The sequence below is a fragment of the Balaenoptera ricei genome, chromosome 3, assembly GCF_028023285.1.
Source record: "Balaenoptera ricei isolate mBalRic1 chromosome 3, mBalRic1.hap2, whole genome shotgun sequence".
Taxonomy (NCBI): Eukaryota; Metazoa; Chordata; class Mammalia; order Artiodactyla; family Balaenopteridae; genus Balaenoptera; species Balaenoptera ricei.
Window position 1 is genome coordinate 174,713,575 of NC_082641.1, and position 70,511 is coordinate 174,784,085.

The 70,511-nt window shown below is 50.0% G+C and overlaps 2 protein-coding genes and 1 long non-coding RNA gene across 9 annotated transcripts in view; 1 reads left to right on the forward strand and 2 right to left on the reverse strand.

The window, feature by feature from the left end:
• Positions 1–3,337: 3,337 nt before the first annotated feature.
• LDLR (low density lipoprotein receptor) lies at positions 3,338–40,482 on the reverse strand. Its single transcript, XM_059918388.1, has 18 exons — positions 40,258–40,482; positions 29,374–29,496; positions 27,912–28,034; positions 24,567–24,953; positions 22,275–22,397; positions 20,195–20,317; positions 18,826–18,945; positions 18,243–18,368; positions 16,412–16,583; positions 16,098–16,325; positions 12,984–13,102; positions 12,543–12,682; positions 10,996–11,137; positions 10,733–10,885; positions 9,771–9,890; positions 6,945–7,022; positions 5,732–5,889; positions 3,338–5,078 (listed from the first exon to the last, which is right to left on the reverse strand). The coding sequence occupies exons 1-18, from the start codon at positions 40,322–40,324 to the stop codon at positions 5,043–5,045; spliced, it is 2,538 nt and encodes an 845-aa protein (XP_059774371.1). The 5' UTR covers positions 40,325–40,482; the 3' UTR covers positions 3,338–5,042.
• Positions 40,483–52,168: 11,686 nt separating this feature from the next.
• The window catches only part of SMARCA4 (SWI/SNF related, matrix associated, actin dependent regulator of chromatin, subfamily a, member 4), an 86,957-nt gene continuing 68,614 nt past the window's right edge, over positions 52,169–70,511 (reverse strand). For 3 of the 7 annotated variants that reach the window (XM_059918394.1, XM_059918391.1, XM_059918395.1), the window contains 7 exons: positions 69,801–69,857; positions 69,041–69,294; positions 56,375–56,483; positions 55,982–56,083; positions 55,173–55,305; positions 54,839–54,981; positions 52,169–52,685 (listed from right to left, as the gene is read on the reverse strand). In XM_059918394.1, the coding sequence (XP_059774377.1) occupies positions 52,653–52,685; positions 54,839–54,981; positions 55,173–55,305; positions 55,982–56,083; positions 56,375–56,483; positions 69,041–69,294; positions 69,801–69,857 (831 nt within the window). In that variant the 3' untranslated portion in view covers positions 52,169–52,652. The remainder of the gene's footprint in view (positions 52,686–54,838; positions 54,982–55,172; positions 55,306–55,981; positions 56,084–56,374; positions 56,484–69,040; positions 69,295–69,800; positions 69,858–70,511) is intronic. The other 4 variants (XM_059918396.1, XM_059918390.1, XM_059918389.1 and 1 more) reach the window with 3 other exon arrangements.
• Positions 64,568–69,901, forward strand: LOC132363056 (uncharacterized). The gene is made up of 3 exons (XR_009502539.1): positions 64,568–64,666; positions 66,107–66,267; positions 68,904–69,901. It is a non-coding gene; the product is annotated as an uncharacterized LOC132363056 (long non-coding RNA).

The following is a 70,511-nucleotide window of genomic DNA, read 5'->3' on the forward strand; positions in this document are numbered from 1 at the left end:
TCATTTGTCCCATTTGCCACACGGCTGAGCATGGAGTCGGTCAATCAACCAATTATCGACCGCCTGCCTGCAGGCCCCGGACGCTTCCTGTGCGGTCCGCTCAGCTTTCGCCCCCAGAGGCATTTTGGAACCTTCCCAAGACAAAAGGTGGAAGGAAGGAAGGAAGTGCCACCCTGTGGACACAGAAAAGATAACAGTCCCTGCGGCTCCTGGCGCTTCTCTCCACCACCACGCCCGCCACCCGTGGAGCCCCGGGATCAGCATCGCCCCGTTTTCAGTTGAGGAAACTGAGACTCTGACGGGTCCAAGGTCACCCAGCTCAACCCAGGCCGCCTGGCCCAGTCTGCGCTCTTTCCCACCTGCTGCCCCGACACTCCGGGTCCCCTGCCCCTGGGCCCATTCCTGCAGGGAACCCTGTTTCCCAGGTCCTGCTGGGTTCAGCCCATGGGGGCGCTGGCGGGAGGGGGGCCCGGAGGAGGGGAGAGGATGGAGTCTCTCTCCTCTCTCTCTGCCGTGGAGGGGTCTCCTCCCAGGCTCCCACAGCTCCTGGGCTCCAGTAATGCCACCCCTTCTTCTGCTGTTATTTCTAGATGCCTCATTGTCCCCATTTGTGGTTTTTTGGCTGCGCCTTGCGGCATTTGGGATCTTAGTTGCCCGGCCAGGAGTCAAACCTGTGCCCCGTGCAGTGGAAGCGTGGAGTCCTAACCACTGGACCACGAGGGAATTCCCTGGGCTTTTGGTTTTGCTTTAATACATTTATTTATTTTTGGCTGCGTTGGGTCTTGGTTGCTGCCCCTGGGCTTTCTCTAGTTGCGGAGAGCGGGGGCTACTCTTTGTTGCGTTGCGTGGTCTCCTCATTGCGGTGGCTTCTGTCGTTGCGGAGCATGGGCTCTAGGCGTGTGGGCTTCAGTAGTTGTGGCACGTGGGCTCAGTAGTTGTGGCTCGCGGGCTCTAGGTGCACAGGTTCAGTAGTTGTGGCGCACGGGCTTAGTTGCTCCGCGGCACGTGGGATCTTCCCAAACCAGGGCTCAAACCCGTGTCCCCTGCATTGGCAGGCGGATTCTTAGCCACTGCGCCACCAGGGAAGCCCCCTGGTCTTTTAAAAAAAGTATTATTTAGCATTATTTTCAGTTGTGGTCCAATACACATAACATAAACTTTACCGTCTTATCCAAGTTTAAGTGTGTAGTTCATCGGCCTTAAGCACATTCACATTGCTGTGCAACCATCACCACCATCCATCCAGCTCTTTGGTCTTGCAAAACTGAAAGCCTATAGCGATTAAACACCAACTCCCCAGCCTCCTCGTCCAGCCCCAGGCACCATCGTCCTGCTTTCTGTCTCTAGGAATTGGACCACACTAGGCACTTCATATAAGTGGAGCCATACCGTAGTTACCTTTCTATAACTGGCTGATTTCCCTTTAGCACAATGTCCTCGAGAGTCATCCATGTTGGAGCATGTGTCAGAATTTTCTTCCTTTCTCAGGCTGAATAATATTCCATTGTATATAGACACATTTTATTTATCTGTTCACCTGCAGATGGACACTTGGGTTGTTTCCACCTTTTGGCTTTTGTGAATAATGCTAAGAACATGGGTGTGCAAATATCTGTTTAAGTCCCTGATTTCAGTTCTTCTGTGTGTATATACCCAGAAGTAGACTTGCTGGATCACATCATAGTTCTATTTTTATTTTTATTTTTATTGTTAATTTTTTTCGCCATGCCTCGCGGCTTGCGGGATCTTAGTTCCCCGACCAGAGATCGAACCCATGCCCCCTGTGCAGTGGAAGCGTGGAGTCTTAACCACTGGACCGCCAGTGAAGTCCCAATAGTTCTGTTTTTTGTTTTTTTTTTTTTAATTTTATTTATTTATTTATTTATGGCTGTGTTGGGTCTTCGTTTCTGTGCGAGGGCTTTCTCTAGTTGCGGCGAGTGGGGGCCCCTCTTCATCGCGGTGCGCGGGCCTCTCACTATCGCGGCCTCTCTTGTTGCGGAGCACAGGCTCCAGATGCGCAGGCTCAGCAATTGTGGCTCACGGGCCCAGGTGCTCCGCGGCATGTGGGATCTTCCCAGACCAGGGCTCGAACCCGTGTCCCCTGCATTGGCAGGCAGATTCTCAACCACTGTGCCACCAGGGAAGCCCCAATAGTTCTGTTTTTAATTTAAAAAATTTGAGGTCCTACTTTTAATTTTTTGAGGAGCCGCCATACTGTTTTTCCACTGTGCCTTTACCATTTTACATTCCCACCAACAATGTACGAAGGTTCCAGTTTCTCTACAGCCTCGCCAACACTTGTTGTCTTCTGTTTTTTGTTTTTTATTACAGCCATCCTAATGGGTGTGAGGTGGCATCTCATTATGATTTGCCCATTTGGTGTGTTATGCTTAGATCCCTGTATTGTTTTTTTCTATCCAGTGACCTGCTGTGTTCCTGACTGTTCCCCAGTTGATGTGCCAGGACTATTTGTGGCTTGACTGCCATGCCCTAAGACAGGGGTCTGAAATGCCCTCAAGGCCCAGACTCAGGTAAAGCTGGGGTGCACAAGAGAATGAGGGTGTAGGGGACTGAGGTGGACTGCAGCCCACGTACCCTGACACCCATGGCTCTGGCCAAATGTTTCCACGATGTAGCCAGATTCACCTGAATTTATGATTATTTGGATTTGTGTTGTGAAATCTCTCAATTTTTTTCTATCTTAGCAACGAATTTAATAGGACTAAATTCAGGAGAATCCTTCCCTGACACCCCCCAACATAAAAAAGCCTCCTGGCAGTCAGTTCTCTGTCTCATTATCCTTTTTAATATTCTTCCAGAATAATCTTGTAAAATATAATTTTTTCTATCTGTTTCTTCTTCTAAAATGTCATCTCCTTGAGGGCACACTTTTTTTTTTTTAATATATATAACTTTTTTTTTTCTTGGCCGTGACACACGGCATATGGGATCTTAGCTCTCCCTGACCAGGGATCGAACCCCCGCACCTTGCACTGGAAGCGTGGAGTCTTAACCACTGGACCCTCCAGGGAAGTCCCAAGGGCATGGACTCTTATTCACTGCAGTGTCCCACACGCCTAGAACAGGACCTGGCACACAACAGGTGCCCATTGTTCGTTGAATGAATGAACAAGCAGGAAATTTAGCAAAACCCCAACTCAGGGAAGCACCCAGCAGAGCTGCTCCCCAGCTGAGCACAACATCCCCCAGAGCCTGCAGCCTGCTGGAGCTCTGGGGAGATGTTCCCTTTCCAGATCCTTCTCCCGGGGAGTCGAGTCCCTCAACAGATGGAGGGAGCCAGAGAACAGAGGAAGAAAGCACTTCTGGTTTAGCCAAATACTTTAAGAAATTTAATCGATCACAGTGAGACATTCAGGCTATAAAAACATTCTATACAGTGGTTTAAAAAGCAATACCCATCCCGGAAAAGCAACCCATATATACAACACAGACCTGATTCTCCTGAAGAGCGTTGCGCACAGCACGTGCGAATAATCTTTTTGTACAGAAAGACGAGGCGTCTCAGAGACAGTTTCCCCCAATGCAGCAACCAGGGTTTGCAAAAATAAATAGATCTTTTTTTATATACATATAAGTGATAAATGTTTCAACAAATATACAAAGTGCAAACATAACAAAAAGCTCCCATTGTCTGCCCGGGGATCTATTTACATGCTTCAGAAAGAGAAAAGGTCTTCACAGCCTCCTGCAGGGCCGCCGTGTTCTGTGGTTGTACAGCAGACAGTCCCCTCAGAGAGTCTCCGTGGGAGGCTGACCCCCCCCCCCCGGCTCTGTGGTCATAAATGCGATACGTGTGTCAATTCCAGAAAGCGTTCTTGTTTAATAAGTCCCGCATAATGCCCGAGCCAGGAGCATATCCTACAGGGCGGACCTGCCATGCACGTTTCAGATGGATCCCCCGCCAACCACGACCAGCTTATTGGGGAAATGAACGGCTCGGGGGCATCTGCACAGAAGTGGAAACACTAGCCAGATAGTCTCGATCTTGATCTTGGCTTTGAAGTCGTGATCAAGCCGACCCTTTCCTCCTCACGCACGTCTCCCTACGTGCTGGGAGAGGGGCCAGGTCCGCACCATCACCGACCTGGACTCTCTCCAGCCAGAACAGAACCAGAACGGAAAGCAGTGCAAAATAATAATAGACTGTCGACTTTACACAGTGTACAACTAAACTGAAAAAGTGCCAGGGGCAGGGCTGGGGTCCCGACACCCACACCCAGACAGAGGGACACAGTTAGAGGTCGGAGCCACCTACCTTCACGCACAAGGCAATGGGGTCTCAGGCACTTAATACATATTAAGGGTGACGGGTGGCTCAGGTTTTCCCTGGGGATGGCCGGGATTTTGGTGAATGAATAGGGCTCAGCGGGTGCCACCCCCAGAAGGCTGGATCCAGCCATCACCAGGGGCCCTTCCCCAGCATAAGGGGAGGGCAAACCCAGCTTGGAAAACCCTAGTTTGATCCTGACCTGTGGGTGGCAGAGCAAAGGCCAACTCTGGCCATCCCATCAGGCTCGGCAGGCAGAGGTAAACACGTTCAGTCCTGAGTGTGGGGCTCGAGCTAGAGGGCAGGTGAAGCAGCAGCTACCCGGGACCCTGTTGGTAGCAACTGCTCTGGTGCGTTCAAAGCCACTAGCTTTCCCGCTCCATGTCCCTCCGTCCATCATTCCCTCGGGGGAAGAGCACGTCAAGGAGGAGAGAAGCTCGGAAACATCCCCCAGCTCGTCCGCCTTCCTCCTCTTTTCCTTTCAGCGTAAAGAAAGAAAGAAAAAATGCAACCCAAACCCGTTCCGTGGGCGCTGTCGGAAGCCTGTTCTGCCTCCCAAACAAATAAATATATAAAACAAAGCTTTGGCAGACAAGGCAGACGGGCGCCGGAGCTGCAGCCACCAGCACTGCTTTTGGCGCCGAGGTCTCAGGAAGGGTTTGGGGCAGGTCAAGGGTCCGGGGAGAAAGTGTTCTTCCTGCCAGCGAGTGACCAGTGGCAGGTTCCGGGAAGGGACGGGACTCGAGGCAGCAGCTCACGCCACGTCATCCTCTAGGCTGACCATCTGTCTCTGTCAACAAAACGGTAAACGCCGGAAACCATCAGTCCAACATCCAGTAAACATGGCCAGCGGCCACCTACGCCTCACTCCCTCCTGGCCCCTCCGGCCAACCAGCCCCCCGCGTCGCCCGCTGGACCCGCACAGTGGCCTCCCCTCCGGGGTCTCGGAGCTCCGCAACCTGGCCCCAGCCTGCTCCCTCACAGCCAGCGGGGAGCGCCGTGACCACCGCGTCTGCTCGTGCGGCTCCGTGGCTCCCACCGCATTCCGAGGGTGCTGCTCCATCTGCCCCGGCCCCTCCCACCCTCCCCCACCCTCTCCATTCCGGTCACACTGGTGGCCTCCTTGCTCCTCAGACACACCAGGCAGGGCTCCGCCATAGGGCCTTTGCACCGGCGGGGCCTTCTGCACACCGTACACTCCCTGCTCAGGGAAGCCTTCCTGGCCACCTCAAGTTGCACCCCCTCCCTCCCAGACCCACAAACCACTCTCCGCCCCGCTTCTGGCTTTCACCCTCGGACCTATGATCCTTTTGCTCATCCTCTGGCCCCGTCCCCGCACCGTGAGAATGTCTGCCCTCCGGGGAGGACCTGGCCCTGAGGAGGCATGACAGACACACGGATGGACGCACGGGCACCAGCGAGGTCCCAAGGGGCGCGGCTCACCGCGGGGTAGGTGTAGCCATCCTGGCTGCGGCAGATGTGGACCTCGTCCTCCGTGGTCTTCTGGTACACAGGGTTGTCAAAGTTGATGCTGTTGATGCTCTTAAGCCGCCAGTTCTTCCAGAGGAGGAAGGTCCCGAAGCACAGGAGGATGAGCAGCGCTGCAGGGAGAGGGGAGAGGTGCTGCCTCCAGCCGCCAGGCCCTTTCAACTCGTAAATGCTTTTATTCCGCATTTAAAGCCCGTTGTAAAAAAAAAAATTCTATCTATGAGCATAACAAATCTCTAGCTTGAAGACCACTCTGACTGCCCCACCCTCCGAATACCCAACTATTGTCAATTCTTCCAGTTTTTTTGCGTGATTAGTCACATGCGAGCCGCCGCTTTTTCAGAAATAGGACTGTTCTCTACCTACGGGGCCACAGTGCACTCTGGTTCTGTTTGACCTTGGGTGGGGCTGGATCCCTCTTCGCAGCCTTTATGGTGGGCCTTGGGGTGGCGCTTCCTGTCCCCTCCCTACCCCCTCCCCCAGGTCCAGGGAACAGCCAAGGGCTCACCCGGCCCAGGTCTGAAAAATATTCTGGCCCAGAGGGTGGGAGAGACTCAGGCTCTGCTGGGCCCCCAGCAGCCCCAAGGAAGGTAAGGGGCCCAGCCGCCAACCCACAGCGGACAGCTGTTGGGCACTTAGATCTCTCATCTCTGTGAAGGGACACCTTGAAAGGATTTTTTTCGAAAAGGAAAAATGGGTGTGATGCTGACCAAGCCATGATTGATGGGTGAGGGCGGGAAAGCAGAAATCTCCAAACTGCCCCCTGCAAGAGAACCACTCACCAGGAGGCACGCCTCCTGGTTGCCCTCCCGTCCCTTGGGTGTTGGTGAGGCCGGCCATACTCACACCGGGGACCCTGGCCCAGCCCCACTTCCCCCACGTGACACATCGACTGCCCCACTCTGCTCAACGTCAGCTCCGAGTGGGGGGGGAATGTTTGTTTCTTTCAGGGCTGGGTCCCCAGTGCCCGGGGGCAATCTTGGTATACAGTAGGTGCTCAACTATATTTGTTAAGTAAATGAAGCTAGGAAGGGGGACCCAGTGATGAACAGGACGCGCAGCAGGGCCACCCCATTCCTGGAGGAAAGGTGGACCAGACTGGCTTACTGGGCACGGAGGTCATTTTGCAGGAAACCGGGAACCAGGGGAGGACCGGCCACAGGCTTACCGATTGGGAGGACGATGTACAGAGCACCCACGCCCTGGGGCCTCTCCGCGTCCGCTCGGCCGGCAACATCAGCCAGGACTGCGAGGGAGAAGGGAGAAGGTGAGGACCAGGTCCCCAGTGAGGGGCGGGAAAACACAGCAGGTGTATGATGACAACCCGCAAAGGAGAATGCCTGACATTTCTCAGTGTCCTCAACATTCAGAGGAACTTGGAGCGTCTCCCAGGTGTGAGAGGAGCCGGGGTGGCTTCCTCCAGGGCCTCGCTTGTTAGCAATCGGGGTTATGGGATTTGGGGCAAATTTAAGAGGGTCCTTTAGCCTCTCATTACAAGGCACTGGGGAAGGGGCTGCTGGTCCCTGAGACCAACACCCACAGATACATTCCCAGTGGCTGGCGAGGTCACTGGTAGAATTTTTCAACCTGCTTCTGCATTTGATGACAAGGAGCCTATTCTGGATGGGGAAGGAGCCAACTTCTGTCCCCGTAATGCTCAGCAATCCCAGTGCCTGGGCTGCATCGCACCAAAGCCCCATAGTCCTGTGCCAGCTGTCCCCGCCTAATAAGAAATATTGGAGGTGGGGGGGAACCTCATTATATAACCACGCCCATGCACCTGGGCCGGACAACGTGAGGGCCCGTGCAAGTGAAAGTTTAAAGGCCTACAAGCAGGCCAGTGAGCTGGGAAGACTGCACAAGCCACATCCAAGCCACACATACGCCGGTGAACAGTGATGACCGTCTCCGGTTGTGTTCAAATCCCTCTGGGTTTTAATTCAATCAGCTGTCACACATGTTGTGGACAGAGTTTACATGCAGTTTTACATTTGCGCATATTTAAGAAACCTTGTCACAAAAATAATTTAGGGCAGCAGCATCGGTGTCCTTGAAAATTTTTTCCCTTAAAAGGGCTCCTTTGCCAAATTCGAGAAGCCCTGGACGGGCCCATCTGTGAAATGGTTTTTTAAGCAGTGGTCCTTCAAGTGAGAAGGGTTCTGGGCCTCCCTCAACCATATAGTTCCTGTTTTATCCCTTTATGGTTGAACAAAGGATTCAGCTACTCTGAGGGGGAAAAAAAAAAAAAGTCTGAAACTTGCTGATGTGCCCTTTTTTTTTTTTTTTCCAGCCAGAAAAGTCTGAGCTCTGTTTCCAGGCTGCTCAAAAACAGGGTCGGGCGCCCTCTGCTGGACAAAGCAGCAAATGGTGGGCTCCAATTCACTGAGAACCCAGCTCTCACCTCCTCCAGCTAGGGAGGTAGATCATGACATTGAGGGCGGGCTAAGATGAGGAGAGAGAGGGACTCGCCCCAGGCACTAAATTTAAAGGGGTCCCCCCAAAACTCAGTAAACCAGTAATATTATAATGCATTGTTTTTTTGTTTTTTTCCTGTTTTGGCCACACCGTGCGGTATGCTGGATCTTAGATCTCCGACCGCCAGGGAAGCCCCTGCATTGTTTTTAAAAATCAAAATTAATGCCAACGGGAATTCCCTGGCGGCCCAATGGTCAGGATTACGCGCTCTCACGGCTGAGGGCCCGGGTTCAATCCCTGGTCGAGGAACTAAGATTCCACAAGTCACACGGCATGGCCAAGAAAAAAGAAAAGAAAAGAAAAGAAAAGAAAAATTAATGCCAATACCTCATGGTGACCAAAATAGCAAAATTTTTAGGAAAACAGGATCTGACTATACACTTTGCAAGATCCTGCCTCACTGAGACCCTGGCTCCGAGCAAACTTTATTTACTAGAACAGGTGGCTGACCCCACACACCATAGTTTGAGGATTCGATTTTTTTTAAAAATACTGCATTAAAATATTATTTGAATCTTGGGGTTTTTGGTGCCCCCTTTATTTACTTATTTTTTAAAAATATTTATTTAGGGCTTCCCCAGTGGCGCAGTGGTTGAGGATCCGCCTGCCAATGCAGGGGACAGGGGTTCGATCCCTGGTCCGGGAAGATCCCACATGCCGCGGAGCAACTAAGCTCATGTGCCACAACTACTGAGCCTGTGCTCTAGAGCCCTTAGGCCACAACTACTGAGCCTGCATGCCGCAACTACTGAAGCCCACGTGCCTAGAGCCTGTGCTCCGCAATGAGAGAAGCCACCGCAATGAGAAGCCCACGCACCGCAATGAAGAGTAGCCCCCGCTCGCCGCAACTAGAGAAAGCCCGCGCGCAGCAACGAAGACCCAACACAGCCAAAAATAAATTAATTAATTAAATTGATTAATTAATTAATTTAATATATATATATATATATATATATATATATATATATTTATTTATTTGGCTGTGCCAGGTCTTGGTTGCGGCACACGGGATCTTCGTTGCCACATGCAGGATCTTTTAGTTGCAGCATGCAAAATCTTTAGTTGTGGCATGCAGGGGTGGGTCTTTCTTTAGTTGTGGCCTGCGGGGGTCTTTAGTTGCGGCATGCGAACTCTTAGTTGTGGGATGCAGGATCTAGTTCCCTGACCAGGGATCAAACCCAGGCCCCCTGCAATGGGAGCTCAGAGTCTTACCCACTGGACCACCAGGGAAGTCCCTGTGCACCCTTTAGATGCTGCCCAAGGGAGTGCCTGACCTGCCTCATGCTAGTCCTGGCCCTGTTGGGCAGACACCTGAAAAAGCCCATGTGATCCCCACTATTCCAGGAAGGTGGGTGGGCACTGTTATTAGCTCCATTTTATAGGTAGGGAAACTGAGGCTTCAGAGATGTACAGGCCATGCCAGAGACAGTGAGAAAAGAAGCCAAGACTAGATCCACTCTGTCTCTTCACCAACATGCTCATATCAATAAACCGGGGCCAGGGTGACCCCAGCCTTTACCTTGTTGGGACATCGTCACTGACTCTGCCGTGGTGAGCTCAGGACTGGCTGTGCGCTTCGGCCCCACAGTTGTCGAGTTGACCGTGGAGGGCCTCCAGGTGGTCACTGCAGGTTCAGTCTCTGAAAGAATAAACAGTTCCTGAGTGCCCTGCAGCCTAAGCCCCGCTGATAGCTGCGCTGCTGATGACAACGGGTAGGAAGCAAGTGCCACGGGCCACAAAGAAATAACTGAAGATAAACGCAGTGAAAATACAAACCCACTAATTTCTATGTTATTATATTACACGTTGTTTTTCAAAAGGAAGATTCGTAAGTGTTACAGACACACTGGCCCCAAATAGAGACTTTCTCTGAGGATGAGGAGAATCAAAAGGGGGCCACCTTCTCCCTCAGTGTCTGCATCTAAAATCAGTCCCGGGCTTCCCTGGTGGCGCAGGCAGTCGTTAAGAGTCCGCCTGCCAATGCAGGGGACACGGGTTCGAGCCCTGGTCTGGGAAGATCCCACATGCCGTGGAGCAACTGGGCCCGTGCGCCACAACTGCTGAGCCTGCGCGTCTGGAGCCTGTGCTCCGCAACAAGAGAAGCCACCGCAATGAGAAGCCCGCGCACCGCAATAAAGAGTAGCCCCTGCTCGCCGCAACTAGAGAAAGCCCGCGTGCAACAACAGAGACCCAACGCAGCCAAAAATAAACAAGATAAATAAATTTATAATAAATAAATAAATAAAATCAGTCCCTCCCCCACCCAAGAGGTCTGGGAAAGAGAGAACTAGACCTTACAGGTGAACTGAGTCCATCTCCCTGCCAGGCACAGTGCTGATGCGCCCAGCATTTGAAAAAGGCCTTACAAGGGCCTCCTGGGGCCTCGCTCTCCCATTTGATGGATGAGCAAAGTGAGGGTCAGGAAGGTCCGGCTGCTGGGCCGACCCGCAAGGGTGGCAGAAGGCAGACTGGTGCCCCCACCTGCAAGGCAGCTTCTCATGTCCTTGGCCAGCAGTGTGCCGTCAGGGCAGGCACAGGTGAACCTGGGCGAGTGGGGGTTGATCTGCGGGGCTGGCAGACACAGGTACTGGCAGCCACCGTTGCGGAGGGCAGTCCTCTCACACCAGTTCACCCCTGCGGCGGAAAAGGCAGGGAGGCAGGGTGAGAACGAGGTCAGAAACTTTCTAGAAAATTCCAGAGTGCCGGCAGGGACGTGGAGGTGGGGGTGGCCATCCCATCTTTACCTCTCGGCTGCGTGAGGTTGTGGAAAAGGACGATGTCCTCTGGAGACAGCAGGTTTTCTGCCATCAAATTAATGTCCGAGCCCGTGAGGCGGTTGGCACTGAAAATGGCTTCATTGACAATATCCGTCCAAAATACTTTATCCTACATGGGCGTTAAGGAAGACGACAGATCCCATCAACCATGGGGCTGGGACACAGACCACTGTCTCCACACCCCTTGAAGTTATTGGGGTTCTCTGGGGAACAAGCAATGCTGGGTGGTAGCATCATTTCTTTTTTCTTTTTCTTTAAAAAATTTTTAATTTTTGGGGACTTCCCTGGCAGTCCAGTGGTTAAGACTGCACGCTTCCAGTGCAGGGGACGTAGGTTCGATCCATGATCAGGGAACTAAGATCTCACATGCCGAGCAGCGTGGCAAAATGATAATAATAATAATAATAATAATAATAATAATAATAATAATTGTGTAAAATACACATTATGTAAAATTTACCATCTTAACCATCTTTAAGTGTCCAGTTCTGTGGCATTAAGTATATTCACATTGTTGTGTCACCATCCATTTCTAAAACTTTTTCCTCTTCCCAAATTAAAACTCTGTCCCCATGAAACACTCACTCCCCATCCCCCTCCCCCAGCCCCTGGCGCCCACCATTCTACTTTCTGTCTCTATGAATCTGACTCCTCTAGGGACTCAAATGAGTGGAATCGTACAGTGTTTGTCTTTTTGTGCCTGGCTTATTTCACTGAGCATAATGTCCCCAAGGTTCATCCATGTTATAGCAGGGGTCAAAATCTCCTTCCTTTTTAAGGCTGAATAATATGTCATTGGATGGATGGACCACACTGTGTTTATCCAGTCATCCATTGATGGACACTTGGGTTGCTTCCAACTCTCGGCTTTTGTGGATCGTGCTGCTTGAACATGGGTTTACGAATACAGTTGACCCTTGAACAACATGCATTTGAACTGCGTGGATTTTTTTCAATAGTAAATACACGATTCCCAGCTGGTTGAATCCACGGATGTGGAACTACAGATACCAACAAACCCTGGATATGGAGGACCGACTCTAAGTTACACTCAGATTTTCAACTGTGTGAAGCGTCAGCACCCCAAACCCCACGTTGTTCAAGGGTCAAATGTACAGCAACATTCTTTAGAGCAGAGTTTCCCCACTGGGGTGCTATTTAGGGCCATATACGCCTTCGCGGTGGCCCCCCCCTTCTCTTGTAGGGTGTTGAGCAGCATCCTTTTGTTTTGGCCTTGACTCACGGCTTGTAGGGATCTTAGTTCCCCGTCCAGGGATGGAAGCCGGGTCCCCTGCAGTGGAAGCGCTAAGTCCTAACCACTGGACTGCCAGGGAAATCCCTAATTCCTGGTCTAAGACCTCTTCATGGTCACCGGCAGTTTTCTGATCTGGTCTGGGCTTGAACGACTACACGATGTGTGTGGACCTGTTAGCAGGAGCGCTCGCGCCTTGTATGTAAGTGATGCTCAGTCAGCAGCGCTTGACCGTGAATTCCCGCTTGCCCCCGGCCCCCACCTCAAAGATGGCCAAGGAGAAGGGGTGCGCCAGCTTCTTCTCGTCCTCCAGCACGGTCTTCCGGTTGCCCCCGGTGACATCAATGCTGGAGATGGAGTGCAGCTTGGAGTCGACCCAGTACAGGCGGCCGCTGGAAAGATCTAGAATCCAAGATGGGGGGGACAAGGAGTGGTCACACGTGATGCGGGGGGCAATGCTTGGGGCTTGGGCACCCTGCTCCCCACAGGTGGGAGACCCCCAAGGACCCAGCAGAGACGCGCCCAGAAAAGCACTTCAGACCCCGCCCCCATCTCCACCCCAATGTGTGAGCCTGAACCGCATGCAGGTATGTGGTGGAATGGGAGGTGAGTTTCAGGTTATAAAATCTCAGGGAGGCCCGTGGCCATTTCCTCTCTTCCAGACTGTGCCTGACCCCCCAGGACCAATGTGCCACCAACATACCCAGGGTGATGCCATTGGGCCACTGGATGTCCTCCGTCACCAGCGAGTAAACGTCCACGCCATTCAGGCCCCCCTTCTTGATCTTGGCGGGGGTTCCCCAGTCCGTCCAGTACATGAAGCTGGTGGGACAGCGGGAAGGACAGACAGGAGGACATCAGGGAGGGAGGCTCTGCCCACCCAGAAGAGCTGCTTGCCCCTGAAGCAGCCAGGCCAGGACTCCCAGTCGGTTCTGGGGAGACCCTGGATGGGTTCTTTCTGCTTCCCTGACCTTGCTGCCCTCAAGGCCCACACCTGGTGAGACCTGGCAGGATTTGGGCGACCTTTGAGAACAAAGGGAGGTTTTCATTCAAATGTTGGGACTGGGGCCCTGGAATCTGCACCCTGAACACTGCTTTCTAAGGGCTTTTATAAATTTTTTTGGGGGGGGGTAATTTTTTGGCTTTTTAAATACATATGTGTATGTATGTATATATATATATATATATATATACACACACACACACACACACACACACACACAAACACACAAAGAGAGATTTTTTAAATTGTGGTAAAACACACAGAACATAAAATTTAGCATTTAACCATTTTTAAGTATACAATTCAGTGGCATTAAGTACATTCACACTGCTGTGTAGCCATCACCACCATCCATCTCTAGAACTTTCTTTTCTCCCCAAACTGAAACTCTGTCCCCATTTAACACTGACTCCCCACCCATCTCCTCCAGCCCCTGACACCCACTCTCCTACTTTCTGTCTCCATGGATCTGACTCCTCTAGGGACCTCGTATAAGTGGAATCATACAGTATTTATCCTTTTGTGACTGGCTTATTTCACTAAGCGTAATGTCCTTAAGGTTCATCCATGTTGTAGCAGGTGTCAGATTTCCTTTTTAAGGCTGAATGAAGTTTCACTGTATGCGTATACCACATTTTGTTCATCTAATCCTCTGCAGGTGGACACTTGGCTGCTGTGAATCATGCTGCTAAGAACACGGGTGTACAAACATCTGTTTCTGTGCCTACTTTCGATTCTTTTGGACCCATACTTACAAGTGGATCTCCAAGGGCTTTTATTTTCTTTCTTTCTTTCTTTTTTAAATCTTAATTTATCTTATTCTATTTATTTTTTTATTTTTGCCATATCCTGCAGCATGCAGGATCCCCGACCAGGGATCTAACCTGTGCCCACTGCAGTGGCAGCTCGGAGTCTTAACCACTGGACCGCCAGGGAAGTCCCTCCAAGGGCTTTTAAACATCTGAAGAGATGCTCAGGCTAACTCGCAAGTGACCTAATACAAATTAAAACTACCCTGGAATACACCCTCCCCATCATGATTACAAAGATGGAAAACCCTTTGGTGAGAGTGTGGGGAAACGGGTCCTAGGGTGCACTTCTGGCGGGAGGGTCAGTATCACAATGTTTGCTTGGAAGGACAATTTGAGGCTATGTCCATGTATGTACCCTCAGACCTAGTAATCCAAATTCTAGAATGTCATCCTGCAGATAAACTGCAGCAACTCACCTTCAAAGGCCTTCAAAGGTATTCATGGCTACTTTGTATGAGGCAGGGGGGTAAAAACCTAAATTTCCAGGGGCTGGAGAGCAGTTTAAATAAATCATGGCCCATCGGGTTGGCAGGGAAGGAAACCCACAGGCCAAATGAAAGAGCCAGGTCGGGGAGAGAATTCCATGCTATTGGGGGGGGGAAGAAACACAAAAGCAGAGCACTTGGGGACTCCCTGGCGGTCCAGTGGTTAAGACTCTGAGCTTCCAGGCATGGGTTTGACCCCTGGTTGAGGGAACTACGATCCCACAAGCCATGCAGTGAGGCAATCAATCAATCAATCAATCAATCAATAGCAGAGCACACAACACGCATCTAAGTGGAGCGTGTGGGACTTCCCTGGTGGTCCAGTGGGTAAGACTCCCTGCTCCCAATGCAGGGGGCGCGGGTTCAATCCCTGGTCGGGGAACTAGATCCCACATGCATGCCGCAACTAAGAAGTCCGCGTGCTGCAACTAAGACCTGGCACAGCCAAATAAATAAATATTTAAAAATAAATAGTAATAATAATAAGTGGAGGGTGTCTGCGAGGGTGTCCCTCTCTGCTGGAAGTAGGGTGGACTGGGTGACCCTCCACCAAATGAGAGCATTAGTCTTGATTGATGACGACCTGACACGCCCACCTTCACCCCAAGGGTGGTCTGTCCGTTCTGAGCCACGGACACCATGCAAGGACAGCCAAGTGCGCCTTTGCCAACATTTTCTCCCTGAGGCCCAATGCTCCCTTTTCTCCAGTTATTGCAGCCAGAAATCCTGCCCATCCTGGGGTTGTGAAATGCCACACATGATGTACTGGGGCAGCTGGTGTGTGCTACAGGTGCAGGGTATGTGGGACAGAGGACAGAGGCTTTCCGCCAGGGGACACGGGTCCCTGGGGACACTGGAGCTGCTGAGTCAGCCACGGGGCCTGCAGACCCCTAGAAGGGTGATCCACGGGCAGTGATCTTCACTCCGCTCCTGAAAACTGTCAGTCGGCTAACACTGTCCCAGAGCGTTTTTAAACATCTCTGCAATCCTGTCTTAGTGTAGGATACTCTGCCGTATAATACTACATCGGAATTTAAATTTCTAACTTCTAACCAGTGTTCATTTCTAATATAAATTTTTTTTTTTTGCCGCACCTCCCGGCACTGGGATCTTAGTTCCCCTACCAGGGATTGAACCCACGGCCCCTGCAGTGGAAGCACGGAATCCCAAACACTGGACCGTCCAGGGAAGTCCCTCTAATATCAATTTAAATCAGTATTTAATTTCTGATTTTGGATTCTATTCCATAGGGCAGGGCTTTTCAGGGTCTGATTCCACCTCAGGTGACACAGCAGACATGGTGGGGCATCGACCCCCAGGGCCCCCATAGGATGGGTGGGGAGGCCCACATTCTGGGCCCTGTTCTTTTCTGACATCGAGAGCATCCTGGGGTTCGGGATAGCCCGCACCCAGCTCAGTCTGGTCTACCTCAGCACGAACCTCCCCATACCTGGAGCCCTAATCGGTTCATGAACCCCACCCGTGTTCTTCGTGCCCCCGGCCCTGGGAATACCCACCCGTGGACGGGATCCACCACGATGGCCCGTGGCTTGGAGCCTTCCTCTTGGAAGAGCGTCTTCCTCTTCACACCCTTGGTGTCGGCCACTGACACGGTGCCCAGGATGGAGTCCGTCCAGTATATGTTGCTGTGGATCCAATCCACTGCCAGCCCGTCGGGGGCCTGGAGATCCTCGCTGATGACAGTGTCGTAGGAAGAGAAGCTGGGGGCTCTGTTGATCTGGGCGCTGAGGGGAGAGGAGAAGAGTGTCAGCTCCAGGGGCCCTCAGTCCACTCAGGGACCGGGGCTGCATGGGGCGGGGCCCAGGCTCACCTGTAGATCTTCTTCTGGGACAGGTCAGACCAGTAGATTCTGTTGCTGGCCACCTCCGTGTCCAGGGCGACCACGTTCTTCAGGTTGGGGATGAGGCTGGCGTACTCGCTGCGGTCCAGAGTCATCTTCCTCACTTCGTGGCGGTTGGTGAAGAAGAGGTAGGCGATGGTGCCTGGGGAGCCAGGAAGGGGAGTTCAGGAGAGTGAAAGGGACCCCGGCCCCCACTGTCACCCTGCAGGGTCTGACTGAATCAGGGGAGACACCAGGACACCTGCCTGGGGTATTAACACAGTGGTTCTGCTGTGGATCGGGGAGGGATGGCCCTCCCAGGGCTTCCCGATTCCTCGACATGGAAAATGACTCACTTCAAATGCAAACTAACCAGTCCACACCCCGCCACATCCTTTATTGGGGTCTCACACTCTTGCCCACTATCCACCTTCCCTAGTCACCCCAGGGACAGGTGCCAGACAACAAGGGCCAGCATCTAGTCCCCAGAGACCACTGAAATTATTCAGACTCGCCTGTTCCTTCCCACAGAAACCACAATAAAGGCTCTCCCCCACCCCCGGTTTTCCCCTCACTCCTTCTGCCTTCTGACCACTCCTGCTGCTTCCCCGGGTGGCCCCCCCTTAGTGTGCTATGTCCCCTCCTCTTGGGATCTGTGAGCAACAAACTGTCTTTTCAGTGGCAGTCATCTCCTGGTCTGTTGGCCTCACCATAGCTGAATAATAGTAAAACCTACATCTGAAAACACCTGGGCCCCAGCATTTTACATAGAAGAACATAAAGATGAAGAAATGATAACGGCAAATGTAAACAGAGTGATTCCTAATGTTGGGGAATTCTGCTTAGTGCTTTTCCTACCGTTTTCTCTCATTGACCCTCACACTCCTAAGAGGCAGGGGCTGTTGTCAACTCCCTGTACAGATAAGGGGATTAAGGCTCAGAGAGGGGAAGTGACTTGCCCAAGGTCACACAGCTAGTGGGTGGCAGAGCTGGGATTCGAACCTGGGTCACTTTGACTCTGGGGGCTGTGCTATATCCATGACATCAATATCCACCAACACACCGAGCCTTCTACAACTGACCCCCCTCAGAATATCCCTTCCAACGACACCATTCCAGCTGGGATGGCATCTGTAGGGACCTGACCCTACAGAATGGGATGAAAATGAAATCTCAAATCCTGGAGGGCTTCACGCACGGGGATGTGACAGAGGGAAGCCAGGGAGCCGTCAGAGGGATGACGACTGACAGGCCCTAGGGGAAACAGCTCTAAAATATTTCTGCAAAACTGGCCCTCATTTGGAATCACACTGCAAGAGCAGAACACGACAGAAGACAAAGAATGTTTGGGTGACCTGTCAACTTCACCAGGACAGCTACGCCTCCAAAACCATGGGATCCCTTGATTTAGGTGATTCTAAGAATTAGTGCATGGTGCAGTTCTAACCTAAACGTCAGGTAGAACTCAGTGATTTCTACTGTTTTGTTTCATTATGAGCAATTATATTTTGGTCTCTTTTCAATGGATTTACTGGAGGGGTGCAGGCTATTCAGGCCATGGCTTTCCATTTCTTGTGCCCTGAAGCCCGTCATGGGACTGGGGGCTACAAACCATCCCCCACGGGATTGATCTGCGTCTTCAGAGAAGCCGGACAGGTGTGGGCAGCTCCCTAGCCCAATTCCTAACTAGGCTGTGGTGTTCACCCACCAGAGGTCTCAGGAGCAGATGGTCTACCCCAGGGTCATTGCAGTCGGTGCAAAGTTCAGATGATAAAATTCCCCACCATGTTCGCTCCCCCTCCCGCCGCCTCCCTGCACTCACCCACGGCCTTGCAGGCCTTGGTGAGGGGCTCCAGCTGGAAGCCCTCCTCACACTGGCACTTGTAGCTGCCCTCGAGGTTCACGCAGAGCTGGCTGCAGGCGTCGGGGTCCTGACACTCATCGATATCTGCGGAATGGGACACAGAGAGATTTGGGGCATCTTCCCCACGGGGCGCAGATGGAGCCATGGGCTCTGACCAAAGGCCGTGCATCCCAGTGGCAAATGGGGGACAGGTCATCCCCTCTGGGGAAGACCTCCAGGGCCGGGGACTCTGACCAACAAAATCTTGGAAACAGCCAAGTGTCACCTCTAACAGTGACCCCGACCTCACCGTTCACCTCAGGGCACAGCCAGCAGGGCCAAGCTGCGTCAGCTGAGATTTCTTTCTTAATTATTAATCCCCAAAGGCCAGAAGCAAGTGCTCTCTGAGAGCCAAGCCAGCGACAGTTGACCCGTGCACCTGGCCTCCTACCAGCCCTGTGCAGAGGGGACGGCGCCCACGCCCACTTAATGGATGGGAAAACTGAGGCTGAGGGCTTGACCTTCCCCATGTCCAGGGGAAGGGCCGGGGCTCGGGAATCACCTTCACATCTGTGCTTGTCCACCAGCCGGAAACCCTCAGGACACAGGCACTCATAGCCGATCTTGAGGTCGTTGCAGATGTGGGAGCAGCCGCCCTTGTTGTCCAGACACTCGTTGGTCCCTGTGCCAGGTGGGGGATGGGGACCGGTCACTCTCTGGCCTCCAGCCGCCCGTCTCCCGCCACCCTGTGCTATTTCGCCGTCATCATTATAATCACCACAATGACTGTGCAGCTGCAGAAGCGCCATGACTCCTAAGAGCACTCAGCCACTGTCACGTGGGACGCCATGGATGAACCACGAGGATGTTACAGTGAGTGAAATAAGCCAGGTATAGAAGGACAAATACTGCACTATTCCACCTCGAGGCCCCTACTGGAGTCAAATTCATAGGGACAGAAGGTAGGATGGTGGGTGCAGAGGCTGGGGGAGGGGGAGGGGGAGTTAGTGTTTAACGGGGACAGAGTCTCAGTTCTGCAAGATGAAATAGTTCCGGAGATGGATGGTGGTGATGGTTGCACAACAACGTGAATGTACTTAAAACACTACTGAACTTCACTAAAAATGGTTAAGATGGTAAATTTTATGTTTTTTTTTTTTAACCATAATTACAATTTTTTTAATTATAAAAAATAAAAGCCACATACGACTTCCTACAGTTACATATATTAACCCATTTAATCCTCCCTACAACCCTAAAGGCAAGGGAACTACAGCTGGGGAAAGAAACTGAGGCACGGCCAGGTTAAATGACCTGCCCAAGATCACAGCGCTGGACTCGAACCCAGGGCACTCAGCTCCAGAATCTATGTTCTTACCCTCTATACCAGGCATGGGCCAAAGCCAGCCCTCCACCTGCTCTTACACAGCTAAGAAGGGTTTTTACATTTAAAAATAGTTGAAAAGAAAAATAAGAATCGAAAGCAAAATGGTATTTCATGAAAAAGTTCTATGAAATTCAAGTTTCTGTGTCCATAATAAAAGTTTCCTTGGAGCACGGCCCCAAGCATTCATATGCACGTGTATGCATCTGTATGGCTGCTTTTCTGCTACAATGGCCAAGTTGAAGAGCTGTGACACAGACCTTATGGCCTATAAAGTCCAAAATATGGGTCACAGCACTGCTAAAACTACATGCATTGCATCATTTGATCCCCAGCAGCCCTAGGATGTGGGAGCAGTTACTGTCCCATTTTACAACTGGGAAAACTAAGGCTTAGAAGCCAATCCACTTATCCCCAGCACCCCCCACCCCATCTGTCTCGCCCCACAGCACTTGTGGGCCTGGGTGGGCCAGCCCCTCGCAGCACTGCAGCACCCACGTCTGGGTCCCACCCCTGCTCTGCCAGCTGCCCGCACCCCGGGGCTCACCGCACTCCTTGAGGGGTTCATCCGACCAGTCCCGGCAGTCCCTGACTGAGTTGCACACTTTGTCCAGGGAGATGCACTCGCCGCTTTGGCACTTGAACTTGTTGGGTCCCTCACACAGAGTCACTATGAGAGCCACAGAGGAGGATCAGGTGCTTCTGGGCAGCAGGAGCCCACTTGGTGCTTTTTATTAATATGATAGCTTATTCACGCAAGAATAGATGCAAACGTATTTGGTAATAAAACAGAATAATTATTGAACACCTGTGAAGCCTCCACTCAGCTTAAGAATTAGAATGTCACCAAGAGCAGGGGCTGGGAAACTCTGGCCCACTGCCTGTTGGTTTAAATAAAGTTTTATTGGCACACAGCCCTGCCCATTCATTTACATACCGTCAGTGGTGGATTTTACGCTATAATAGCAGAGTCCAGTAGTTGTAATTGAGACTATGGCCCACAAAGCTGAAAATACTTACTATCTGGCCTGTACCATTGGGCCCTGACGGAGACTATTATAGTGGTCTTTGCCATCCCGTCCCCCTACTCTCTGCTACCCCCAGAGGTAATGATAGTCTTTAATTATGGGTTTACCATTTCCTTATTTTTTCATTAATCATTCTATCAAACATGTATGAATGAACACATATTGTTGAATTTTGCTTGTTTTTGAGTATGATATAATAACTGTACCCAGTAAATTCCTGCAACTTCCTTCTTGCTCCCAACCCCAAGGTTATGAGGTTTGCCTGGGCTGAAGACAAGGGCTGTAGCCTCATTTTCTCAGCTGTATGGTATTCCACTGTGTGCCGTTTAAAATTATTTCCATATACCCCTGTTCACAGCAGCACTACTCACAACAGCCAAGGGGTGGAAGCAACCCAAGTATCCATCCACAGATAACTGGATAAACAAAATGTGGTCCATCCACACAATAGAATGTTATTCAGCCTTAAAAAGGGAGGAAATTCTAACACCTGCTACAACATGGATGTACATTGAAGACATCATGCATGCTCAGTGAAATAAGCCAGTCACACAAAGACAAATACTGTGTGATTCCACTTACATGAGGTCCCTAGAGGAGTCAAATTCACAGAGACAGAAAGTAGAATGGTGGGTGCCAGGGGCTGGGGGAGGGGGATGGGGAGTGAGTGTTTCACGGGGACAGAGTTTCAATTTGGGAAGATGAAAAGAGTTCTGGCAATGGATCGTGGTGATGGTTACTTAGCACTACTGAACTTGACCCTTAAAAATGGTTAAGATGGTAAATTTTATGTTATAGGTATTTTACCACAATTAAAAAAATATGTTGGGACTTCCCTGGTGGCGCAGTGGTTAAGAATCCACCTGCCAATGCAGGGAACACGGGTTCAATCTCTGGTCTGGGAAGATCCCACATGCTGCGGAGCAACTAAGCCTGCGAGCCACAGCTACTGAGCTTGTGCTCTAGAACCCGTGAGCCGCAACTACTGAGCCCGTGTGCCACAACTACAGAAGCCAGTACGCCTAGAGCCCATGCTCTGCAACAAGAGAAGCCTCCGTAATGAGAAGCCTGCGCACCGCAACAAAGAGTAGCCCCCGCTGGCTGCAACTAGAGAAAGCCCGCGCACAGCAACGAAGACCCAACGCAGCCATAATAAATAAATAAATAAATAAATAAATAAAATAAATAAATAAATATTTAAATTAATTCTACTGCTGATGAACATTCGGGTTGCTTCCAGTGTTTTGCTGTTAGGACAGTGCTGCTCTGCCTGTTCTAGAGCTTCTCTCCCAGTGCAAGTTTCCCAGGAGCGGAACTGCTATGTTGTAAATTCAGCAAAGTGCTTTACATGGAATTGTACTGTGCATGTAACTCTGAGCTCAGGGACATGAGCTCTGTACACTCCAACCGCATTAAATCTCACAGTTCTCAAGTAGGTGCTTTCATTTTGCCCATTTGGCAGATAAGTGGAAGTGAGGCTCAGAGAGGTCAAGTAACTTGCCCAAGGACACACAGGAGGCTCCTCCCTTGTCTGGGATGCACCATGCTCGTCCCGCCACATCTCCCCATGGCCTGGGACCCTGGCGGGGCAGAGCTTACCATTGATGCAGCCCAGCTCGTCGCTCAGGTCCTTACAATCATACTCCCTGTCGCACTGCCGGCTGCCGTGGATGCAGGTCCCATCCGAGCACTGGAACTCGTCAGGCCGGCAGGTGGCCACGGCTGGGAAAGACAGAGCCAGGTGTGGAAAATACGAAAGCGGGCAGGAAAGCACCCTGACACAACCGTTTTCTTAGACTTCTCTCCAGTCTGTCCTCGTATGCAGGAAATTCATTAAAAAGCTGGCAGACCCAACAGGCCATTCTCTGCAGAAAAGCAGTGATGTGGTCCCAACCCAGACAGAGGCCCAGCCCAGGTAAGTTATGATAAATCATATCAATACCACTGAGTATCATACAGCCCTTCAAATGATTCACACTGCAAACGTAAAACATGTTTGAGTTGACACTACCTAAAAAGGCCATTACAATGAAATCTTGGCGGACACACGTGATGACTAGAATAGGGTCATTCTAACCATGGTCCAGACCTTGACCTCCAACAGGTTTTCGCTTTACCCTAATTCATTAAGCTCTAAGCTTATGTTTTCTGCACTTTCCCATGGGTTACATTTCACTATAAAAATGTTTACAATTTGAAAATTCGATTTCAGGAGGTCAGTGAAAAAAGATGATAAATCTATGGGCAGAATGATCCTCCCCATCCACCTTTTTAAAAATATGCAAATGTCTGGAGCTCGTTATTTTCAAGTGGATACTTGCTCTGCTGTGACCTAGGTAAAAGAGGAGAATGATCCTATTTTTTGTTTTGCTCTGTGTATTTAGAATGATCCTATTTTTAACCCCTGTGTCTATCTTTGCATTAAGGAAAAAAATACAGCTGAACATAACTCTCGCGAAACATGCTCTCTGATGAGAGTTAACATGGTGGGGTGATCAGGGATGGTTCGGGTTCACAGGTGTGTGTCCTCAGAGGGTTACCCCGCCTTTCTGTGCCTCAGTTTCCTCATCTGTAAAGAATGAGGGAAGCATGCTCTCACAAGTCATGGGGATTAAATGAGTTTGTGTTCAGTTTTATTTGTTTATTTACTTATTTATTTTTTATTTTTGGCCTCGCCGTGGGGCTTGTGGGATCTCAGTTCCCCAACCAGGGACTGAACCCCAGCCCTTGGCAGTGAAAGAGCGGAGTCCTAACCACTGGACTGCCAGGGTGTTCAGTTTTAGAACCGATCGATCACATACAGTCTTCAACTGTTTTGTTTTGTTTTATTTATTTTTTGACTGCGCCGGGTCTTAGTTGTGGCACGTGGGATCTTCGTTGCCGCGGGTGGGATTATGCGGGATCTTCGTTGCAACACGTGGGGTCTTTAGTTGCGGCATGCGGGATCTAGTTCCCTGGCCAGGGACTGAACCCGGCCAGGTGCACTAGACTCCGCACGCTGGAAGGCCCTTCAATCGTTTTTAAAAGGTGACATTTTAAAAAGTCTAATTACGGGACTTCCCTAGCAGTCCAGTGGTTGAGACTCCACGCTTCAAATGCAGGGGGCGCAGGTTCGATCCCTGGTCGGGGACTAAGATCCCGCATGCCATGTGGGGCGGCCAGAAAGAAAAGGGAAAAAATAATAATAAAAAAATAAAAAGTCTAATTACACCTATACAGCAATTGCAACTCTGAACACTGTGCACGTGGGCAAAGATGCCAAAGAAACAGAAGGACGAAAACGACCCACTAGCCGTGCAAGAACGGCCCTGATTCAGGGAGCACTGACTCGGGGCCACGTCTCCATCACAGTCGTCACTAACCACGTGTGGCTATTTAAGTTTCAATGAGTTAAAATGAAATCAACCTAAGAATTCCATCTTTCAGTGGCACCAGCCACACTGGCCAGCACTTGTGCACTGGGCAGCATCACAGCAAGTTCGATCGTATGGCACTGGATTCTAACCGAGGCCCGCAAAGGCCGACGCTGTTGCCCCATCTGCAGGGGAGGAGACCACAGCACAGTGAGGTTAAGTCCCTGGCCAAGGGTCACACAGCACGGACGACACCAGCCAGGCCCGGAGCCCAGGATCCTTTCTGGACCCAAATTATACTGCAGATTGTGGTTTGCTCCCCTGGGCAAAAGAGATTAATTAAATAAGTGTTCCAGACTGAGCGCTCTTCGGAGGATAGCTTGTCCTCCATGTGACTGGAAAGACTGAAAGAAACATGAAACGGGACCGACTTTCTTGCTATGTGATGCGAAACCATTCAACCACCTAAAGGCACTGCCCCTGCCCCTGACTTGGGGGAGCCCGGGGACAGATGAGGGGACCCGTGCGGCGCCCCTACCACAGTTCTCCTCGTCAGACTTGTCCTTGCAGTCGGGGTCGTGGTCGCAGTGCCAGCTGGAGTGGATGCATTCGCCGCTGCGGCAGTGGAACTCGAGAGCTGAGCAGGGGTTGTTGTCCCATGCGGGGACCGACGGCTGGGGGTCCCCACAGTGCTGCGGCCACTCGTCCGAGCCGTCTTCGCAGTCGGGGTCGCCGTCGCAGGCCCAGAGCTCGGGGATGCAAGTGGTGCTGTTGCACTGGAAGCTGGCAGGGCCGCAGGTGGGCACGGGGCAGGACACCTCGTCTGAGCCGTCTAAGCAGTCCAGGTCCGAGTCGCAGACGAACTTCGGGGCGATGCACTTGCCGTCATTGCAGCGGAACTCGTCCTGGGAGCACGTCTTGGGGGCTGCGGGGACGGACAGGAGACGACAGCCCGGTCAGCGGGGAGCCTCCCACCACATCCCGACACCAGCCCATCGCACAGATGGGGACACTGAGCCGAGGAGAGGCCAGAGCTCAGTGGTCAGGAGCTCGAGGCAGTGGTCAGGAACCCTGAACACGGAACCACTGCCCTGGCGGGAAGAATGCCCAGCTCCTGGGCCCCCTCTGTGCCTCAGTTCCCTCATCTGTTTGTGTCTTAAGGCGTTGCTGAGGACTTGGGGTGTAAAGTTCTCACGTTGGGCTGGGCACATGGGAAGCGGTATGACTTTGCACAGGGGACTTCCCTGGTGGTCTAGTGGTAAAGAACCCACCTACCAATGCAGGAGATGCAGGTTCAATCACTGGTCAGGGAACTGAGATCCCTCAAGCCGGGGCGGGGGCAACTAAACCCCCGCACCACAACTACTGAGCTCGTGAGCCTCAACTAGAGAGCCTGTGTGCCACAAACTACGGATCCCACGCACTCTGGAGTCTACGTGCCACAAGCAGAGAGAGAAAACCCACACGCCACAACTAAAGAGAAGCCTGTGCCCTACAACTACAGAGAAAGAAGCCCCAGCGAGGAAACGAAAGATCCCACGTGCTTCAACAAAGATCCTGCATGCCTCAACTAAGTCCCAACGCAGTCAAAAAAAAGTGTGCACAGGGAATATAGTCAATATCATATAATAAACTATAATGGAAAAGAATATGAAAAAGAATATATGTATAAGAATATATAATATATGTGTGTGTAATTGAGTCGCTTTGCTGCACACCTGAAACTAACACAACATTGTAAATTAACTATACTTCAATAATTTAAAAAAAAGGTTGGCAAAAAAGTTTGCTGTTACTATTATTTGATTATTTTTATTTATAATGACATTGGATTTTTTAATTAAAGTATAATTGACTTACAATATTATATTAGTTTCAGGTGTACAAGACAGTGATTCAGTATTTTTATTTTTATTTTTTATTTATTTATTTTTTTGGCCACGCCGCGCAGCATGAGGAATCCTAGTTCCCCGACCAGGGATCAAACATGCGCCCTGTGCAGCAGAAGCGAGGAGTCTTAACCACTGTACCGCCAGGGAAGTCCTGATTCAGTATTTTTAGACGGTGCAAAATGATCACTGCTGTAAGTCTAGGGAGTTCCCTGGTGGCCTTGTAGTTAGGATTCCGGGCTTTCACTGCTGTGGCCCGAGTTCAATCCATGGTCGGGGAACTGAGATACTGTAAGCCCCATAGTGTGACTGAAGGAAAAAACAAACAAACAAAAAACATCATATAAGTCTAGTTACCATGTGTCACCCTACAAAGTTATTACAATATTATTGACTGGACTTCCCTGGTGGCGCAGTGGTTAAGAATCCGCCTGCCAGTGCAGGGGACACGGGTTCGATCCCTGGTCTGGGAAGATCCCACATGCTGCGGAGCAATTAAGCCTGTGCGCCACAACTACTGAGCCTGCGCTCTAGATCCTGGGAGCCACAACTAGTGAGCCCACATGCCACAACTACTGAAGCCCGCACGCCTAGAGCCTATGCTCCACAAGAGAAGTCACTGCAATGAGAAGCCAGCGCACTGCAACAAAGAGTAGCCCCCACTCAATGCAACTAGAGAAAGCCCGCGCACAGCAACGAAGACCCAACGCAGCCAATAAATAAATAAATTAATTAATTAATTAAAAAATATATATATTATTGACTATATTCCCCATGCTGTGCATTACATCCCTGTGACATTTATTTTACAGCAGAAGTTGGTACCTATTAATCTCCTCCACCTGTTTCACTCATTCCCCCTGCACCCCCTGGCTTTGCTGGTATTATTAAAGAGCCAAAAAAAATTGGTAATTATGTGAAGTAATGGAAGTGTTAACTAACCCTATTGTTGTAATCATTTCACAATATATACATGTATCAGATCATCACATCAGACACTAAACTTATACAATGTTACATGTCCACTGTATCTCAATAAAGCTGGAAGAAAAATAGAATGCCTGGAAAAGGGCACCAATCCATTTTATTTAAAAATTTTCCCCAGGGACTTCCCTGGTGGTGCAGTGGTTAAGAATCCGCCTGCCATTGCAGGGGACAATGGGTTCGAGCCCTGGTCTGGGAAGATCCCACATGCCGCGGAGCAACTAAGCCCGTGCACCACAACCACTGAGCCTGCGCTCTAGAGCCTGCAAGCCACAACAATGGAAGCCCGCGTGCCTAGAGCCTGTGCTCTGCAACAAAAGAAGCCACCGCAATGAGAAGCCCACACTCCGCAACGAACAGTAGCCCCCACTCGCCGCAACTAGAGAAAGCCTGCGCCCAGCAACGAAGACCCAACTCAGGCAAAAATAAATAAATAAATAAATAAAATTTATTAAAATGTTCCCCAGGGAGCTGTTTCATCAGATGACCACTAACCAAGGTTAGACGTGCATTTCTAAGGTAAATGTAAGCAAACACTCACTTTTTGGGTCTTATGGCTTGTGGGATCTCAGTTCCCCGACCGGGGATTGAACCCTGGCCATGGCAGTGAAAGCCCGGAATCCTAACCACCTGGCCACCAGGGAACTCCTCCTTTTTAGTTTTTTTTAAGACTCTCTTAAGGGTTTTCATATTTTGTGAACTTGAATATTTGATGTGATCTCAGTTATTTAAATTTTCCCCAGGGTTTTTTGTTCTTTTTTTTTTAAAGAGCCTTATTTTGTTAAAAAAAAAAAAACCTATGCAATTGAAAATGAAATTATAAATAATGAATAAAATCAAAGAGCCAAGACAGAACCAGCTGCAAAGTGCCTTCCCCTCCAAGACTCTCGGCCTGTTTCTTCACAGAACCCTCAGCTTGGGGAACAAACTCCGACCTCAGCCAGGAACCCGGTCGGGTCACTTGGACAAGGCCAGGACCCACGGGCCACCAGGCCAGTGACCCCACTTACGACAGCTTTCCTCGTCTGAGCCGTTCTCGCAGTCCAGCTGGCCGTCGCATCTCCAGGACTCAGGAATGCAGCGGTTGACATGACCCCCACAGCTGAAGTCCCCCGTCTTGCAGGTGACAGACACTATGGGAGAAAAAGGATTGAGCCTTAACCCAGAGGGAAGACCAACCCGCCTCGCCAGTCCAAGCTTTGCAAGGGAAATACCCAGAGTTTTCTGACAGGGGGCGCCGAGCCCACTTTTCTGGGTCAAAATGAAGGACATTTAATGGAGCTTGGTAAAAATTAGAAGCTAGGTGCTGCAAAGGTTTTGGAATGAGATCGAGGTGGTGGTTGTACAGCATTGTGAATGTATTAATGCTACTGAACTTTACTTTTTTTAATTTTTAAATTTTTTTGGCTTTTTAAAAATTGAAGTAGGACTTCCCTGGTGGCGCAGTGGTTGGGAGTCCGCCTGCCAATGCTGGGGACACAGGTTCGAGCCCTGGTCCGGGAGGATCCCACGTGCCGCGGAGCGGCTAGGCCTGTGTGCCACAACTACTGAGCCTGTACTCTGGAGCCCGCGGGCCACAACTACTGGGCCCACGTGCCGCAACTACTGAAGCCCGCGCACCTAGAGCCTGTGCTCCGCAACAGGAGAGGCCGCTGCAATGAGAAGCCCGTGCACCGCCAAGAAGAGTGGCCCCTGCTCGCCGCAGCTAGGGGGGGCCCACGTGCAGCAGCGAAGACCCAGCACAGCCAAAAATAAAAATATAAATAAATTAATTAATTAAAAAAAAGAAATTGAAGTATAGTTGATTTACAATGTTGTGTTAGTTTCAGGTGTACAGCAAAGTGATTCATATATATATATATATATATTCTTCTCCATTACAGTTTATCACAGGATATTAAATATAGTTCCCTGTGCTATACAGTAGGACCTTGTTGTTAATCTATTTTATATATAGCAGTGTGTATATGTTAATCGCAAACGCCTAATTTATCCCTACCCCCTCCGTCTCAAACTGATCACTTGAAAATGGTTAATTTGTGTTATGTGAATTTCACCTCAATTTAAAAAAAAAAAAAAAAAAAAGGCTTTAAAGGAAAGTTCCAGTTCCAGTAATATCTTCTCTCTCCATTTCCTAATTCACAGCTGAATACATCAATACACTGGCCAATTTCCACCGAGTCTGTCATCCGGTATCATCAAATCACTTTGCTGTACAGCAGAAATGTTTATTTAGTTATTAAAAAAAATTTTTTTTGTTGTGTCATGGCTTGCAGGGTCTTAGTTCCCCAAACAGGGATCCAACGCCGGCCCCCTGCAGTGGAAGTGTGGAGTCTTAACCACTGGACCGCCAGGGAAATCCCTGTACAGCAGAAATTAACACAACGTTGTAAATCGACTATACTTAAATTTTAAAAAAAAGAGTTAAAAAAAACAAGGTTAGGACGCATGTCACGCCCAAAGGGGACTCACTGCACATCTCCTGGGACTCATCGGAGCCGTCCTGGCACTCAGCGCTCCCGTCGCAAACCCACTTGTAGGAGATGCATTTCCCATCTCGGCACTGGAACTCATTTCTCCCACATTTGTCTTCCACTGAGAGAGAAGGAAAGGAGAAGGAAGGATCAGGGTCAGGATTAGAAACGACCATGCTCCCTGTGTCTATTTCCTGCCAACTGAAGAACAAACCAGAAATACAACCCTACTGTAACAGTCAAGTTCCCAGGAAATGAAACACGCACAACAAATTAAATTTCATGAACCGAAATTTAAGTATCATGGAGGATGCAAAGAACACATCCAAAAGGGAGATTTGTCCCCAATATGAGATTTTGGCATCATGGTTGTTGAGTCCAAAGTATGGATCCATTGGTCTATGGGAACAAAATATTAGAAACTGGGTGCACATTAACAAAGAAAAGAAAATTATTTAGCATATTACAAATCTGTATTGGAAACAGTACCAAGGAAAATTGAGGCTGTAAAAGCATTAAGCTGGAGGAAAACCTGAAAAGCTTTCTCCAGTACGTAGAAAGGAACTATAAAGAGATAAAAATTATGAGAAATTATTAATGTAGAGGTCAGTGAGCAGAGATCCAGCAGAAAAGATAATCATATAACTAAAAGTCAGATCAAAAGAAATGGGACAGACACAGTAACAAAAGATCTAATCAAGAGAAAACTTTCCTTAGGAAAACAAAGACTTGGATTTTGAGATAAAAATGAGGACAAAGTAAGTGTTTGGGAAGTTTTCTAAAATATATGATTTTTGCACTTTGGAAAAGAGAACAAAATAATATTGACTGCATTTAGTTTTAGATATCATGCTTTGATTTAGAATGCACTGTTATGTGTGATCTATGATCAAAGCAAACTTTTATTGGTTGGTAAAACCTGGTACTAATCCTTTAATCTCTAAATATAAACTTTGATCCCCTTTGTAATCTAAAGTAATGCAGTCAATAAAAATTATGATCTGGTTCATCTCAGGATAAGGAAATAAGACCCCCCCCCCCCAAAAAAAGAAGCTAACAGGATTTTCCTGATTAGTCAGATGTTCTGAAGGCAAATAGTATGTAAAATAGAAGTTTTAACTGATGGCTACATTTCTTATATTTTTCATTACCTTTGTAAGAAGATTAAGAATGTCTTTTCTTTTATTAATTTATTTTGAATGTTAGCCGTAACCAAAAAAAGAGTTTAATGGTTTGTGCAAAATTTTTTCATTAGCTCATCTTGCACAAAGGCAATTAATGAATGCATTGTCTGGGAGAAAACTCCAGACAAAAAGAACAGAAGACAGTAGATCCTTTAATGATTCTTCTCATGGGAGAAGTCTCTCCTTCCTTCATTCTGGATATGGGAGAGGAAGATTCAAGATCTTACACACTTTGGGGCTTTTTATGTATTTAGATTTTTTTCCCTTTGATATTCTCTTTAAACACCCATAATTTGTTTTTATCCATGGTGGTATTACCTAGAAGACGTGAATCATCTACACTTTGTCTAGTAAACGGTTACAGGTAAATTAAAATTTTGTTGCCTGCAAAAAAAAAAGAATTTCCATTAATAATTCTTTAGCTCTGAGACTACTGAAGAATGTTTCCAAGTATCTGTTCTCCTCCTCCTTCTCCATATTATTAAGACCTTCAAGTTTTAGCTGGGCACATGACCCAAAAGAGGATCTATAATTTCCCAATTTTCCTTGCAGCTAGGTGTGGCCATGGGACTGAGTTTAAGCTGATGAGCTGTGAGTGGATGTAAATGTGCAAACTTCCCGACCTTAGATGGCAGCATTGACAAGTTTATTCCTATTTTTTTTAAGTCTTTATTGAATTTGTTACAATAATGCTTCTGTTTTATGTTTTGGCCACGAGGCATGTGGGATCCTAGCTCCGCGACCAGGAATCGAACCCACACCCCCTGCACTGGAAGGCAAAGTCTTAACCACTGGACCGCCAGGGAAGTCCCAAGTTTATTCCTATTAATGAGCATTTTGCCCCTCCTACCCTCAGCGTACAAGATAAAAAGAGACCTAATCAGATATGATAGAAGGTCAAGCCAAAAAAAAAAAAAATCAAAATGATCAAGGACACCCTTTGAAATGTGGCCTTCTGTGCCCAATTGCTAATGATTAACTTGCCCTTAATACTCAGCCATAAAAAAGAATTAAATAATGCCACTTGCAGCAACATGGATGGACCTAGAGGTTATCATACTAAGTGAAGTAAACCAGACAGAGAAAGACAAATATCATACAATATTGCTTATATGTGGAATCTTTAAAAAAAGATACAAATGAACTTATTTACAAAACAGAAATAGACCCATAGACACAGAGAACAGTCTTATGGTTACCAAAGAGGAAAGGGGTGAGGGACAGATAAATTAGGAGGTTGAGATGAACATATACACACTACTATATATAAAATAGATGACCAACAAGGACCTACTGTATAGCACAGGGAACTATACACTTAATATCTTGTAATAACCTATAAGAGAAAAGAAATTGAAAAAGAATCTGAATCACTTTTGCAAAAAAACACTTCTCTGACTACATCATAATTTCAGATTTTAACTAACTATAGTAGGAAGCCATCACGAATAACAAGATATTTTTAAATGTTGTGTGTCTGATTTTTATCTCACCTTTTTAACATTTCTGCCTTTCTGTATAGTTATGGTTTGTAATGTACATCATACACTAGTACAGTATATGATAAATAGTTATATTAGGGAGGACTTCCTCAAAATTTTTTTAACCAATGAGGGTATGCGATTAGAAGAGCTGGGAGACCAACTGGTTAAGACTAGGATCAAAGACTTTAGGGCCCAAATGTGATGTGAAATACTGGATTGGATCTTGGAAGAGGAAAGGGCCATTAAGGAAAAAAATGGATGAAATCCAAAGAAAGTCTGGAGTTCATAGTAATATACAAATGTTAATCTCTTAGTTTTGACACGTACTGTAGTATGTAAGATGTTAATATTGGGGGAAACTGGATGAGGGGTATGAGAATTCTCTGTAATATCTTTGCAACTTTTTTTTACATTGAATATAATCCCAAAATAAGAAGGTAATTTTTTTTCCAAGTCCTTGAGGTGAAAGATGACATACATTAGATGACTGCAGTTCTTTCTTCCTTTCTTTCTTTCTTCCTTCCTTTCTTCATTAAATATTTTTGGCTGTGTTGGGTCTTCGTTGCCGTGTGTGGGCTTTCTCTAGTTGCAGCAGGCGGGGGCTACTCTTTGATGCAGTGCATGGGCTTCTCATTGCGGTGGCCTCTCTTGTTGCAGAGCACAGACTCTAGGCGCGCAGGCTCAGTAGTTGTGACACCCGGGCTTAGTTGCTCCGTGGCATGTGGGATCTTCCCGGGCCAGGGATCGAACCCGTGTCCCCTGCACTGGCAGGCGGATTCTTAACCACTGTGCCACCAGGGAAGTCCCCACTGCAGTTCTTTAAAATGAACAGTGAATGTGGATAAAGATTTGGGGAGCATCAGTAGGGAAACAAGTCTTCAGGGCTGGAAGACATGTGAAAGTCAGACCTTATGATGATGAAGGAAGAGCTATGAATCTCCAACTCATCCCATTCTTAGCCAAAATGGAAGTGTGGTCTCCATCTAAGTTAAAGTCAAGACATAAGGTGGCAGAGAGGTGAAGGTGGCCCACAGCTGGAAGGGAGCAAAAGAACATGCCTGGATACTTCTTTTCCAAGCTCACGGATGGGTGGCCGGTGTTCCCTACACCCATCCCATTTCCTTTCATACACACCCATCTGCAAGACATCTATTTTCCCCATAAAATGCCATCCTGAAACCTCTATAAACAAGGAAGAGGGAGGCCCTGAGGTCACCAGATTTCACCAACTGTCCCCACTCCAAAGCAGTGTGAATTACAGTCTTATGGAAATGGCATTCCCTGCCTCCGTACTGGATCTGGTAAAAATTTCACAACCTCAGATCCCAAATCCCTGCAGTTCCCTCTGCTGCAAAGCCCCCTCCCAACACCTACCTGTTTGCTTGGCTAACAGTTCAACTTTGAATATTTATTTATTTATTTATTTATTTTATTATTTATTTATTTATTTTGGCTTTGCCGGGTCTGAGTTGTGGCATGCAGGATCTTTTAGTTGCGGTATGAGGGCTTCTTAGTTGCGGCATGCGGGATCTAGTTCCCTGGCCAGGGGTTGAACCTAGGCCCCCTTCATTGGGAGTGCCAAGTCTTACCCGCTGGACCACCAGGGAAGTCCCTAACAGTTCAGCTTTGAAGCTGACCTTCCCCAAAACTGGGTTTGGCACCCCCATGAGCCCCTAAAACACCCATTTCTCACTCCTAACACACAGTATCGAAAGCATCTGTTTATTGTGTATCCCCCAGCCTAGACTTAAACTCCTTGAGAGTAAGGAATGTCCTTTTCATCCTTTCAGCATGAAGCCGTCAGAGCCCAAGGCCTGACACAGTCACAGTAAAATTTGTTCAATAGGTATGCCAAAAATCAGGGCCGGGTCCATCACCTTTGCCGGGGAAAGATTTTAGAAAAGTGGAACTCTTCCACATTCCACCTCTGAGGAGGGCAACAGGGCAGAATCTGTCAAAATTTAAAGTGCAAAGTCCCTGGGAGCCAGAAGAAATATTAACACAGGTGTATAACAATGTCAAGTTCAAAAGAGGGCCAAAGCTTTTTCTGTTTGTTTGTTTATTTTGGCCGTGCCCAGCGGCATGCGGGATCTTACTTCCCCCACCAGGGATCGAACCCGTGCCCCCTGCAGTGGAAGCTCGGAGTCCTAACCACTGGACCACCAGGGGAGTCCCTAAAACTTTTCTTATAATAGAGAAAAGGGGGGAACAATTGGTGGTATTTTTATTTATGTATTTAATTAATTTATTTTTGGCTGCGTTGGTGGGTCTTCATTGCTGCGTGAGTACTTTCTCTAGTTGCTGCAAGTGAGGGCTACTCTTCGTTGCGGTGCGCGGGCTTCTCACTGTGGTGACTTCTCTTGTTGCGGAGCACAGGCTTCAGTACTTGTGGCACGCAGGCTCTAGAGCACAGGCTCAATAGTTGTGGCGCACAGACTTAGTTGCTCCGCGGCATGTGGGATCTTCCCTGACCAGGGCTCGAACCCGTGTCCCCTGCATTGGCAGGCGGATTCTTAACCACTGCATCACCAGGGAAGCCCAGTGGTATTTTAAAATGTGACCGCAAATTCCATGACACTCCCTCCAAAAGCTGAGCCTAATTCCCCACGCCTGGCGTGTACACCGGACTTGTTTCTAATATATAGAAAAAGGCAGACGTGATGAGTTGTGCCTTCTGACCCTACGTCATGAAGCCACTGCAGCCTCCTCCAGAATCTCTTGGATTGCTTACTCTGGGGGAAGCCCTTTGCACACGCTGAGGTGCTCCATGCAGTGAGTGCCTGAGGCCTTCTGTGAAAAGCCACTGAGGACACCATCTTGGAAGGGAAACTTCAGCCCCTGCTGAGCCCTCAGATGACTGCAGCCCCTGCAAATATATTTTTTCCTGGGGTATCTAGATGGCAACTTCATGTGAGATCCTGAGCCAGAACCATCTGGCTATGCTGCTTCCAAATTCCTGACCCACAGAAACTTGGAGATAATAAATGTGTCTTGTTTTCAGCCACTAAGTTTTGGGGTAATTTGATATGCAATAGGTAATTAATACATAACCTAACTTAAGAAGGTATGCCTATATTCAAATGGAAACATGTAGCCACACATGCAAAATCGATACCTAATAATAATGCAGATCCTGTAGAGGCACTGAAAAAGGTGATGTCAATCATCCTACGTTGTGACATTGTAGAAAGCTGCCCACAGTATTTTGCTAAATGGGGAAAAAAGCAAGGGGCAGAAGAGTTTGTAATAGTTTTCAGTGTGATCCCATTTTTGGAAGAAACAAAGTCTTATCTGTGCTTCTGCATAGGAAATAGTGGCAAGGGGCCTTCTTTAATTCACTTCAGGCTGTTTGGTTTTCTTCTAAGAATGCTTTATTCTTGAGATTTTTTTTTTTTTTAAACAAAGGAAAAAAATGATTAAGTGAAAGAACTAAGATATCAGTCAATGCCTATCATTGGCATTAGCCTTAATTCCCCTGATTCAATAAACCTCCCTTTTTGTCGGCTCTTGGTGGCTTTGGTCATTCCGATGGGGGTTGACAAGGCCAGAGACCTCTGGAGGCCCTTGAACATTTCACTCAGCCTTGAACCCAATCTTGAGCCTGGGTTGAGGGCTATGGGGGTCAGGGGCTCTGGGACCCAGTTTGAAAACCACCTTCCTGGAGAAATGGGACATCGTATGCTGTACTTTATCACTCTCCTCTGGCTTCCTTTGGTAAACTGTTCCACTACCCAGATGCGTGTATTACGTTTATACAAGAGGGAGGAAACCTTTTACTGCAGCCACAGAATGCCAGGAAAAGGTAAGATGATGGCGGATGACTTTCCATGGCCTGATTCCAGCTGTCAAGGAATGTTCTGCCTTTTTAGGACTTTTGGAGAACCTTGCAAAAAGATCATCTTTCACTGCCCTGGAGTCTGTGGAGCACAATGAAACTAACGTCTGGGTGGCTTTTCCTTGTAAAAGTTATTCTTTTAAAAACAGCTACTTACTTACTTATGTATTTATGTGTACGTGTGTGTGTATGGATGTATTTGAGTTCTCAAATATGCATGCACGGATGGAGAAACCTGATTTGGCATTTCTGGTAAAGGGATCCATGGAAGAATAATGTATCCCTTCATCCATTTCTACTTTGATGGTTCACCCAGCACTTTTGTGTAGATTCCCTGAGAGGCAGTGTAGTGAGGTGCTCAGACAGACAGGCTTGGGTGTAAATGGCTTTCTGGGAACTTTCTGGGAGGCGAGAAATTCTCTAGATCCTAATGAGAGGCGGTTACATAGAAGCAGATGTTTATCACAACTCACTAAACTCTTTACTTATCTGTCCATTTTATAGTATGTCAATTACACCTCAATTTCAAAAGGAAAACTCTGAGTCTTCAAAGATCATGTCCAAGGCTCCTGCCAGAGGTTAGGAAACCAGTCAGGTGAGATTAGGAGGGGCCACAAGGAGGCTACAGGTGATAAAGATAGAAATACAAAGAGTGTTGACAAGCATCAACAGAACTTGGTAACTGAACTACAAGGAGGCCAGGCTGGAGGTGGCCCCAGTGGAGAGCCCATTCATTCAAGAGAAGTGAATGAGCTGAGCTTTGGAACCTACTGCTATCAGAACACAGACTGATAAATGCATCGCCCAGCTAATGAGCCAAACAGGATATCTCCCTCAGAGTTGCCTCTACAATACACCCCACACCCCACTGACTCACAACCGAATTGTGATCATGCCTGAAAAAGGAAATGACTCACTTCTAGATCCTGGCACACAGGGTGGGCAAAAAGCAATCGGAATTCCAGGACTCTCAGAAAAAAGTAAAAAAGGAAGTTCAGGCAAGGGGCATTCACAGTGGGGATCCCGGAGGAGGACCTTCTGTCATCCCCTCTCCCAACCAGGCGATTGCAGTTTCGATTACCACTAATCCACTTTGCACAAGGAATCATCTTACACACAAAATGTGCTCCTGGAAAGGTTAGAAATATTAAAACATCTTAAGGCCCTTTAAAGAACAATAACCCCTTTCCCTGGATAACAAGCCTTCCCCTGGCAACAGTGAATCAAATATTTGCTTGTCATAGACGGCTGAAGACCCCACCAACAGGAAGACCCCACTACTACCTATTTCTGTCTGAACAGGTCATCCAAAAGCTGGCCAGCAGTTCCAGGCAGTGTTTAAACGAAAAGTGGATGGATTTCACCGTTACAGGGAACGGTCAGCTGGGAAATAAATCCCATAGCCTTGCTCGTGGGGACGGGGATGAGGAACAGTGAGCACCGAGGGACAGCACAGCAGATGGGTGTCTCCACAGCAGGCAACACAGTCCTGAACCATGGGTCAGAACTAGGCCTGTTTCAAACACCATAGCCCAAAGAAACCACACCTCTTTCTTGTTTTCTCCCTGTTCCAGAAGCAAGATTTGGGTTTTCTATGTCAGTTTCATTTGAATTTCAGCAAAAGCAAACTGGAGCTCCCAATCCCTTATCTCCTCATGCTGGAGATGCCTAAAATTACACAAGCACTGCACCCTCCCTTAGAGAAAAAAAACAAAAACAAAAAAAACTAAACTCTAGCCCTTTAGACCTCTCCTGTCATGAATGACAGGTCACGAACAACGTTATCGAAACAGAAAAGGGGAATACACATTTCTGCTTTTTCTCCAGCACACAAATGAGGTGGTAAATGCTTTCGATGTTTTCCTTCCTCTGTTACTGAAGATAGTGGTTGTTCAGGGAAATCAAAATAATACATGGAATCATTTTCTTGAAAAAGAAATGGCGGGAGCTAACAGACTCAGCGGAAAATGAATGAGACATCCTTTTACCAGTGCTCTTTTCCACACGAGGTGTCGTCAAGGTATTTTCCCCAAGGGTGATCTCTCGATGGTAGATTTTGTTGCCTTTGGGGAGGGGTAGCCTGTTTCTATCACTGTTCACTGCTGCCTACTTCCACAGTGTCTTAGCAACACATGGTCTCTTGCTTGACAGCGGGGCAGAGTGTGGATGCTGTTAATGTACTTAATGTGGAATATGAAAGGCCATCCAAGCACTGAGCAAAAAAAGGCATCTAGAATTGGCTCTTATCAGGGGAGGAACCCTACAGATAAGAGCAGGAATACTGTGGAAAGACAGAATGAGGCACATATTTCTCTTAAAGATTTGCAGTCTCAAAAACACTCTCCCTATCTTTTGCCAGTGTTGCCCCGGAAGAAAAATATACCTGGCAATGATCAATGAATAACCCTGGGGCTTGCTGCTAAAGCAGACACAACTCTTAGCGGGACCACTCTACTTTCTGAGTCTGGATGTGTCCTTGGCATATTTGAGACGCCACACACAACTATTAACTGATTTTGATCTGGCTAAGGGAAAGCATGCAGTTAAGATTCCAATTACTTTCATTCCCAAAGGAGACAGACAAGAAATTCCCTCCCCCTCGGGGCAAACTGGAGTAGTCACTGCTGCTACAAATGTACATCCTTGTTTTAACACCAGAGAAGATACTTAGTAGCTGCCAGCTAGCTCTCAGGAGCCTGGGGAACACACCGGCGCTCAGCCTCCTTGAGACCCAAAATACACCAGATCCTCCGCCACCCAGTGAAAGAGGAAACTGAAGGAAGCAACACATCTTGCTCAAGACCTCACTGCCATCATTTCCTCTTAGGAAAGGAGTGGATCGCATGTGAAATACAGGCTAATCAAGTGTCTCTTGACCAAGCCACGCTCCCTTTGCTTCATACAACTGAATGGCTGAATTATTACAGTAATCCTCTGCCATGTGCAACCTCCCTTCCTCTCCTCCCAGAGGAAACTGATGTCACAGGTACTGATTCCAAGAGTTCAAAGCCACCTCCCTGCCAATAAAAAAAAAAAAAAAAAGCTTCCTGCATCCTGTTAATCAAACAATCCCAATCCTTTTCTAGGCCCAGCTGGTTGTAAGTAAGAAAAGGACCATTTCTCTATTTTCCAGAGCGAGGTCAAATGCCTCTGGCAGCCAGTAGGCAACTCAGGATGGTGCATCAACTAGCCTCTTGCCCAAATCTAAATTTCAAACCCTCTAAAACGAAATGTTGTCATGTGGGCAGCTCAGCTGAACCCATTCAGCGCCTCTGAACAAACAAGGCAACCCGAGGGGTCCATCCGGTCCCTGACTTTCTGTCCCTGCCCCTGCTCGGCTGAAGGTCTCCGCGAAGTGCCCTTCGCATCCGATCGAGGAGGAGGAGCGGGAGTTTCTGAGGCAACGTTTCAGCCTGGCAAGGAAACAAGGCCTTGAGGGTGGCCTGGGGGGCACGTCTGCGAACATGTCCCGGGAGGGCTGGGTGAGGGAGGCCCCCGAGGACAAAGTGGGGACGAAGGCCTCGCCACAGATCGAGGGGAAAACTGAGGCCTTCGCCGAGGGGGCCGAGGCGCTCGGCGGGCGCCTCGGCCACCCTAGCAGAGCTTCTCCAGGGGCCCGGGACGTGACGCCTCCTTTGTGACAGGAGCTGGGACCAACCTGAGGAATCTCCTTGGACCTCCTCACCGAGAACGAGGTGCGCCGCTAGTCTTGAGCCAGCCCCGCCCGGCGCCGCGCGCGCTTCCGCAGCCACCGCTTCCCATTGGCCAAGGGGAGTGGCTCGAGGCTCGCCTGTTCGAATGGCGCCCTATGGGAGCTCGGGGGCGGGGCTGAAGGCGGTGCCCTTGAGCGGAAGTGTGGTGCGGGGTCCGGGATGGACGCGTTCCTCTCGGCTCCGGGAGCCAGTATCGCCCTTGGGCAGCACAAAGCCAACTTGACCGCCGCCGTAACCCCTGAGAGTGAACCGGCGCAGGGGCGCGCCCGCAGACAACCCTGAGCGTGCAGCCGGGGACCAGGCTGAGCAGTCGGGTTTCGGGTCACTTTCACCCCTAGAATAACTCTGGAAGGGGGTCCCTCCCCCCATTGGTGGAGACCCGCGTACCCGGCTCTAAGACAAGAGGGTCTGCAATCGGGTGGAGACTTGGGAAAGCCGCATCCCGCATTCCCCTGACTCCCCCAGACCCCTCAGACCCTCCCATCCCCCGCGCTCCCCTTAGTGCTCCCTCCAGCCATTTGGGAAGGATTTCGTGCCATTTTCCCACAAGTTTCCCAAGGGTGGAATGATTTTTCGTTCTCTTCCCCCGCAAAAAAAATTACCAAGGGGCTCCCCTAGTTCGCGGTCTCACCCGCACCCCGCTCGGGCTTCTGGAGCCAGCCTTACCTGCACCCGCCGTCGCAGCGATGAGCAGGGCGACGGCCCAGCGCAGCCCGCAGCCCGCGAGCCTCATGTTCCCAGCCTCTGCCTGTCACGCCCCGGGCCGGGCTGCTGTCCTCTGTGTCCGCTCTGGAAACCCGGGCTTCGCGCGGCCCTGACGCGACTGCACGCGGGGCCCCAGTTATTTGCAGCATTTCAATGTGAGGTTTCCCGTAGAGGGAGGAGTTTGCAGTGGGGTGATTTTCAAACATCTTCACCTCACTGCGAGAGGAGGAGTTTCGAGAGGAGGAGTTTGGAACGGCCGATGTGACATGGGCTCCTTAACCCGTGAAGCCCTGACTCGGATTCCAGTCCTTTCCAAAGCCGCTTCTGGACAGGCTGCCGGATGTGTCCCATTTGGGTAGCCCCTGAAGAGAGGAGCCGCCGCCACGCCCACCCCCAAATGGAAATGCGCGTCTCCTGAAGGATCTCCCTTACATTTCTCTCCACTTTTAATTGTTACGTTCTCTTTGGTGCCCAAAGAAGATTAGCAACCACCTGTCCTTCCAAATCGTCTAATTGGCCAATGACATCTCCCCTCTGATTCAGAAGGAAAAAACTAGAGATGTTGGAAACTACACCCCCCTATCTCTGTCTCTCCTTGCCTTTTCCTTTGTAGGAATTATTTATAGATTTTAACTGTTTCGTCATATATAGTCTTAGAGGGTTCTTCCAAATCACCCCATAAACAGTTATTAATGAGGCATTTAAATAAAACCGTCACGAAAGTACAGCCAAAAACTGATTTTGTTTTGTGGGATCCAGCGCTTGGATGAATTATGAGCAAAAACACCTCTAAAACCAATTGACCCAATACCTGGGGTCTGGACATAAATATTGATTTATCCTTTTAGGAGAAGGAGTTGAATAAACAGAGAGGCCCAAAGCCTCTCCCCAGAGCAAAATGAAAACAAAATAGAGCTTTCAGAACTGAACCCGATTGCCTAAACCACAGAGGGCTGCTGGAGAACAGCTTTCAAGAATCAGGGTGTCTCTTTGGAGATTCATGAACTTCCCAGAGGCCCCTGGCCAGAAAGCCTCCCGTAAAGGGTTTGGTAGTTTTGGAGGGTTCCCTCAGGAATGAGCAGAGTTCTCTGAGGTTTTACAAACTGAGCTTGGCAAGGCATACTTACCTCTCAGCAGGCTTACGGGAAACCCAGGAAAGAAGGCAGAAAAGAGACAGAGAGGAAACAGAAAGAAAAACAGTGATTTAATCCAGGGGAATAAACTTATAGACAGTGTTTGGCAGTAAAGACCCCAGCTTCTGAATCAGACCTCTGGTGAGTCACTCAGTTTTGTTTTGTTTTTTAATATTTATTTATTTATTTATTTATTTATTTATTTATTCAGTCTGTGAAGGGTCTTAGTTGTGGCATGCTGGATCTTCATTGGGGCATGCGGGATCTTTAGTTGGGGCATGCATGCGGAATCTAGTTTCCTGACTAGGGAGCGCGAACCTGGGCCCCCTGCATTGGGAGCGCGGAGTCTTACCCACTGGACCACCAAGGAAGTCCCGAGTCATTTAGCTTTGCCAATTAAAAAATGGGAGATAGGGACTTCCCTGGTGGCTCGGTGGTTGAGTCCACCTGCCAATGCAGGGGACATGGGTTCGATCCCTGGTCAGGGAAGATCCCACATGCTGCGGAGCAGCTAAGCCTGTGCACCACACTGCTGAGCCTGTGTGCCACAACTACTGAAGCCTGCACGCCTAGAGCCCGTGCTCCGTAACAAGAGAAGCCGCCGCAGTGAGAAGTCCCCGCACTGCAAGGAAGAGTAGCCCCGCTCATCGCAACTAGAGAAAGCCCGTGCAGCAAGAAGACCCAACGCAGACAAAAATAAATAAAATTTTTAAAAAATAAATAAAAATTAGGGGCTTCCCTGGTGGCGCAGTGGTTGAGAATCTGCCTGCCAATGCAGGGGACACGGGTTCGAGCCCTGGTCTGGGAAGATCCCACGTGCCGCGGAGCAACTAGGCCCATGAGCCACAATTACTGAGCCTGCGCGTCGGGAGCCTGTGCTCCGCAACAAGAGAGGCCGCGATAGTGAGAGGCCCGCGCACCGCGATGAAGAGTGGCACCCGCTTGCCGCAACTGGACAAAACCCTCGCACAGAAACGAACATCCAACACAGCCATAAATAAATAAATAAATAAATAAATTTTAAATAAATAAATAAATAAATAAAAATTAAAAACAGGAGATAAAATAAATATGGGAGAGAAAGTAATGCATAAAATAAATATGGGAGAGAAAGTAATGCCACTTCCCTTACTTGGCAGGTTCAGTATCAGGGTCAAAATGAGATCATGAGCAAACACCTGGAGAAATTTACAAGGACAGGCAAGTTCTGGGAGTTGCAACATTTATGAATGTGTCACCAACCAATTCCAATTCCTTACACCATATGCTCCTTTTTTATTTATTTATTTTTTTTTGAAAGTCAGGAGCCCTAGGTGTGATTTCCCATCAGAAAAATTGCAAGACATCACTGGCTCAGTTTCTGTTGTGAGCCCATGCTCACAGAAGGAGAAAGCCCGCGCGAAGCAATGAAGACCCAACGCAGCCATAAATAAATAAATACATTTTTTTAAATGTCTAAATAAATAAATAAATAAATAAACAAACGTGATTGGAGCCATGCTTGCTTGGCACATAATAGACACAGTGTATGGGTTCCCTGTTTTGTTTTGCTTTGTTTTGTTTGGCTGTCTTTGCAACTACATTTTTTTTTTTTTGCCTCTCTCTTTTCTTTAGGGAACACTTTTGTTGACTTGAAAAAAAATGCACAACGTGAGAGCTGCAAGTTAAGTTTTATTTGGGGCAAAATGAGGACTGCAGCCTGGGAGACAGCGTTTCAGATAGCTCTGAGAAACTGCTCTGAGGAGGCGAGGCAGGGGGGAGCCAGGTTATATAGAAGTTTTGTAACAAAGGGCAGGTAGTCTGAACATAAAAAGATTATTGTTAATTAAAGAAAACCAGATATCTCAAGTTAAGGAATTTAGCGCTTTTCTCTGTATGAGAAGATGTAAAATTCCAGGCTCACTGAACTCATTCCTTTGATATGCACCTCGGCTATCTGGGGCCAGTATCCTGTATTTTCACATCCTGAATTTCCTCAGGGCTCACCATCTCCCGAGTGGTTGCAGTCTGTTGGCTGCTAGATGGCAGGTATTCTTTTCAGCCCTGAGTTTCCTCAGGGCTCACCGGGTCACACTGGAGGGCTTCAATGGTTGATGACTGTGACACCCTTTGTCTATTGATATGGCAGGAAATATTCCATTTACAAATATTCCATTCCATTTATAAATATTCCATTTATCACTTTCTTTCTCATAGGAACTTAAAAACAATTCTTCCATGGAATCCATTTCATTTGAAAATTCCTAGGCTTTCAAAGTCATCCAAATCCAGGGCAGGCGTTTTCCTCATTCTAATTAATGGACAGCCGTCTTTGTCCTATTTTACACCTCTCTAATTCACCAGGAGACTCAGACCAGAATAGGTCTCTGAACAAAGGAGTCTGGTCTTTTGACCAAGGTGAGCCTTCGTAGCTGCCGTCTGGCCTTTGACCCAGCAGTCAGCAGAGAGAGGGTGAGTAACTGCAGGTGCCTTGGTGCCTTCCAATAGGTGCAATTAGAGACTTGCCTTGACTCGGTAGCCATCAATTATCTCCACAAAAACGCCTATAAGCCATGTGAGGGCAGAGACAATGGTTTATATATCCAGCGCCCTGTGGTAGTAAGGGTTAAATAAATAAATGAAAATGAGAGTTTTTTTTTTTTTTTGGCCACACCACGTGGCGTGTGGGATCTTAGTTCCCTGACCAGGGATCGAACCTGCCACTCCCGCAGTGGAAGCGCAGAGTCTCAACCACTGGACTGCCAGGGAAGTCCAAGAGATATTATTGCTGGTGTGGCTGCAACAACATTAGAGATGCCCTGCTTCTGAATTCCACTATTGTTGGGATTTTGATAATTCAGAACTCAAATTTGTCCTGGGCTACTTGTCCTTCCTTTCAAGCAGAACACCAGACTTGAAGGTAAACCTGTATTGAGAGCATGGAGAAAGCCCCAAGTCTGTAGTTGGGGAGATTCAAAATTGACCAAGACACCACCTCATCCTCAAGGACTCCAGGAAAGAGAACAGGGCAGGATGTGTATATAAACACGAGCCCATATGGTGCCAGATGGAGAGTGCAGAGGCTACTTCTGGTATGAGATGTGGAAGGCTACTAGAGAAAAAGTATATTTTCATTTAGCTTGAATTGGTGAAACATTTCCCTGGTTAGGAAAATGTAAAAAGACTTTTTCCTAAGATCAGGAACAAGAAAATGATGCTTGCTTTCAACCCTTCTATTCAACATAGTATTGGAAGGTCTAGCTAGTGTAATTAGGCAATTAAAAGAAAATAAAAGGCATCCAAATAAGAAAGGAAGAAGTAGAGAAAAAGTAAAAGTTTTATTTTTTTACTTTTAAAAAATTTATTTATTTTATTTATTTATTTTTGGCTGCGTTGGGTCTTCGTTGCTGCACGCAGGCTTTCTCTAGCTGCGGTGAGCAGAGGCTACCTTTCCGTTGCGGTGCGCGGGCTTCTCATCACAGTGGCTTCTCTTGTTGCGGAGCACGGGCTCTAGGTGCGCAGGCTTCAGTAGTTGTGGCACGTGGGCTCAGTAGTTGTGGCTCACAGGCTCTAGAGCGCAGGCTCAGTAGTTGTGGCGCACAGGCTTAGTTGCTCTGCGGCATGTGGGGTCTTCCCGGACCAGGGCTCAAACCCGTGTCCCCTGCATTGGCAGGCGGATTCTTAACCACTGCACCACCAGGGAAGCCTGAAGTAGAAGTTTTATATGTTGAAAACCCTAAAGAGTCTACACACACACACACACACACACACACACACACACACCTGCTAGAACTAATAAACGAATTCAGCAAAGTTGCAGAATATAACATCAACACACAAAAAAGCTACATTTCATACACTAGCAAGGAACAATCCAAAAAGGAAATTAAGAAAACAATTCCCTTTCCAATAGCATCAAAAAGAATAAAATATTTCGGAATTAATTTAACCAAGAAGGTGAAAGATGTGTACACTGAAAACTAAAAAATATTGTTGAAAGAAATTAGACACACACAAATGGAAAGACATCCCAAGTTCATGGATTGGAAGACTTAACATTATTAAGATGTCAATTGTACCCAGAGTGATGTACAGATTTGATGCAATCCCTATCAGATTCCCAATGATGTTTTTTGCATAAATGGAAAAATCTACCCTAAAATTCATATGGATCTCAAGATACCCTGAATAACCAAAATGACCTTAAAAAGAACAAAGTTGGAAGTCTCACACTTCCTGATTGGAAAACTTACAACAAAGCTACAGCAAACAAAACAGTGTGGTATTTACATAAAGACAGACATACAGACAAATGGAGTAGGATAGAGAGCCTGGAAATAAACCCTCACATATATGGCCAAATGATTTTTGACAAGGGCGCCAAGACCGTTGAATGGAGAAAGGACAGTCTTTTCAACAAACGGTGTTGGGAAAACTGTATATCCACATGCAAAATAATGATACTTATTATTTTGCATACTAACTTTCACCATATACAAAAATTAACTCAAACTGGATCAAAGAGTTAAAAGTAAGAGCTAAAATTATAAAACTTCTGGAAGAAAACACTGGGGTAAAACTTCATGACATTGAATTTGGCAGTGAGTTTTTGGCTGTGACAACAAAAGCATACAGAATAAAGGAAAAAACAAATAAGGTGGACTTCATCAAAATTAAAAACTAAAGTGCATCAAAGGACACTATCAACAAAGTGAAAAGGCAACCCATGGAATGGGAGGAAATATTTGCACATCCTATATCTGGTGAGATTAATATTCAGAATATATAAAGAACCCCTACAACTCGACAACAGCAAAACGAACAGCGCAATTAAAAAACAAGCAAAGGACTTAAATACACCTTTCCAAAGAAGATATAACAATGGCCAATAAGGGCCTGAAAAGACGTTCAACATCACTAATTATTAGAGAAATGCAAATCAAAATGACAATGAGGGCTTCTTTCAGGGGGTGCCTACATGCTTCCTCCTACAGATTGTCAACGAAAGGTGAGAAGGAGCAGGAAAATGACATTTGAGACGAGGCTCAGGGGAAGGAGATTTGCCAAGTGAGGCATTATGGGATGAGGGACGTGCATGTGCAAACACTTGTAAGTGTGTGGTGTGAAATTTCAGTGTGGCTGAGGTTTAGGAAGCCTGGCTGGAGAGTTGCCAGGCTCAGATGATCAGGGCCCCATGTGTGCTCAAGGATTTGGAAGAGTTTAGAAGTCTCTGGCCGTGTGGAAGAAAAGACTGGTGGGGAGTGAGGGTGGGAGCTGGGGAACCAGGGAGGAGCGGACCACACTGGTCCAGACCAGTGATGGCAGTGGTGGTGGACCAGGTAGGGGCCAAGGATGGAGAAGAGGTGGGTGGTTAGAAAGGAGAATGGTTGATCTGGGGGACGGGCTGGATGTAGGAGGCTGAGGGAAAGGGATGAGAGCCGAGTTAGATTTTTTGGGGCCACTGGAGCCACCTAAGAGGTGGGGACACAGAAGCAGAATCAGGTGTGGGAGGAACACGATGAGTTGGGCTTTGGGCACCTTGTCAGTATTAATGCTCTGGAAGATACAAATGTCCTCATTGAACCAGAAATCTCTGAGACCATGACATAAACTAGAAACCAACTATTCTGTTGAATTAAACATTGGTGAGGAATCAAGAAATGGGTCTTAAAATGGACATGTGTCCACAATCTCACTAGCTTGGAGAAGCTCCCAACTCCATCCTCTTGTTCCCTGCTTCCAGGGGTAACAGCTGTTCAGGATATAGTGCGTTTGGGGGTATATCCTGACAGAACTTTCTCTAAATGTTTATGTGGCAGTGACATGGTCCAAAGCAAATATCTGAGACCCTGTGTGTGCTAAAAAAAAGGTATCTTGCGACTTCCCTGGTGGCGCAGTGGTTAAGAATCCGCCTGCCAATGCAGGGGACACAGGTTCAAGCCCTGGTCCGGGAAGATCCCACATGCCCTGGAGCAACTAAGCCCGTGAGCCACAACTACTGAGCCTGCTCTCTAGAGCCCATGAGCCACAACTACTGAGCCCGTGCGCCTAGAGCCCGTGCTCAGCAACGAGAGAAGCCACCGCAATGAGAAGCCTGCGCACCGCAACGAAGAGTAGCCCCCGCTCGCCACAACTAGAGAAAGCCCACGCGCAGCAACGAAGACCCAACGCAGCCAAAAATAATAAATGAATTAATTAATTTTAAAAAAGGCATCTTGCTGGACATTTCATTGTGTAGCTTGCTTTCCTAGCCTTAACATTGCTCTAACGATCTTTCCATGTTAGCTTAATTAGACCCATGTCATTTGAAAAATTGTATTAGGATGTTCCAGTTGCTATCACTGTATAAGAAATCACCCCACAGCTTAGTGGCTTAAAACAACAATCAGTTTGTTCTCTCTAATGGTTTCTTTGTGTAGGGAAGGTGGGAAGGGCTCATCTGCGCAGGTGCACACAGGTGGGCTTTGGCCAGCCGTCTCTTTCTCCTCCTGTGTTCTTGGTGGTCTCTTGGCATGGGCTTCTTTGGGCTTCCTCACAACATGGTGGCTTCTAGGCATTTGGGCTGTTCCATGAGAGCTGACGGCTTTAAGAGGGAGTGTTCCAACAAACTGTGGTGCTTTGTATGACCCACTCTTAGCGGTCACATTGTCACTTCTACTGCACTCTACTGCTTACCAAGAGTCCCAAGCCAAAGTCAAGGGAAGGAGAATTAGATTCCATGTCTTGGTGGGGGAGTTGCAAGGTTCTAGAAGTGCATATGGGGTGGGAGATATTGTTGTGGCCATCTGTCACATGTGATGCTCTATACTCTTCCTGACTGCCCCCCTCCCAGTCCTAGCTGTGTCAGGGCACCCCAGGGGCTCCCATCATGCCCTGACCATCTGGCATTCCAGCCAAAGGGACCTGCTCACCCAAGTCTTGCTGGGGCCTTCCCTGACTCCCTGAGGACACAGACCTGGCTACATTACTCAGTGCAGCACCCTTTCCAGGGGCCATTTCACCCTCCCAGACCCAGGGCCTTTCCTCCAGATTCAGAGCAGGTCCCAGCCCCCGAGGACTCACTCCTGTGCCCCCACAAACCTGGGCCCAAATCTGTGTGGCCTTGGGCAAGTGTCTCAACCTCTCTGAAGTGCACTTGTGTCATCTGTGAAATGGGAGTGAAGTCCACACCCCTCAGGGTTGTTGGGATAAATGGGGGAGGAAGGCACTGGCCAGCCGGGCAGAGATAGAGGGGAAAGGACTGTCCAGATAGATGGGTGCTGAGAGCAAAGGCCGGTGGGGGGTGGTGGGAAGGCAGTTAGCAGCTGTCACCAGGAGCGACAGGAGTTCAGGCTGGTAGAGGTCCCTGGTTCCTGGCCAGTGTCCACATGAGGGCCAGGTTGGTTCCAGGACCTCAGGCCAAGGTCAACGTGGGAGAGCCAGGCCAGGGGGATGACCTCTCACCCCCAGCACAGCCCACGTGTTCCTGGGTCACCATCACACTTGGCTTTGCATGTGTTGGGTGTTCAGCCCAACTAGCTCCTCTTGTTGATGCCCTTCATTTTTTTTCTTCAATTATTTCTCTTTTCATTGTCACCGTAGAAAATACAGAAATGCCCAAAGAAAGAAATAAGAAACCTCCGTGAGCATCTTTTGGTTTATCATCTCCTAGTGGGCTCAGAGAGGTGCAGAGAACTGCCCAAAGTCACATAGCCTGGACGTGGCAGGGCCAGGATTCTAACCCACGACCACCCAATGTGGGAGGAAGGCAAGTGGGGCTTGACAACCACTGGTTCTAGGACTGGCTGTGCAGGCTTGGGCAAATGTTTCCCTTCCCTGTGCCTCAGTTTTCTCATCTGAAAACTGGGGCTAACCACCTCAAAGTACGCAGTGAGCAAGTGGTGTGCCCACAGCTTTAGCTGGGCACATAGGCACCAGAAGACAGGCTGCATTTCTCAGCTTCCTGTGCAGCTAGGTGTGGCCATTTGACTATGTTGTAGCCAACGAGCACATAAGAGAGAGTGAAGTGTCAGTTTCCAGAGAGGGTCTCTAAGGGATGGTGGGCCTTTCTCCTTCCCCTTGCCTCCTTGTTGATGGCTGGAATGTGGAATGGATAGATGGAGCACCAGCAGCCATATTGGGCCATGAGGTGATGCTGGACATAGGTGTGGCAAGTACTAAAGCAACAAGACAGAGAAGGAGCTGTTCTCCAACACTGTGAGGCACCAACTCCAGACTTTGACATGACAGAGGTATGAACTCATGGCAAATAAGCATTATTTTGGATTTTGCTGCCATCTATTCACCAACAAACTATATCAGACAAACACTTTTCTCCTACTCAAATTTCACATATACTTTTTGCCCCCTCAAGGGACACATTTTTAAATTGGCCTCAGTCTAAATACCGTGAAATCAAGGTGAGCTGCTTTTCTGTAAACATTAAAATAAATTCAAATTTCTTAAAATCAAGTCAAAGCCATTCACACACAAAAATGTGGACTTTCAAAATGACATGAGTATCTTGGCAAATCCACTCCATAAAAGCAACCTTAAAACTAGACAGAGTTGTCAAAAACAACCATTTCAGGATTCTGGAGATTAATCAAAGGCATTAGACAAATTAAGAAGAATTTACTCAAAAATAATTACTGAATGGCAAGGTTAGAGCAGTGGGAGGTAATGGTTTTTTTTGGCCTCCCAGCTCCTATTGGACTGGACAAACCATGAATATCACTGCTGGAGGGGGCTGACTTGACTAGGAGCCAAGTAACACCTCAGGCCACTGGGCAAATTGGAAACAGCAGGGATCTCAGGGTGGAATGAATGGGGAAGGCCAAGGTCTCCTAACTAGCTGAGGTTGAGATGCTGGTTGCAGATGGGTAAACTAGTCAGCATTCAATCGGGAGGTCCGGAGCATGAAACACTTGGCCCCCTGTATCCTGAGGGTCTGGAAAGCCGTGTGCACACACCAGGCTGCACGAAGAGCCGGAGGGAGCCCCATCAACCCACAAATCCAAGCAAGCTGCTCAGCAGGAGGCCATGTGCACACGTTGAGAAGACGCAAGAGGGACGGCAGGAAGCAAAGGCAGGTCTGGCTTGCAAACTGCCTGAGCACGGGCCCCTGGCACAGGGCCTGACTGACTCAGGGGTTTGAGCACAACCTCTGTGCCATCACTGGCTGACCCTGAAGCTAGGCTGACCCAGGGGTGACTCCGAGAGGGAGTCAGCTTAAAGATAATGAAAAACAATAACTTTCAAAAATTGAGCAGAGACATAAACAGCTGCACACAGTAGGGGAGAGAGACCCTACAGAGTCAGCTCAGAAATAACTAAAACAAACAAAACAAAAATGCCGCCAGGACAACGTCCTGTTGGGGGGGGGGGGTTGGAATTCAGAGCTGCTAAAATCTATTATTTAAAAATGTCCATTTTTGAGGGAATTCCCTGGCGGTCCAGTGGTTAGGACTCTGTGCTTTTACTGCCGAGGGCGTGGGTTCGATCCCTGGTTGGGGAGCTGTGGTCCCACAGGCCAGGCAGGAAGGCCAAAAAAAAAAAAAAAAAAAAAGTCCATTTTTGAAAAAAAAAAAAGCAAGACATGCAAAGAAACAGGAAAGTGTGACCCACCCTGAGGAAAAAAGCAGTCACTAGAAACATTCTCTCCAGGGGTCCAGATGCTGGACTTCACAGCAGTCAATAAAAATATGTTCAAAGAATTAAAGCGAACAGTGTTTGAAGAATTAAAGGCAAATATGATGACAATGACTCGCGAATACAAGCTCTTAATGAAGAGACAAAAACTATAGAATAGAACCCAAAGTAAGTTCTGGACTTGGGAGTTCTCCCTGATCACCTGGGATCCCACAATGCCCTGGGATTCCTGTGTCACGACTCTGACTGCTGTGTGGCAACTGCCGTTTTTTGTTTTTTTTTCCAAAATAAATATATTTATTTATTTATGGCTGCTTTAGGTCTTTGTTGCTGCACGTGGGCTTTCTCTAGTTGCCGCGAGCGGGGGCTACTCTTCGTTGTGGTGCATGGGCTTCTCATTGTAGTGGCTTCTCTTGTTGCGGAGCACGAGCTCTAGGCGCGCGGGCTTCAGTAGCTGCAGCACACGGGCTCAGTAGTTGTGGCTCGCAGGCTCTAGAGCACAGGCTCAGTAGCTGTGGCGCATGGGCTTAGCTGCTCTGCGGCATGTAGGATCTTCCTGGACCAGGGCTCGAACCCGTGTCCCTGGCATTGGCAGGTGGATTCTTTTTTTTTTTTAACATCTTTATTGGAGTATAATTGCTTTACATTGTTATGTTAGTTTCTGCTGTATAACAACGTGAATCAGCTATATGTATACATATATCCCCATATCCCCTCCCTCTGGCAGGTGGATTCTTAACCACTGCGCCACCAGGGAAGTCCTGCACCTGCCTGTTTATGTGACTGTCTCCCCGACCCCACCTTAGCTGCAGAGGGGAAGGGACTGAGCTGTTTGCTCCCTGCATGACAGGGCGGGCTTGAACGCATGATGGAGAATGGCAGTGGTAAGGGAGCCAGAGAGCCCAGGCTTGCAGTCAGATGGTGTGAGGCCTGGGCAAGGCGTTTGCCTTTGCTTGGGCTTCAGTGTCCTCCCCTGTGAAATGGGACCCCTGGGATCCGGTGATGGGAGGACAGGGCCCCGGATACGGTGAGGCCCCACACGGGGCCCCAGGGCCTCACAGCGCTTGGGGTGGCAGCGGACATTCACCACCACCCCAGGAGCCGGGAATGAGTCCACCAGAAGGCAAGACTTTTGTTGTAGGTTTAATTTATTACTGTTGACATCCAGTGACACTGACATACCCCCGCCGGGCCTGCGGACCCCTGGCCCTGGCGAGTCTGACCTGTCCAATAAAATACAGTACGAGGAGTGGACGGCTACACACATGCATCCACAGCTTAAACTACAGTGATTCCAAACTGCGGCCGAAACAGTACTGCCAGGGAAGGAAAAGAAAAACAGGTGTCGCGTGTTCCCCAATTCGTAATTCTTTTTTTTTTTTTTTTTTTCTCATTTTAAACAGTTAATGCTGTTACAAACGCTACTGATGCCAGGACAGGGCCAGACACAAACAGTCCTACATCTTCTCTGCTGTATAAATATGGAAGATTTTCGTTTATACAGTTTTATCCCAAGTCTGAAACTACATCTGCTGCTACCCGTTACTGCTAAGGGCTACACCATCTCGGATCTGGATCGAGCGGCTCGGGGTTGAGACTCTGGAATGTCGGGACTCAGTCTTCCTCGCTGCCACTTCCTGAGCGGTCCTGGAGGGGGGACAGGAGGAGAAAGTGTGAGCCAGCCCCGTCCTCAGGAGCACCCCGACTGGCGCCGACCTCGGCTTTAGATGCACTCAACCACCAAGGCAGGGAGCAGAAGAGCTTTGCCCTGCAGGGAGCGGGCAGCACTGGCTCCGTGAGGCTGGGTGCGGACTGGCCTTTGCCCTCATCGCCTGCTGCCACGGCCACACCCCGATGCCACCCTGCGTCCACATCGACTCTTCCTCGGGACGTGGGAGGCTTGCTGGGCCCTCCCTGCTCTGTCCCACTGCTGTCTGCCTGTCCCTGTACCCCGGACTTGCAGCTTTATTTTAATTTTTGTGGCCATGCCACACAGCTTGCGGGATCTTAGTTCTCTGACCAGGGATGGAACCTGGGCCCACAGCAGTTACAGCGCCAAGTCTTCACCACTGGACCGACAGGGAATTCCCCTGACCTGTGGCTTTAAAACCACCTTGGCAATTCCTGACCATGTAAAATCTCTGCTCTTCTGTATAAACATTTTAAACAGCTTGGCAAGGGTCACAGAAGCCCTGCTGGATCCAGATGGGCAGATGGGGAGCTTTACCGCCCAGACCCTCCTCTCCAGAAACAAGGGCCACCACTCCCTGTGTTCACAATGTCATTAACGTCCCCATAAGACCATGGATGTCTATGGTCAGATTTATTCTGAGGCACCTGGGTTTTTTTTTTTCCCCTAATTAATTAATTAATTAATTTTTGGCTGTGTTGGGTCTTCATTGCTGTGCGCGGGCTTTCTCTAGTTGCGGTGAGCAGGGGCTTCTCATCGCGGTGGCTTCTCTTGTGGCGGAGCACAGGCGCTAGGCGTGCGGGCTTCAGTAGTTGTGGCTCGCGGGCTCTAGAGCGCAGGCTCAGTAGTTGTGATTCACGGGCTTAGTTGTTCTGAGGCATGTGGGATCTTCCCGGACCACGGCTCGAACCCGTGTCCCCTGCACTGGCAGGCGGATTCTTAACCACTGCGCCACCAGGGAAGTCCCGAGGCACCTGGTTTTGCTGCTACTGCAAATAGCTATACAAGAAAACTAACGAGGGACTTTCCTGGTGGTCCAGTGGTTAGGACTCCTCATTCCCAATGCAGAGGGCCCGGGTTCCATCCCTGGTCGGGGAACTAGATCCCACATGCATGCTGCAACTAAGAGTTCGCATGCCACAACTAAGGAGGCTGCGTGCTGCAACTAAGACCTGGTGCAACCAAATAAATAAAAAAATATTTTACAAAAGAAAAATAGAAGACTAACAACAACAAAACAGTGCTTGTCAGGCCGTTCTGGGAGCCAGGCCCCGTGTAATCCATTTGACCTCCTTGCTTTGTAGAAGTGGAGACAGGCTCAGAAGTGAAGTGAAATGCCCAGGCCCTACAGCAGGGAAGGGCCTGGCATCCGGGCTAGAGCCAGAGGGCAAAGCTTATTTAAACCCAGCAAATGGGTCTGCTCCTGCCCCCAAGCCCATGAAACTGCCCAGGCTTGATGCTCCTGTAGCTCTTCCCTGGTGTGCAGGGGACTGCGGCCTGTGCCAGGGGGGCCCATCACCGAGGCACCGCTCACAGCCCCGTTCACGGGGTCTGCTCCACAATGTTTTTATGACTGTGGATTATGGGACCTTTGTTTTTTGCTTGCTTTTTCTTAACCCACTACCACTGTTTAGAAATCCTTCTAGACAGGCCGGAACAGAGCCACAAGCAGAGACCTGGGGTGCATGGCGTGTGCCCCATGCAGTGAGGACACCATGGCAGCCCTGGCGGCTGGAGGGCCCTGTGCTGTGGGCATGGGGACCCGCTGGCGGCATCTCCGATCTCACTGCCTCCCGCCCCAACACTGCCGGCCCGAGCTCGGCAGCCCTGGTGTCCTGGGTAGGCAGCTCTGCAGACTGCTGCAGCAGGAACAGGCTGGGATGCCCTGCCTGAAGCCCAGATGCCCACCAGCTCCAAGAGCACTGCTTCTAGGGTCACGTGGACTTGGACTTGAGTTCCACGCCATATAACGCTGAGCCTCAGTTTCCCCATCTGGGGAGCGGGGGTGTTGGAGCATCCCCCCTCCCACGGGGCCTCGGAACAGGGTCCAGCACCTGGCACGGGGCGGATGTCCAGTGACCCGCCTGCCCCAGGGCTCTGGGGGCTTTACCTCCTCCTGCTCCTCCTCACTGTCGTCGTCGCTCACCACCGGCTTGGCCCTGGACCCGCGGCTCGGCCGCCGCCGGCCGCCCTTGAGCCGGTCCTGGGCCTTCTCCTTCCGGCCAAGCTTGATCTTCACTTTGACCGAGCGGGCTGGGGTGGGGACCAGGAGGAAAGAAGATGTGAGCTCAGGAGAGCATGGCACCTCTGAGCCAGGGGCGTCCGGGAGCCGTGCGGGCTTCGGGTCCTCTCAGGTGGGTGTGACCCCATCCCCGCCTCCCTCCACCCCGAGGATGGGCTGCAGCCCCGCCCCAGCGCGCCCCCCCCCGCCCGCCCGCACTCACACTCCGACTCCGAGCCTTCCTCCTCGCCCTCCTCTTCCTCCTCACTCTCCTCCCCTTCACTGTCTTCCTCCTTCTCGATTTTCTGCCGCACGCTGGTGAAGACCGACTGTAGGACGATGGAGTCTTCGTAGATCTGGGTGGAAACACACGGGGCTCAGGTGGGGGGCCTGCTGGGGAGCTCCCCGCCCGCTGGGCCCCAGTCCTGGCAGAGGGACAGCTCAGTGATCCTTTCCCAGCCGGTGCCCAAGGGAGCACCGGGTTGATGAAGTGGTTGGTCCCAGACAAAAGGTCAGGCGTGTTCGTTCAGAAATAACCACACGTTCCCCCCTCCCTTTGAAGAATTGCACTGAGCGCGTTTTTAAAGGCTCTGAGAGGGTCTGCCGTAACATTAGAAACGCGTGCCCCTCGTTGAAGCCAGCATTTCCCCCAAATATATGACTAGCAGATCTCTTTTCTGAGAGGCACCCATCCCGACACTTAGGGAAACTGCTAGGCTAAGGCTGTGTGTGTACACGAATTTCATCCCAGGATGGGACACAGCACAGGATTCCTTTCAAGAGAGTCCCCGAGTGAATTCAAAACAGATTCCGAGATGTACGCAGACTGTACCCAGGGTCACCATGGATGGATGGCACCGAGTCTATTTCCTCTTTTTAGTTTGTTTTTATTTTCTGCTATTTTTTCAGTAATATACACACATTGCTTCTGTAATGAGTAAAATAGTCCAAGTTGGAGGGAATCTTTTCTAAAACCAGTCAATCCACGGGCGGGGGCTGAGGGGCGTGTCCCCGGGGCTGGGGGCTGCTCACCAGGGAGCCCTCCAGGTTGAAGGTCTGCGCGTTCTGGCACAGCAGCATCACGTCCTTCTCTAGATCGTTGAGGCTGCGGTACTTGTGGCTGCGGATGCGCTCCTGCGGGCGGGAGAAGCGGCCTTACCTCTGGGCCCCCTCGCGCCCGGCGTCCCTCTGCCTGACGAGGTCACGGCTGAACCCCCAGGCTCTGTGCAGACTCGGAGGCCCAGCTGTGGGTGCCGGGGTTGGGGGGCTGCCCGTCACATCCTCAGGACCCCAGCGGCCACCGCCTGGCTCCCTCCCTGGGGGGGGGGGGGCCCGAGGCCCAGGCTCGGAATCCCCCAAACGCCGACGTGGCATGTCCCTGCGGGGAGAACCCCCGCCCTCCCCGCACACTCGACACGGGGTTACCTTTATCTTCTTGAAGTCCACAGGCTTGCGGATGAGCTCGTAGTACTCGGGCAGCTCCTTGCGGGACGGCAGCTGGATGAACACCTCGCTGAGCTGACGTCCACTACTACTGTAGGGAGGGACACGGCGGCGTCACGCACAGGCCCTGCCTGCTGGGGAGCCCCCGCCCCCTGCCCGGCGCCCCCCACCAGGCCACGCCCCCATTGCTTGAGGACAGAGCCGGTGAGAAATGCAAAGCTGACTCGGGAATTATTTCCTGTACCTGTGCTGTCTTGTGAGTTCTGGAACATTCCGGAGGGTCAGCCATGCAGAGAGGCCCCTGATGCATATGAATCGAGGCTCTGAACTCACCCAACTTCCTCCCACCGCCCCCCCACCCCAGCCCTGGAGGAAACAGCATCACGTGCCACATGCAGCAAAAGCCTTGGCACTTGAAAGAGGGAGAAGAACCCTGATTATTTATTTACGACGCAAAAATCAGTTCGCTCATGTTGGGAGCATCAAGTGCCAGCACCTTCAGAGGCCAGTTTCCCAAGCATACTGTGCACCTCTCACAGGCGGCACTTACGAGCGGTGAACTTCAGAGAATCTGGCCAAAACCCAAGGGAAGATGTCCCCCGGCAAGATGCTAATGGATGACAAAAGCTGTTTTCTAGTCTTTTCCAATGAGAAAGCGCTTGCTTTGCACAAGGGAGCAGAGGAAAGACGTGCCGTGAGCGGCCATGAGATGAGGAACCCGAGCACTGGGCCGCCAGGCTGTGCCACGCCTGCGCCCGGCTACGCTGGGGCCAGGAGCTCCGAGGCAACATCCTCCCAGTGCCTGCACGAGGAGGGGGCGAACAGAGAGACCTCCACCCGCAGCCTCCCTTCAGCCTCCAGCGTGGCGATGCTGTCTCCTGGCAACGCCAGTTTTCGACCCGCTAAAGTAACGCTGCAGCCCACTAACAGGCTTGCACGTGGTGCCAGGGCCACGTGCTCCGTGCTCACCCGTGGCATCCACACAGGTGGCCTGGCCTCGGGGTGTGCGTGGCCCTTCAGGGAGCTCAGGAAGCGGGACTCTAGCGCCATCATACAGAGGGAAATTTCAAAGCAAAACCCTTTCACAAACCTCTGGGGGAATCGTGTCCTTGAGGAATCAAAGGCCCACTTGGCCCGAGAACTGTTCTCTGGTGCAACGTGCTGAGGGCAGAGGGCCTAGAACTGGTCGTGTGTGAGGGAGGGGCAGGGCGCCAGGGTCACGGGGGACTTTTAAAACCGCCCTCTCTGACGGAGAAGACCTCTTGAAAAAAGCCACTGCCATAAGATTTTCGTTGCCAAAGTGCTGACAAGTCATTTTTAATCCTTAGAAGTCCCCTGGAGAACTCCCCCCCACCCCTGACCAGGGGCTGGCGCGGCCTTCCAGGCTCGCTCACCGGTGCCCCCCTCCTCGGGGCTACTTGGCCCTCCAGGACGGGCTGCCCGTGACCGCTGATGTCAGCACCCCTCTCCACCTACTCAGTCACCTCAGAATCACCGAAGCGGCTGCTCCCCCAGGGAACCCCGGCTCCCACCCTCACCTCCGCATAAATGTCATCTTCCCGACACCTCGTAATAACACGGATGACTGAGATGACACATAAAGGCACAAACCTTCAGTGCTTGCTCCTGTGAGCCTCCCTGATCTCCAGCACCTGGCCGAGCTTGGCCTCCTCTTGAACTTGAGGTTACGGGATCCCACAGGGTGAGCCCCCAGGCCTGGCCTCCCCGGTCACCACTGTCGGTGAGACATGCCTCCTGCCTTGTGAGACTTGCTCTGAAGAAGTTTCTACCAGGTAGAATTGTTGGAACTCCATCTCTGGCTCTGCTCTGTGTCCGGCCGCCTGGCAGCGGTGGGCACGTGAGTGAAGGAGCCTGAGAGAATCCTGAGGCTGTCAGGATTGGCCCTGTGACCCCAATTCGGATATAAAGAAAGGAAGCACCCACCATGGCCCTAATGCCTCCAGCCTGGCCTGTCACCTGGCTTTTGGCAACACCAGCAATGGTGGCTGCTGTTACATATGACAGTGACATTATTTTCCAGCCTCTAGATGTCAGTTCCCACAGCAGGGATTTTCTTCTACCTCGTTCACTGCCCTGTCCCCATCACACTCGGACATGAGACACAGAAGGGCTCAGAGTGACCAGGGCCTTGCCTGGAGCTCCAACTCCTCCCACATCTAGCCCAGAGGGCATTTCTTACTGAACGAGGTTTGTGACCACGCGGTGGGGGAGGCCTTACCTAGTGTTCTAAGCCCTTCTCCTTGGAGCCCGAAGAGCCCTGGTTGGGACCCTTATTATTTAACCTGCCCAGATGGTCTCCTCCCTATGGGAATGTGCCCTCCCCCACACCAACTCAGGGTTCTGGTGGGGCTGCCCGTCACTGAGCCCCCACCTCTCCCCCCAAGACTACGGTGCGACCAAGCACAGCTCCTTAGCCGTCTGGTCTCAGGGACTGGTCCAGGCAAGAGCCTGGGACACAGCCAGCCAACAAGAGCCCTTCCCTGGGCCTTTCTACCAGGAGCTGGGGAAGCAGAGGTCTTTTTTCTTGGTGTGTGAGGCCTTGAGGACCAGAGGACCTTCAGGTGCCCAGAGCTGTGTTTCACCACAGGGGTAAGGGGAGAGGTGGCAGGTGGCTCTGGGTCCTGAAAGCTAGACTACACTAACTCCTCCATGGCCTCCAAGCCAAAGGAACCCCTGTTCTGCTTGCGGGGCTTAGACCTGAGCTCCTGATACATAGAGCCCCAAAGTCTAAATGGACACATCCTTTGATGTGTCCTTGAAACAAAATGATAACATGTGAAGGAGAAACAGAATCAGAAGAGACAAAAAGCAAACCAAACAAACCAAACAAAAAAACAGACCCAAACCCCTGAACAGGACAGAACCACGGACTCTCAGAATCTAGGAGGTCATCCGTCGATATCCCATTCCAACAGATGGAGAAACCAGAGAGGTTATGAGAGCTGGCCCAGACACAGAAAATTGGTGGCAGGCAGGACCTGAGCACAGGTCCCCTAAGCTAAGTCAGGGGTCTCTCCCATCCTTTCCCATATACTGTTCTAGTACCTTTTTGTTGTTCATTTTTTTGGGGGGGGGGCCGCACCACGCGGTTTGCGGGATCTTAGTTCCCCAACCAGGGATTGAACCCGGGCCGTCGGTAGTGAGAGCGTGGAGCCCTAATCACTGGACCGCCAGGGAATTCCCCCCATATACTGTTCTAAATCAAGGGTCAGCAAACTTCGTCTATGAACAGCCAGTATAAATGTTATAGGCTTTGTCGGCCATACCACCTCTGTTACAACTACTCAACTCTGCCGCCGTTGCACCAAAGTGGCCACAGAGAACATGTAGGCCAACGGAGTTTGGCTGTGTTCCTCATTTATAAGAAACAAAATCTGATTTTCATATAATTTCACATCATGAAATAGTATTCTTCTGATTCTCTGAAACTCATCTAAAAAAAAAATTCTTAATTCACAGACTATACACATACAAGTGGTGGGCCCTATCTATATTTTTTTTGCTAGTTTGCAAATGTGGTTTGTTGACCCCTGGTATGAATCCTGAAAATAACAGAAAGAATGTCTGTATTGGGCATGATAACATACTGCTTGATGCCTTCCAGTCCTCACCCTTTGACCAGGGCCGACACTGCAAATGGATCAGAGCACTATCTCTTGAGCTCTGATAGCCTCAGGCAGGCAGAAGCAATCAACTGAAGATGGTACTCAAGACAGATCCTAGTTGCCTCCTCCCCAGTCCCTCAGCCCCACTCTCCTTCCCAGAGTGCAGTTCAGACCCTCTTCCCATGACACCTCTTGACAACATCTTCTCACCCTGGGGCTATTTTCTCTTTTGACTCTTAGTCAGTGAACTGAGCCAGCAAGGGTCCTGGATATGAGAAGCTCAGGATTTTAAAAACTGACTTAGCAGCAGAACATTTATCTGAAACAGAATCTCAGATACGTGTATGTACACCATACGTGAAATTTGAAAATGATACAGTGACACATTAAAGAGGTATTAGTACAAAATGACTTTCCAGGTTCACTTTTTTGACCCATTACAAAGTCAAGGATCTCTTGAGAATTAGAAAAGCGAGGCGTCTGGGGCAGATCCACTCACACACATATTCACGAAGAGCCTCCACCTGCCAGGCACCCACCCTTAAAAGGTCAATGTCAGGGTCAGATTTATGGCCGTGTGGTACAGAAAAACCCCTGACTCATGCAGGGGTGAAAGGAAATGATATTCACCAAGGAACCTGCCAACAAGGAAGGTCTGTAGGCTGCCTGCCCTGCGCCCTTGGCACACTCTTCCGACAAAGAGGGAGCGTGGCGAAGCTTTACTGCAGGGTCCACATGCTGAGGGCTGGACTGGCTGTAGGTCACAAAGCTGATTAAGAATCTCATGAGCCAAAATTTCTAATGAACTGATTATTTTACAGGAGCCAATGACACACCTGGGGGCTCATGCTTCTTAATACAGTTCAACGATGAAATCCAAATCTCATTTTAAAGAAAACCTGACCACCCCCGCCCACCCCCGCTAAGCTGTATTTGAAACCACTTAGTTTGAAACCCTCATTCTGGAGAAGAGGGTCACGCAGCAAGCAGCAGAAGCCGGATCATAATCCAGCCTGGCTCTCGGGGGTGGCATCTACTCCAAGTGTACGTTCCAGCTTCCCCAAGCTGACCTGAACGCCGCGAGGGCCAGTGCTGTGCTCTGCCGTGGCAGCTGCTCAGGGATGTTAGCCGCGGGTGACGAGCACTGTTCACGGCACTGCAAGGACCATTTCTCAGGACCAGGGAGAAGATGAAAATGAGGGGCACAGCAAGCCCAGGAGCTGTGGCCAGGGGTGGGCGGAGCTGGTCATGTGAGTGCAGGGAGGCCCAAGGCCACTCTCTGCAGGGCTGAGTGACCTCGGTCTTGAGGAGCGTGCTTCCTGTTTGGAGCCCCCATGTTACCATCCGCAGCTCTGAGTACCGAGCGACGCCAAGGCAGAGAGGCCTCAAGCTGCTTCTCAAGTGGCAGGGTCTGCAGGATGGCCACCCTGGGAGCTACGGGTGCTGGGGATCCCTGGACTGCCGGGACCAAGGGGCTGTGGTGTGTCTGGGGGTCGGCGGGTGGGGAAACCGTGCTGCCACCGTCCGGGACCCACAGACCCACTTCCACACCTCAGCGGAGGCCCCCGCAGACACTCTCTCTTCCCTCCTCTTAACTTTTAATCTTAGTTAAATTACATTTTTAATTTAGTTTCTGAGTTTCACCTCAGAAGTTTGACACTTCTCAATCTGCCTTTCTTTTATCTAGCTGTCTCCTGGTTTCATTTTAAATTTTACCTCTGTTTTGGAAATTTCTCATTTATTTGACCTTGACTTTGGACCTTTTTATTCATCCTTTCCCCGTTTTTTTCCCCCTGGTTGTTTGGAATTTTCCATTTTACACCTCCTGCCTTACCTGTTTATCCTATTCTACTGATATTTTCACGAATGTTCCTCTACTGCTTCCTGAGTACAGAAGCAGCACATGCCCGCTGAAACGCACTGAGCATGTCACAGGGTCTCACAGGGGACTCCGAGGGGGGCAGAGGGACGGGAGGGGCAGGCTGCCACCTGCTCACCCATATCTACTTGTTTCCGGAGTCCAGGTATCTATCTGTACCTCTCCTATTTTAAGCTTTTGTGTAATTCTAGTTTTAAGACCCTTAAAACTAGAACCCTGTTTTTTGTTGTTGTTGTTTTGGCGTGCTCTGCCCTACCATGGCGATTAGCAGCAGGGAGTGAAGCGGGGGTGGGGGGGGGAGATGGAATCGGCCTGACTAACTGGGCAGGTGGGGCTTCTTCCCGCAAATTCTGTGGCAGGCTCAGAACCTCACCACGGCGCAGCAAGGCCACCTGGGCTAATCCTCTCGTGGCTCTGAGCCCCACTCGGCTAGCAGCCCGGCCTGTGCCCACGCTCAGGCGGGCCCGGGGATTAATGATGGGGATCAGCACTGTTCTCAAGACACCTCACCTCGGCGCCTCTCACGCCAGGCTCTGGACTCGGGGCTGAGCAGACAGCGCTGACCCCACAGGCGGAGGGCCGCCTCTTGCCCTGCAGTGCCCATTCCAAGCTTGGGCTCCCGATGAAGGGCCAGTGCACCCTTCCAAAGGCCGAGGCAGGAGAAACCTGAGGCCTCCCTGCCCCCTCAGGAAAGGGCTCCCAGACCCACCCACCGTCCACCCTCTCCCTTCTCCCCAGAGGCCTGTTCTGAAGGGCCTGGAGCCAACTGGGGTGTCCTCTCCTAGAGAATGTTTCTGCCTGACAACCTGCCCTGAAGCCCATTACACTGTCCCAGATTTTCTTGCAAATCAAAGCACAACCTTTCAACTGAAGAGCCATCTGCTTTTTGATTCAAGGTGATGCAGGGCTCCTGCAAGGGCAGAGGGCAAGTGCTGATAGGGTTTGGGCAGTGGCCACCAGGCCTGGGTGAAGCTGCCACCGTGGATGTGGTGGGGCCCTTCGTCACCCACAGTGGATCTGGTGTTGATCCCAGATCTCTGTGACACTCAAACCCTATGGTCCTTACAGGGCTGCTGCCTCCTGCTAAGAGGACAGGAGAAGCGGACCCAGAGGGCCCACCCAGTGGGGCTCAGCCCTGGGAGGCTTAGCCTGGGCGGCCTGTACACATCACCAACTTTCTGAACCATCTGGAAATAACTTATGAGTATCTCCTAAAAAAAAAGATGTTCTCTTCCATGACCCCGGCTCGATGATCAAATTCAGGAAGCTTGGTGCCGATCCGCCTCCACTGTCCAACGCACAGTCTTTACAGCAGTCACGACTCTGCCCTGCAGCAGTTAACGGTCAAGCTCTACACATCAGCCAGCGGGGCACACAAGGGGCTCTGTGGGGTCCTCTGGAGCCTGTCCCCTGAGGTGGCGCCTTCCAGCAGATGCACTTCTCTGAAGCCATCCGAAAGGCGCCACGGGATGCGCCCTGGAGCACACACCTGCTGACTGGCACTTGGAGACGGTGCCTAAATGCCTCGGCCACCAGCTGCTGACTCCCTCCGAAGGACCAGGGGAGAAGACACCCACCGGCAGCACACGCAGCTCCGCGACAAATCCCAACCTGACCCTCTGCAGCCTAACTTATTGGTGCGCTTAGATATTTTAAAGTGAAAATCCCTACTTCCAGCTTAATTCCTTAATTCCAGTTTCACTTCTGACTGTTAACCCGAGGGTTCCTCCGTGCAGTTTTGGGATTTCCAGCCACCAAGGAGAAGGCACCCTGCGAGGCCCTGCGTGCGGGATTGGCCTCCGGGCCCCTGCATGCGCAGTCCCCTGGCCTGTGATGCTCCTTCCCTCCTCTTCCCCGGCAGGCCCCTGCTTTTCCTCAGGCTCTGCTTATGTGGCACTCCTCCCGGAGGCCATGCTGGACCCCAAGGTTGCCTGTGCCAGCTCTCAGTTGCGTAAAACTGCACACTCTTCCAGCGTTTTCCCACCGTGACCCCACGGGAGGACGCGTATTTTCACCGCCACCCAGCAGAGGGTCAAAGCTGCAAAGGCTGGAGACCTCACAACTCCAGGGAGGGCCGCTCACAGGGTGCACTGGGGCCTTGGGAGGGGTGGGCCTGGCAGCCCTGAATCTGAACACAAGTGAAAGACGCAAAAGCTTCCAAATCAGGACATTACCTGCGTGCAGATCAGGATGTACACGCAAAGGTTCTATCAAACACGACGGCACTGGTATTTTAACACAACTGGGGCGGGGCGTGGTGGGGGGGTAGGGATCTTGAAATCAACACTCAGTAGCAACATTTGGAGTGGTGCAAATTGGGGGCGGGGCGGCCCTGCTCAGACTCAGCAGCAGAGGCATGGCCGAGCCACTTCTCTCTGGGGTCACTGCTTCGAGGTGCAACCCCACTCCCACCACGGTCACTAGGGGCAGGAACAGCAGCGCCACGGCCCCTGCTCAGCAAGGCAGGCTCCCCACTCTGAATCCAAACGCTGGCGATGTCCTGTAATCATTCTTTGGTGTCCAGGAAGAACCAAGCTGTAACAGTAAGTTCTCTCCTCAGGATCCACATTTAACTCAAGTACAGAGTTTAGCTAACCATAGGGTTCTAGCAAGCAAATGGGATTTTTAAATCCAAAGTTTCATTTTCTCTTCTGGAAAGGAGCAATCGGAAGTCTGAGACAAGAAAGTGTGCGTCAAGCTACCTCTGGTTTCGTTCCACTCCTGTTCTCCTTGGTGTGGCGTGGTGGCCAGTCCCTCAGAACCTTCCAGGTACGTGACAGCTGTGTCATAAAGAATTTAACCTGGCCCAAAGAAAGGTCTGGCCTTTGCCCTTGGCTCCTGGGAGGCCATGTCTCTGCCCTTGAATGTCCTGCCTGGTGGGGTGCCTTTGTTTAGCTGGGGGCCTTTGGCACAGTCTAAGTGTGATTCCAGGCAGGGGCGTCGGGTCAAGCGGCATCGGTTCAACCACAGAGGGACTGGAGACTGGGCAGCCACGTGGGAGGTCGGCCGGGTATACTGACCAAGTTCCAATAAAAACCCTCGACACCAAGGCTTCCCAGGCTGGCAATGCTCTGTGTGCATCTTCTCGTAATGTTGCCAGGAAAGTCACTGTGGGCGGCGATTCCACGGGGAGGACGCTGCTCCCTGCGCCTCTCCCCTCGGCTGGTTTTAATCTGTGTCCCTTTGCTGTAATAAACCATAACTGTGAGTACACCAGCTTTCAGAGACTTCTGAGAGTCCTTCTAGGGAAATTATCGAGCCTGAGGGTGGTCTTGGGGACCCTGAACTCTGCAGTTGTTGTCAGAAGACAGGGTGGTCTATAAACCGTGCCTAACCCTACAGCTGCATGAACCATATTGTAGTTTTCCCCATGGTTACAAATTCTTATGTTTTGATAAGAACATCAAAAATGTCCATTAAGTAGGTCAAGTTTGTACCCAAACATCATCTCTGAAAGCATCTGCCATGAAGTAACATTTCAACCAGGATGATGTGACTATCTTCCTGAGTTTATGTGCCTTGCTTGATCTCTTCCTGTGTGGCCACCAGCAAACCAGCGAGTGGAAGGCCCTGCTCCAATTGAGAACCAAACGTTTCTCAAAGCCAGTGCGTGGGAGGCTTCCTGGAATGGTCATATTCTCCGTCCCACTTGTAACTCCTTTGCAGTTTCTCCCCAGTCTAATGGCGAACTCCCCGTCCAGTGGGGCCATTGTTCCAGGAGGACGTGAGGTTTAAACATAAGCCATGCTTCAAGCCCTCCACGGAGGCACCACCACGTGGGTCTGACAGACCTGGGAGCTCAGCTCTGTGACTGCAGTGTCAGGGCTCTCATCAGGCTGGATCTCAGAATCCCTACCAGGATCTTGGTGTCCTGCCACAGGCCAGTCTTGACAAGATGCCCCTGAACCCTAAGAGCTAGTTTTAATTTACTGCCCGAGTTATCACCCAGCCTTGCACGGGCTTGAGAGAACAGCTGTTTGCAGCAGCCAGGGGAGCCAGCTTCTCTTCTGTCACGTGACCTTCAGCTAAGCACAGCGCCTTTTCTCTGAGTCATAGGATGACTAAGAAAGTGGACTGACACTTGACATATTTTTTTTTAGTTTGAAAATATCCAAGGCCTTATCGAGTGCAGGATGCCGATTTCAAGTGTCTACTATTTTTAAACTGAGGTGTAACCTACTACAGGAAAGTGCGCACATCTTATCTTAGGTGTACACCCTGGTGAAGGTTTTCATGTGCAGACCAAGACCCCAACGTCCCAGAAGGCTCCCTGGTGTCCCGTCCCTGTCACTTCCGACTTGAGGCGACCACTGATCCATGCTCATCACCGTCGATCAGCTTAACTTCCTGTAACTGGAAGCGTACAACAGGTACTTTTCTGTGTCTGGCTCCTCTCACTCAACCAAGTGTCTGTAAGATTCTTCCAGGGAGTGGTAGTTTGTCTGTTCTCGTGGCCGTTAGAATTCTGTTCTTCGATGAGGCCGCTGTGGACGTGTTCTCCTGTGGGTGGACACTGGGCTGTCTCCTTTAGGGGAGTCGCGATCAAAGCTGCTGTGGAGGCACCTGTACATGTCTTCTGGTGGATGCATGCACTCAGGCCTAGGACTGGAGTGGCTTGGTCAGAAGCTTTATCTGTGTGTCGAGCTGCAGAAGCCACTGCCCAGAGCCACACGCTCCCATGAGCAGGGTGTGAGGTCCTACTGCTCCACGTCCTTGGTGGTGGAACTAAAAGGAATTTTAGCCCTTCTGGTGTGTGTGAGGAGGCACCTCACTCTCATTTTATTGTGCATTTCCTTCTCGTAATGACCTCGATGTGGTGGTCCCGAGCACCTTTTCACATGTTGATTGGTCACTGGGGTATCTTCTTCTGGGAGGTGTCTGTTCATGCCTTTTGCCCATTTTAAAATTGAATTTTCTTTCCCTAGTCTGTGGCAATTTTCACCGTCTTCATGAGGGTGTCCTTTGATGAACAAATGTTCTTAATTTTAGTGAAGTCTAACTTGTGAGTCTTTTATGGCTAGTGGCGTTTCTGTCCTACTGAAGAAGTCTTTACCTCCTTCAAGGACATGAAGATTTTTTCCCATGTTGTACCTTTCACATTTATGGGTTTTTTAAAAAAGATTTATTGAAATATAGTTGATTTACATCATGTTTATGTCTGTAATCCATTTCAAATTAATATATGTGTATGGCGTGAGGAGGGGTCAATACTCATCTTTTCCATATGGATATCCCAGTGATCAGCATGACTTTTTGAAAAGTCCATCCTTCCCCACTGACCTTCAAGGGTCTTCTTCATTTTGACAATGTTAAGGTTCCCTTGCAAGAATACTATTAGGAAGAAAACATCAGGGTCTATTATTTTCATTGGATTTTTGCACATTCCATATTATAAATAATTGTTGGTCTACTTTTTTCTTTGTGGAATTTGCCTCCAAGGTGAAGTTTGCAAATGAGTTCAATATTTTGTTCTCAATACTGACACAAGGAACTTCCCTGGTGGCGCAATGGTTAAGAATCCGCCTGCCAATGCAGGGTACACGGGTTTGAGCGCTGGTCGGGGAAGATCCCACATGCCGCGGAGCGACTAAGCCCATGTGCCACAACTACTGAGCCTGTGCTCTAGAGCCCACGAGCCACAACTACTGAAGCCCGCGTGCATCAATGAAGACCCAGTGCAGCCAAAAATAAAATTAATTAATTAAAAAAAAACCCAATATACACTTTAAAAAACCCCAAAACACAATGACACAAAACGTAATTTTTTTTTTTTTTTTTTTAACTTTTGGGTTTTTTTATTTATTTATTTTATTTATGGCTGTGTTGGGTCTTCGTTTCTGTGCGAGGGCTTTCTCTAGTTGCGGCAAGTGGGGGCCACTCTTCATCGCGGTGCGCGGGCCTCTCATTATCGCGGCCTCTCTTGTTGCGGAGCACAGGCTCCAGACGCGCAGGCTCAGTAATTGTGGCTCACGGGCCCAGTTGCTCCGCGGCATGTGGGATCTTCCCAGACCAGGGCTCGAACCCGTGTCCCCTGCATTGGCAGGCAGATTCTCAACCACTGCGCCACCAGGGAAGCCCAAAACGTAACATTTTTAGGCCCAGCAGGTGAACTTAAATATGCCTCTTTTCCACTTCATCATTTGTTTCTCTTCCAATAGTAAAGGATTCTTCTTAAAGAGCAATTTGTATCCTTTCTTGGGGTACTATAACCATCACCACCCCCTGAAATCACAGGCTTGGTAACAGTTTCTCCAAATGATACACCATGGGCTCATGCCTTGACACTATTCCCTCAGACAGATTAAAATTCTCCCCTACTTTGCTTGTGACTGACCTCAAAGCATTACTATGAATTCAAGTTGTAAAACCCTCCCGTTACGGGGACAGCCTCATCGACCTGCATGTAGCAGAAAGTGGAACAGACACTGGGGGGGGGGGGGGGGGGGGGGGCGGAAGGATGCCCCTGGCTGCCCTGTGCAGCTCCACGCAACCCACCCTGCGCTGGCAGGACGGGCACAAGTCTCCTAGGAGGGCCGCGGAAGAGCCGTTATTTTCTTCTTCTTACTTAAGCAGTACTCATGATCCACAAACGGATCTACAAAGCGGAAAGCATGCATTGTCTTGTGGTTGGCGTGTCTGTGAGGGCAGGGGCCCCCGTGCCTAGTGAGGAGCCTGGTCTATGTCTTCTCCACAAGCGGCTGACCTGTGATGGGCCAGGGAGACGACAGCTGGGGCGGGGCGGGGCGGGGGACTGTCTACAGAAGGAAAGCCACTGGCTCTCTGCTCCAGCCACAGGCGCCTCCTCACCACGGCCCACCAGTCACGTGATCGGCCTCCATCACAGCACAGACCCCCTTCTCCCACACTCACCCTGCCACTGGCCTCGAACCCACCGGCCACCTCCTAGACCACCTGTCCCCAGACCTGCCCTCCTCAGGGCTCCTCTTGAACGTCACCTCCCCCGGCCTCTCACCACGGCTGACGCTGCCTGTCTCCCCTCTTCCAGGACGTTAATGTCACGTCCCACGAGGACAGAGGCTCCGAGACAGAGACTCGACCTCAGTTTGTGGAGCGACTGCCCGGGCAGCGGCCTCGCCGGCCCCTCCCAGCGGCCCCAGCCCGCCCGCCCCGCCCCCCGCTTACCTGTCCTTGTACTTGATCACAGCGTCCACGATCTTCTTCATCTTCTTGGTGAGGTTGGGCGGGTTGGGGGAGAGCTTCTCGGCAGGCGGCCGGCCACGCTTCTTCTGCTTCTTGCTCTCGTCATCCTTGTCGCGGCTGCGGGTGCTGGTGGTCGGGGTGGAGGGGCCGGCATCGCTGTCCCGCTTGCGCTTCCGCGACGATTTCTTCTGCCGGACCTCCTCTTCGATCTCCTCCAGCGTGCCCTCCTCGATGGCCTTCAGGGTCAATAGTGGTAAAAATAGGACAGCCAGCACCGAGGTCGACAAGCAGAGGCTGCGGCGCAAACCCGGGGGCCTGGCTGGGGCGGGACACATGCTGGGGCTCCGGACGGGCTCCGAGGGCACAGGGGCCGTGAGGGCCAGCTCTGTCTTCCCGATGTCGGCCCACCCAAGCCCGTTCTTCGCAGATAAACGGCGTATGTTACACATTTAAGTGTCACAGCCTCACTGTGCGAAGCCTGAAGAGTGGGCTCCTGTAAACCCTCCACCCAGAGGTGACCCCGTCAACACTTCTGCTCTAGACCACGTTTCCATGTTTTTAAAAAACTGTGGTAAGATACACATAACATAAAGTCAGCCGCTGCAAACGCTGTCAAGGGTGCAGTTCAGTGGCACTGGGAACGCTCCTGCTGTGCAGCCGTCCCCACCCTCCACCTGCAGGATGTCCCACCTTCCCACGCACATGTGCACAAGCGAGGCAGCGCTGGGATCGAGCCACATACCACATCACGACTCATCTTTTTGCTTACTATGTCCTGGATATACTTCCTCTCGTTTTTCTGCAACATAATTTTTAATGCTTATTTAATAGTATTTCCTTGTACAATGGGCCTTAACTTAACTTCCTCTGTAGTTGGGCATTTAGGTTCTTTCCAATTTTGCGGGGATGGGTGGGTGGGCTATTCTAAGTTCCGCCATAACTGACATTTGTCTTTCTTTTAGATAGATTCCTGGAAGTGAAACCGCTGAGTTGAAGAACATAAACGTGAATGTTAACTTTAAATAAAATAGTTCCAATGTGTTAATTCTCAACGATAATAACTAACTTGCATGTTTTAGCCTTGAACACAAAGTGATGGGAAGCCAGCTTTCTAGGGGGGCTTGGAATCAGAAACGGGAGTGGGGCCTGGACCCAAACGGACGCACTGGTTATTCATCTCAGTTACCGGCTGCATCTGAGTGCAGGTACGGGGCCAGGCACTGAACACAGCCCCTCATGGAGGGGAGACAGTAATACACAGCCCACAAACATGGCGACAAGTGTGCCGAGTGCCAAGAAGGAGGGTGAGAGGTGCTCTGAGGATGGTGGAGCAGATGTGTCCTGGTCAGGGTTGGGGAGAGCTTCCCAAAGGTGGGCACTTAAGCAGATCTGAAGGGTCAGGGCGGTGGAAGGAGGCATCCAGGCCAAAGGAACAGCATGGAGGGCACAGAGC

Excerpts from the sequence above, each read along its gene's own strand:
- LDLR (XM_059918388.1), bottom strand. The coding sequence starts at position 40,324 with ATGAGGCTCGCGGGCTGCGGGCTGCGCTGGGCCGTCGCCCTGCTCATC. Across the intron at positions 20,318-22,274 it reads CGAGCTGGGCTGCATCAATG|TGACTCTGTGTGAGGGACCC; the intron begins GTAAGCTCTGCC and ends TGGCTCTCATAG. Across the intron at positions 12,683-12,983 it reads GCCCAATGGCATCACCCTGG|ATCTTTCCAGCGGCCGCCTG; the intron begins GTATGTTGGTGG and ends CTTGGATTCTAG.